Source organism: Megalops cyprinoides, chromosome 25 (assembly GCF_013368585.1).
Source record: "Megalops cyprinoides isolate fMegCyp1 chromosome 25, fMegCyp1.pri, whole genome shotgun sequence".
Classification (NCBI taxonomy): Eukaryota; Metazoa; Chordata; class Actinopteri; order Elopiformes; family Megalopidae; genus Megalops; species Megalops cyprinoides.
In genome coordinates, this window is record NC_050607.1 from 19,674,492 (window position 1) to 19,746,580 (window position 72,089).

General features: G+C 43.3%; 2 protein-coding genes across 2 annotated transcripts; both read right to left on the reverse strand.

The window, feature by feature from the left end:
- Positions 1-2,162: 2,162 nt before the first annotated feature.
- LOC118772082 (protein phosphatase 1H-like) lies at positions 2,163-32,395 on the reverse strand. The gene is made up of 10 exons (XM_036520334.1): positions 31,957-32,395; positions 24,183-24,348; positions 21,194-21,538; positions 17,102-17,214; positions 15,187-15,271; positions 14,462-14,580; positions 7,220-7,283; positions 6,004-6,111; positions 3,453-3,604; positions 2,163-2,848 (listed from the first exon to the last, which is right to left on the reverse strand). The coding sequence occupies exons 1-10, from the start codon at positions 32,187-32,189 to the stop codon at positions 2,701-2,703; spliced, it is 1,533 nt and encodes a 510-aa protein (XP_036376227.1). The 5' UTR covers positions 32,190-32,395; the 3' UTR covers positions 2,163-2,700.
- Positions 32,396-54,278: 21,883 nt separating this feature from the next.
- On the reverse strand, positions 54,279-56,793 carry LOC118771741 (arg8-vasotocin receptor-like). The gene is made up of 2 exons (XM_036519747.1): positions 55,558-56,793; positions 54,279-54,571 (listed from the first exon to the last, which is right to left on the reverse strand). Exons 1-2 carry the CDS (start codon positions 56,525-56,527, stop codon positions 54,279-54,281), a joined length of 1,263 nt encoding a protein of 420 aa, XP_036375640.1. The 5' UTR covers positions 56,528-56,793.
- Between the last annotated feature and the right edge of the window lie 15,296 nt (positions 56,794-72,089).

Here is a 72,089-nt window from a genome sequence, read left to right on the forward strand (position 1 = left end):
CTAACTGCTATTCACACTACAAGTCACAGAGTGCACCACCAAGGCGAGTGCCAACTGGAGGATAGGCTCTGCTCTACAACAATCGTCTGAGCACACTGCAGCTGGACCAAAGGGTGCCTGAGAGTGGCGAGATGAGTAAATCTTACCCCTACATCACGCAGAACAAGGTCAAATCTATTGCCAGTGCGGGGTACCAGTCTTTGTTAGCACATGACATGGCTGGTTTCGAACCTGTGCTGTACGGATCAGACGAGAACCTTGCTGACTGTACCCCTCGGAACATTTATCCCTTTAACTGTGAGTGAGTTTTTTTTCCTTGGTATGTGTGTCTTTAGTGACCGTCGAACTCGGTAACGCAAAAGAAGCAGAAAAAACAAAGAAGCAGAAAAAACAAGTCCTCCTTAAATATGTTACTCAAACTGAGTACAAAGCACATCACTGCAAAACAATGCTTTGGTTACAGGCCAGCCTCAGGGTGAAAGGAGGCTTTCATTAGCAAATTCCAGTGGAAAAAACTGCACAGGAAACCATATATCTCTGTACAAAAATGGCACAAATAATTAACATGTCACATAGTATGTGCAACAGCTCAATATCTTCTGTTAATACAAACAGACATGCTGAAAAGCAATGTATCCATGCATTTTTTACACCGTGACTGACATAGAATTGTTCAGTTTGCCGGAACATGATAATCACAAAAATGAGTCATGTTCACTGCACCACAAAGATGGGAATTTTTTATCCATCAACAAAGAAATGCATTGCTTTTCTAAAAAATGGAATATAGGTACAGATGGACATTTTCATTCTTTGGATTCACAAACAAAAAAAAAAAAAAAATTGAGTCGGTGAGGTAGATGAAATTAATGATAGATTTACAGTGAGATCTGTGATTGTTTTGTTTCATAAATCCATGCTGTTCAATTTACAAACAGCAGACTTCTTTGCTTTCAGAGGTCATCAGCGAAAATTAAGAATATGCATATATTCATCACTTTCCCCTTCAAACACCGGCACAAACTCCATATTCTGTATTCGACATTTCTCAGGGTGCCTCAGTACTACAAGTAAGAAACAAAAAAGAGCCATTATTTGTAATGCGAACTAAGAATCACAGTAATAAAACATCTAAAAAAAGAAAATTTCCAACCATAAAAACAAATAAATAAAAAATAAAGGTACTGTAGCTTCATGAAAGGTTCTGTGGTACTGTATGGTGAAGTTCAGCAGCTTTGTTGTGGTGATATTAGGCTATGCTGGTATGGAGTACCCTCTGCATGGTGATATGTCAGGATTCATGACAAGTCTCCACTATGGCTTCTACAGACAAAATGGTGGAGCATCAGTCTAAAACTTTGAGACTGGCATTTATACTCCCTGCTCCTATTCCATGAATAATTTAAAAATGCTAATTAGAAAATATTTCCCCCCTAAAGCAGAATATTTTAGAAATCAAGACTAAAATTAGAAACTAGAATTAGAAATTTGACAGCATGTTTTTTTCCTCAGAAGTGCGTCTGAAACAGCCATAAATCTAAAAGAAAATAAGTGGATTGTTTTCATCAAATTCTGGCAAAATCTTTCACCTCCTGTGAACTGTATGACTAAGAGGCTGGTATTGTGTTCGGAACGCTGGACAGGTCAGTTACACAGATATCCTAAAAATAAATTAGAATAACGATTAAAGTCATAAATAAACCAAAGTGGACGAGGCGGGTGAACCCTCGTGTGTTCCTTCTGTCCTTTCTTGTCGGTTCTACTTATGTTCTACAAAAGCTGACATTACCACTTCTGTACAAGAGGTAAAAAGTTTGGACCCAAGCCTCTCAGCTAAAAGCAGCGATGAAGCAGAGACCTGAAGAGTACTCAGGTTTGTGATTGTGGCATATTGACACACAGAGGATAACCGTTCCCAGGAGAGAAAACACACCACAGCAGTGAACCAGGACTGGTTAAAGCAGAGCAGAATCACCACTGACACACAAATGTGCTTGATCGGTATATACACTTTACAGCCATTCTTCACAACAGTTAAGATCAAACTTCAAAAATTAATGACTTTCAGTCACATTTTTTTTTATATAAAAGGACACCAACTTAATCAGCAAGTATCAAAAGTGACCAAAAAAAAAAAAGGTAAACCATTGCACCTTGCTCAGATTGCTTCGATTCCCAATCCCTGCCTGTTTCTCCCACTGCTGCCCCCCGTGACCCGAAATAAAAGCAGGGTCATCACTTGCAAAAGTGCAGACTCCCCTTTCAAATCAGTGCACAAGTACTGGGGAACACCAGAACTGCATATGAGAGGGGGCTGTTCTTACGGAGTGCCTCGGTTGGCAAGTACTACACCACTTGATGACCTTTGATGGCTTCTCCACAGCATGAGAAGATTATGTGTATCTCCCAATTCACACGCGGGCAAAGCGGCAACACTCGGCGGCCTGCCCGTGCAATCCGGGGGTCACATGACAAGGGTGGCTCGGAAATCCTGAGATCTTCCATTGTTAACACTGTGCTATGAGGAAGGTCTTCAAACACACGTGCCTTACCGTAGAGGAGGGGTAGGTCAGCTGATTATGCATGATCGTCGTTTACAGTACAGCACTGTGGGGGGAGGGGGGCAGTCAGGGAGGAAGGGGAGGGGGCAAGACACGGCTTCATGTCCCCTTTTGGAGCCACCAGGGGGAGCTGCTGTAGCTAGGGCTGCTGGTTCCCGTAGAGGAGGGGGATGATGTAGACGGAGATGTCGTCTCCGGAGCCCAGTCTGTCGTTGGAGATCCGCCAGCCCCTGTCCCTCAGCACCCCCCGCGCCCTCATCACCAGGTCCTGTGCGGCCATCGTGTACCTGGCCAACACACAGAGGGGAAAAGACAGCCTTAGACACACTGATAAGGACAGGACAAATGGCTTCGACTGGCCTTGCATCGGGTAAAATGGTTTAGAACAGCCGCGAGACCAATACTGAAAGGCCATCGTGAAGATAAACTAGGACATAAATTATTCAAATAACATCTTTCAAGTTACTTTAAGTCATATCTTAATATTAATATAACGAATGCTGGTCTTAGGAGTCTGGGAGCATTGACTGGTCTCTGAGCAGCTGCTATTAAGTGATAGTAGGACTTGTAGTTTAAGATTATTAATTATTTTAAGGGTGCTCAAATTACTGGGAAATGTTTAAAAGTGAAAAGTCTTTTTACAAATGAAAGTTACTTAAAGAGCATGAAGAGACTAATGAGGACTCAAAGTTGCGTGAGGTGAGTGAGAAATAAGAATAAGGAATTCAGGACTTTTAACTAGCCTGAACATTAGCCTTTCAGGAGGAACGCTAGTGGACTCTCTGTATACTGTCAGAATGCATGTGTTAGCCTGAAAGCCTTACGCTCGCTTGGAACCCAGGCTATTGTGTTGTGGCTGCAGCAGCTCTAATGCAAAGAAATGCCACATACCTATGCTGGTCGTCTGGGTCACAGTTGGCCAGGAAGGTGGTGACCGCCTCCGCCACTTCCTCATTGGACAGCACGTCCCACAGGCCATCAGTGCCCAGCACCAGGACATCGTCGGGTCCGTGCTCATACTGTGTTAGGTGGTACACCTTCACCTGGGGGTGGGGAAAGAGGAGTGAGGCTCTCAGACTGAAGGTTCTTGACAGGACAGACTGACCCAAGATCCATACAGAGCTGTAGAGGACACACTCCCAAGATCGCACAGATACGCGCCCTTCATGAATACCTCTAAACAGTGGTGAATGTGTCAGTGTGTGTTTATCTAGGACCGTGTTTCCCAACCCTGCTCCTGGAGGCACACTGTCCTGCATATCTTCTATGTATCCTTCCTGCTTGACTAAATCAGGTGTGCTCAGCTAATCAAAAGTGCCACTGATGAGTTCAGTCAGGTAGGTAGAGCAGGGATAGATAGAAGATATGCAGGACGGTGTGCCTTCAGGAGCAGGGTTGGGAAACGCTGATCTAGGAAGTCTGTGGGAGGTACAGGTATGTTTTTCTCAGCGGTGGAAAAGAACTGACATTTATGTGGTTGACCATCTAAACAGCAAAGCCACATGTCAAAGACAGGTAAGCCTATCAAAGTTTCTTCAATATTAACCTGAAGACACAGCTCTTCAATGCTCACCCGAACACCTGAAACACTACCACCTAAAGCAATATCTTATGTCTTAAAGCTTGTTTTCCTTAAAAAAGAAAAAAAATATTCAAATCTATGGTGTCATGCACTTGTATCTCTATCAGCTAGTCTGTACCTTGTCTGGCCAACTATTGAAACTTGGTCATGCAGGGCTTCTAATATTGTTGACTCCTTACATGACTATTTGCTTGGGTTGTACTCTGCCTCACTCAAGTCACTTTGGATAAAAGCATCTGCCAAATGACTACATGTAAACTGTACCTAAAAGCTGGGAGCGTTACAGTCTGCCTCCCTCATACTCAGCATCCTTCATGTTGTTTCTGTGCGTTGAGCTCCTCTGACCGGCCTCATTCATTCTCCCCCCTCCATCTTATTAATGCCACCCTCGGACCCGCACAGTCCAAACAGTCATTCCTCTCAGTCTCAGACACTGCTGCGATTGCCTCGGCCGGGGCGCATTATTTCAGAGAAATGGAGATTGCACCCCGTCTTTGACCTCCTTTCTGTTGCGCTGGCAGATGGCTGCTTATGAATAACGACCCTGGCCAGCAGTGAGCCCGTCTCCCTCTCTCCTCTGGAACTCTGTACGCACTGTCCAACAGAATCCTTCTCACAGCAACAGCCAGCACATATATATATATCTAAACACTTGAATCTAAATGCTAGAAATTTGTTCCATAGACAAATATAAATAGTGAGGTTGATGAATTTCTTTCCATTTTTTTCTTATTAAAAAAATGTATATTTATATAATGTGTGTGTGTGTGTGTGTATACATATATAGTATATCTACTGTAATTAGCTACATAAATGTGCTTTATATATATAGCACAGGTTAACTTGTGGTAGGGCTTGAATGGTGTTAAGCTCACACTCACTGGCTTGGGAGTGTTGTTAGCCTGGTCTGACACTACTGCTCATTCAACATTAATGGATACACTTCCGTTCTCTTGTGCTGGAAGTCCCTCTGGATAAAAGTGTCTGTTAAATGAATGTAATGTAATACATGCAGTATATGTACCATATATATGTATCACAATTGTGCTGATGCCTTGACTGCCTTCATTTCATCTTTCACACACATACTGAACTTGAAACTCAAGCATGGTGGCAACTTGACCACGCAGACAATATCCATCATGCAGGGATAACAAATAAATTTTTAGAAGTTCCTTTTGTAAGACCAGAATTTGATTCAGGATTACGGGTTCACTTCATTATTGCCATAGATATTCCTCACAGATATCTACAGCCCTTTGAAAGAAGCAGTGCGGCAGGGCTGCAGAAAAGGAAGAAACAGTCCATGAGAAAACAGAAATAAAATGGGGAAAGGCTCCATGCTGAACCACGACTGAACTCAAGCTGCAATGAATTAAAGATCAAGAAAAATTCGCGGGAAGTCAGACACTTCAAGCAGAACAGTGAGCGCGGTTACGTGCTCAGAAGTTCTCTGGCGAGAGGGGGAAGCAGGCCCAACATCACGGCAAAGCAAGTTTAAGAAGAAGAGATGGAATCAGATCTTTTTTCACAGGACACGCCTCACTGAAGGTTAGAGTGTCTCCAGGGTGCTCCGCAGCCTCTCCAATTCTGCGTCTCCTGTCTCCACAGGGGTAAGAGGTCATTGCTTTATGAGGCCTTTCTGCACATATTCTGTCCTTTCCTTACAATTACTGCCTGTCTACAGTTCACTGGAGGGTCTAAGAACATCAGTCTTTACATACTTACAGTACAGAGCTTCTACACATGAAAGAAAATTTTTTAACACTTATTCCTTATGGCTACTTGTTGGAAAGGATTGGGACTGGCTGTCTGCTGGGGGCCTGCTTTACTGCTGAGTGCGGGGACTCTGATCCTTACCTCTGGGCAGCAGGAGAGGAAAGGCTTGATGTAGATGTTGGAGTCATGCACCTTCAGGTCATGGTCGCCGAGGCCGCGGGTGACGCCGATGGTGGCCATGACTCGGGCCTGGGGAGAGAAGCCCCCGACACGCACACATTAGGGACAGCTCTCTCTCTCTCTCTCCAGCCTGGATTTAGTAGCTTCTTCTGTGGAAGCGATGCTGGATCTATACTTCAGCAACTCTTGGACAGTTTTAAGAGAGGGGCATCTAAAGGTGTTTTAATATTTCAATAATGGGTCAGTTGCAGCCTCGTGTCATTTGAGAACAGGTCCCCTATCCCATTCTATAATAGCAGTGCTATTTTCTTTTCGCTCTATTACGTTACTACCATCGTTAGGAAACCATAGGCAACTTTACTGTTTTTGGCAACCCGCACAACTCAACAGTTAGCCTGTAACAACAAATGTTCTAAAACAGCAATCCCCTGTCCCCAACTCTTTTCCTCCATGTCCGGGCTGAAGCTAAGCTTGGAGGCAGCGCATGCTACAATATGACAGTGGGTTCCTGAGCAGATAGCTGTCCTTGCCATTGGCCCTTCCTCTTCCCTTGTTTCTTCAGTTCACAGATAGAAGGGGATGTTCCTTGAGCTAAAAGAGGTAGCTCACTCGCAGTTTTTGAAAAGGCGGCTTTCTGTAACCACCATACATTACACTTCATCACCTATGATGAATGAACATATGCTTGGGGGACATGGGAACCGTTTGAATGTAATCCAGGCTTGGTGAATAACAATCACAAGTGCACAAAACCTCCAGGTTACAATGGATTCATTTCAGCGCTACATGGTCTCAGGTCTGGAGCAGTGCAGAGTGCCTCCCTATATGTTTCAGCGGTTACACATGCGGTCTTTTTAAAAGACAACATTTCTCCAGGGGGGTCTAAACATATTCTTTCCCCCGCCTTGGTGTGTCTGCAGCTCCACACGGATCTTACAGATGAGGCGTTCTGTGGATCTGCTGTGTGCTACACCAAGCAGACCCAACCTCCCCCCCTGCAGAGGCAGGCTCCCACAATGCCGGGCGGCAGGTGGAAATATTTCAGAAGGCCGGCGCGGCTCTCTCCTTGGGGCTCGGCCGGACTGACAGCGCCAGACAAGTAGCAATCTGGGGAGCTCCGATTTGGCCGCGTGCTCAAGGCCAGGGGAGCAATTCTGTCAGCATCCTCGGCTCTTACCTTCTTCCCTTCCCCATATATTAAAGGAAACTTCAGGTCGTCATCCTCGATGGTTTTATATGCCCTGCACAGAAGAGAGGAGACTTTAATGTGTTTGTATTTTATGTCCCTCATTGCGTACGTGTCCGGCTGAAATGGCACTCACAGAGAGGGAGAGAGAGCAAGAGAGAGAGGGACAGAGAAAGAGAGGGGGAGAGAGAGAAAGAGACAGAGAGGGAAAGAAAGATAGCAAGAGACACAAAAAGAGAGAGGGAGAGAGATGGAGAGAGAGAAAGCAAGACACAGAAAGAGAGAGAGAGAGGAAGAGAAAGAGGGAAGGAAAGAAAAAGAGAAGGTGAGAGACAATGACAGAGAGGGAGAAACAGAGACAGGGAGAGAGAGTTTTGACTTTCAAACCTCCTTTATTTAAAATAAGAAACAAAACTCAACAAACATCATTATTCTTTAGCTTGAGAAAAAAGTGTGTGTGAGAGAGAGAGAGAGAGAGAGACAGGCAGAGAGAGACACTCAGAGGAAGAGAGAGGTTGAGAGAGACGACAATTAAAAACCAAGCTCTGCATGAGCGCCAGCTCATGATAAAGCTTGGTTTCTCACATTGTGCCCCTGCTGTTTCCATCACCTCTGCACAAATATTAAACTCATTCATGTTATTAAACAACAATATAACAGCATACATAGCATTCTAGGGGGTGAGGCCTATTACAGGACGAAGGTGTGTTTGCGCACCGCGTTTTCCAGAAGATAGCTTTTTGCGAAGGTCAGTGTGAACATGCTGGTCTTAGCATTCTATCCTGTGCTCTCATATGCTGTGTAGAGTGATTACACTGCCACTCATAGTGAATAATAGGGGTGTTTCGGCAGTGTTCTGGGAGGGGAAAATAAAGTTGAAAGAATGTGTTTTTTTTTCTTCCAGACGGAAGCACACATGATGGTTTTCCTGACTAAACCTCTCCTTAAGTCCTTTTCAATTCACACACCAGGCAAACAAACAAAACTGGTAAAATAATACATTTTGTAAATTATATGAAATGAGTAATAGCAGTAATACAGCATTCATTCACAGTAATACAGTCATTAGGAGCCAGGCGTGTATACCAGCCTCCCATGTCATAAGACTGTAAACACTATCAGTAACAGAGTAACACAATATGGGTCAACTGATTCATTTTCCAAAGGTATTTTAAATCTTAGGTCCTTGGCCTCCAGGAATGTTCCCTTCCGAGGGCGTTAATGGCCAATACTGCCACGGGGTCAGAGACTGGACTTCCACTCTAGGAATTTTAAACCCACACAGCTCTGTGAGGACAAGTAGAAACTCTTGACGCATCCACTCATGACAATTACTTAAAGGTATGTATCCCATATTGAGTGTATTTCCCCTTCCCCTTTCAGTAGACTTGAATTTAAGTAAAATTAAAACATGGAGATTGCATTTGATGTGGTTATGACAGTACAAGAGCAGCAGTATAGCATAGTGGTAAGGAGCAGTGCTCATCTCCAAAAGGGTGCAGGTTTGATTTCCTGCTCCTTGGTGCTTAACCCACAACTGCCTTAGTAATGAATGGATAACATTGTAACCTATCTAAATTGCTCTGTATAAGACCATCTGTAAAATGCTTGTAATGCAATGTAATAGTGGAGCCAAAAAAAATGCTAGTAATGTACTTTCATTTGGCTTGGAGAGTGACAAAAGGATCACACCTGGCCGTGGGCGAAGGTTGTTGAGTCTCCCCTCCCATGCTGACATCATAAACAGGGAAAAATAAGAGATGAGGTGGAGGAGGGATGCCATGAACAGCTGACACAGAAAGGAAGTGGTACGTGGGATTTTTATAGACGTGGATGGGACCAGTTTGTCCAGGTTGGATTAATCGTGTAGGGATTGTCTGTAAATTCTCCACCCGAATTTTCATTTGAAGCTTGAACAACACTTCTGATATTAGGAATGTAAGTGAGAGTAACAACAGTACGTATATTAAGAACGGTACTGGACTCAGGAGGCTTACTAGTCTCTGGAGTAGTTTTTTTTATATAGATTACTGGATATACTCTGAAGGACCATATGCTTTCACACCAGGTGTAGTGGCGGAATCAGCACTTTTGCAACACTGTGCTTGGAATTACTGAATAGTGCATCTTGGTACAGAAACAAGGACAGTCTCTGCTGAATTAGCCTTCTCTGCTACCAGTTCACCTTCAACGCACACAGAGATTTATGGTATCAAACTACTCAAACAGAGCCCCGTTATTCCAAAGGACACCCTGCAGAGATCTTGAAAAGTTTCACTCTCATAAAAGTCAGTAACTCTGCAAAACACACATTTATTTGCAACAGATCTCTGTCCACGAGCTTGAAACTAACTGGCACTGACAGCATGGCAGAAACAGATTAATCTCATTTTAAAACCTGCCCCTACATTCACCTTCAGGTTGCAATCTCGTTGCGGCGAGCAGGCAGATTTTGTCTGGGGGGCGGATGACAGTCCATCGCATTTAACGGCCTTAAATTTAGCATACTCAAAGGTCTATTTCTGGTGTGTACAAATGTGAAGGAGGGGAGGGTGGTTTTTGGATTTGAGAAGACAATCTGAGCTCAGCATTGCCTCTTCACAAAGGCACGGGCTTTGGCCACCAGTCTGAAAGTGGATGACACTGTGACATTTTCAGAAAGAGCAAACAGCAGTCTCAATATCTCCAATAATCTCCTTCAAATTAGAGTGACAATGAGTTGTGAATAGCATCAAAGGAACAATGTGATAAGTAATGGCAATTTCAGGTACAAGATAAATAAAACCGCATGAGTAGACCAGTCAAACGCAGGTGTATGAGTTAGAGTAATGCTTACATGTAGACAGCATACAGACTCTCAGCTTAGTTCTTCTGCTGACCTTTTCCTCCAGTTTAGCAAAGTGGTAAGGAGCAGGTCTCGCAACCGGAAGGTTGCCGGTTTGATTCCCTGCTGTGGCACTCCTGCTGTACCCTTGGACAAGGTACTTAACCCACAACTGTCTCAGTAAATACCCAGCTGTATAAATGGATATCATGTAAAAACTGTAACCTATGTAAGTCACTCTGGATAAGAGTGTCTGCTAAATGACAGTAATGTACTGTCATGGTTTACTCTTCACATAGGAAGGCAAGAGTTGAGAAATCAGTTTAAAAACAAGCTGACGTATAGCACATGCCATGGAAACAAACCTTATGGGTTACTCGGGGGTGGGGGGGGGTGGGGAGGGGATGAATATTATCATATAGAAGATGTTGTGGTAATACATTCGAGCTGAGCGAAGCGAAGTCACTTGAGGGTATTTATTCTGCGCTAGCAGTCAGTCGGCTTCACCTGTCACCGCTGACCTTCAGCGACTTTCAGACCGCCGAGATGTGGCAGCCCTGATTAACGTCTGCGGAGAAGCAAAGGTCACCGTGTCTTTGCGCACACACGCACACCTGCTGAATGCCCAAACCTGGAGCGCTCGCAGCATTTCAGATACCGGGAGCGCGTTGCTCACCTACAGCCATTTACTGTACATTCAGCAAGGCCTTGATGTCCGTTAAGCTGTAGTATGAGTAGGCAGGCAGACATGCACACACGCACACATACGCACAACCTCTTCCGTTCTTTAGTTCCTCTGTGCTTATATTTTCTGTTTTTAAATTCAATGCCCTAGTCTTTGTTACGGCCATTTTCCAAAAAAATAATGATGAGCAATCTGCGTTAACAAGTGTAGTACTACTTTACATTACATCCTCCTTACAACTGTAGTGTAGTTCATACTTGGCTTCCATTGGAGGAACAGTGGTTAACAGAGGAGCTGCTGCTCTGGAAAGTGACAGGGCAGCTATTGGATTCTGCAGCTCTGACAGGTGAGAAGGGCTAGCAGATCACGCTGCGGTGACTGTGTGAGGGAGAGCTTCTAACAGGCTGATGGAGAGAGACAGAGAGGCTGTCAGGCTGCAGGCTGGGCTCCGGGGTCCCCGCTGAACGCGCAGAGGGAGCAGTGAGGCAGCGGTGTGGCCCGGCCCGGGTCGCACGAGAACGCCCGAACACGCAGAACGGCACGCTCACAGCGCCAGCCTTCAATCATCCTAACACGGCCCCCGAGACGCTACGGCCTGCCACTCTGAGAGCCCCGCCTCTGCAGCGAACGTTCTCCCTCACAGCCAGAGAGAGAGAGGGGGAAACAGAGAGAAGGAAGGAGGGAGGGAAAGAGATAGAGGGAGAGCAGGAAAACAGTGGGAGGGAGAAGGAGAGAAAAAGAAGAAGAGACAGAGAGAGAGATAGGGAGGGAGGGAGAGAGTGTACTGGAACATTGGGATAATGAAACAAAATACAAAATAAATCTAACTGCAATCAGGCTCTAAACAGGGACTACACAATAGCAGAGTATCTCTTCACTGTCAGAGACAAATCCTGACCAAGTACAGGCTAAGTGAGCACATCCTAGCAGCTGAAAAAGGTAGACACAAACAGCGATAACCACCTAACGAGGAGTGGATATGCGGTCACTACGAGACAGGAGACAGAGACAGAGATGCACTTCCTCCTACACTGTGAAAAATATAAAAACATAATTTCAAGATCTCTCACGAATTTGCAACATTTTCAATTTCAAGTCATATGATGAAAAAGTTAATGCTGTTAGGTGAAAGAACAAAAGCCTGATTAATGGCACAGTATATCACCCTGCTATAGCATGACATAGTAGCCAGAAATACAGTGTATTCTGCTCTTACAGAATATAGAATTGGTGAGTATAGCTGTTTATCACTTAGAATCAGAACTGGTCTAGATTCATAGCTGTTATTTATATTATTTTTCTTCTTCATTTTGCATCGTGCAACAAGCTTCATCAGTAATTACAAACTGTGCTTCATGGCAGTGAAGCAAATTTGAATTTGAGAGCAAGATGCAGAGCGAGAGAGTGCGGGAGAGACAGAGGGAGGGAATGAGTTAGAGCTCTGCAATGCCAAGAGGGGAGCCAAGAAGAAGGTAACCTCACCCAGCTGGGTTACCTTACCGCCTCAGGACCAAATCCCCATGAAATCAGTTACAGTCAACCTAATTCTAACACAACAAGAAGCAAACCTGTATTACCTATTGGCACACACAAACTTGGGGGACACATCATTTAACTCTAATGACTAACAAAAAATTGGAAAATACCTTGACAAAGTAGAGGAAGAGGGAGAGACAGAGGGGAGAAAGGAAGGGAGAGAGGGAGATATGAGAGGAGAGGTGAGGGAAAGGTACACAGAGTGGAGAGAGAGACCTGCCAGGCGCTTAGTCCTTAAATGCTTCAACAGAACCAGAGCCCAAACACACCAGAAGCACGCAGACCGACACAGACAGGAATGTCACTCCCCCACACATACTACACGAAGGCAGAGGGAACATTCCGGCTAATTAAACTCTATGATTTACACTGCAAGGAAAAGAGTTACACATGCCCTTAACAACAGCCCATGTCAGCCAACGAAAACAAACAATTATTCAACATGAACTCACCACATTGTCCCTTTCCACTATGGGAATGTGCCTTACTTAAACCATTCCGTGAGGTCTAGCTTAGTTGTCGTCCTTGTATAGCCTGATTAAAAATGCATCAAACACTCCCGAGCCATGAGGACCGGCACCTTGTAACTGTGATCCGGACCAGCTAACGAGCAGCACTGACCTAAATCTGAACATCTTCAGTGCAGTCTCTGCAAGCTGTACCTTCCACATCCTCTAGAGGAACAGGGACTCCGGTTTGCCTCTTACTGCTAAAACTGCATTATATGGTTGTGTGAACACCAACGATCTATAGACAAAGCCCTTGTTTTGGTTTGGTTTCCACAGAATTAAGAGTCCAACAGAGGGGCCAGGTCAAGGTTTATCCTTTCTCTACCAAGTCTTGTCATAACTTAATCACTGAAAGCCTTGTCTGCCAAGTGCACAACTTACCTGTAATTAAGCTTTGCCTTTTAACTGACAGTAGCATTAAAACACATAAGCCACTATGGGAAATGAAATGCCTTTACAGTCTCACTGCGCAAGAGTGGAACTGCACCTCTCATTTAATGCTAACGCTGATAGTAAAGGTGATCTCATGAAGACTGTGTTTTGGATTCTGTGTTCATCAGTGACTGATGCATCATAGGATACCTCCCTTGTCTAGTCAGGTTGCACAAGTTAACTTGTGGTTGGGCTTGAATGGTGTTATGCTCACACTGACTGGTCTGTTAGCCTGGTCTGACACTGTTGCTCATTCAACTTGAATGGGTACACTTACGTTCTATTGTGCTGGAAGTCACTCTGGATAAGAGCGTCTGCTAAATGAATGAAATACAATGGGGCTGCTTTTCTGAGCTCTGATTGTGGTGATTCTTTCTGTATAGGACAGCAATAAGGAAGGTACAGGACCAGCAGTGAAAGGCAGCCTTTACTTAGCCTATCGAACACCGGGGAGGTTAGCTTTCCCTGAGACGACTGCTCCCCACATCACCCAAATACAGTCTGAGGCCGGGCCAGGGCTGGGGGCTACGGCTGCCCGTTTTATCCGAAACAGAACTTGCTCTGAATCTCAGCAAATTCGCTTCGCCCTCCGCTAAAGCATGTGTGCGCGCGAGACAAAGCCCTCACTTGTGATCAAAGGGATACGAGGCGTGTTGGAAGGCACAGTAATATCGCTGTATTCCCCGAGGAAGGAAAAATCAAACAAACAGGGGAAACACAAGGGCACAAAACGCCCCTTTGTGTTTGCTGAAGCCATCTTGCAGCTGTTCCGATATGACCTACGACAGTACAACAGTTTACCCCGTGCTGACAGACAGCACTGACGTTATCTACGGCATGTCCACACAATCCACCTTTGCACGGATTATTCACAGAAAAGACCACCGCAATAAAATGTATTAGCAGAGAGTTTCATATCGTTTTTAGGGATAACGGAAACCATCTAGTGAATATCGGAGCCAGTACCTTGTCAGTTCAGGTGGATTTGACAGTTGAGAGCCCTGACATTTAAAGCAAAAGAATGGGGGTGTTATAAACTGCAGGCAGAGTGGGCTACACACCGAGGACTGGCTGTTCAGTTCATTCAGAGCTCTGATGAATGATTCATACCTCCGACACTCTGAGCGAAGGAGGCTGGGGCCTGCCAGGTCATCGCTAATACTTGGAGAGAGGTAGAAGGAGTGGAGGAGAAAGAGTGAGAGAGATGGAGAGAGAGAGAGAAAAAAGGACAGGAGTTTGGTGCTCACCAGCCGGTCATGGTGAAATCCCGGTACAACATCCTCTTGCCCACCTCCTTCCTCTGTACCCTCCGGGGGAACTCCAGGTGTGTAAACTCGTTCCCTAACAAGTGTGGCTGCATAAAACCCTGTAAACACAGATGTGTGCAAATTAACCTGCCATAAGAAGCACGGACAAAAGCTGTGTTATTTTATACCCAGGCATTCTCTTTTATGAGTTGCTGAGGTATTTTGGCACATTCTACCCATTAAATACCGTTATTTTATCCCAGCACACACACCCACATCTTTCTCTAAATGCTCGTGCGCTCATGCGTGTAGCAAATGTTATCACAGTGGACCGCTCAAATCTACTTCTAATATTTCAGCAATTGTGCTAACATATGTAACATATGTTATCATAGCACACTGCTCAAATCTGCTTCTAGTATCTTAGCAGGTGTGCTAATTTATGTAGCATATGTCATTATAGTATACCGCTTAAACTGCTTGTTAAATCTTAGCAGATGCGCTAATATATTTGCATATGTTATTACAGCATACCACTCAAACTGCTTGTAAAATGTTAGTAGGTGTGCCAATTTATATCGCATATGTTATCACGGCACTCCACTCAAATCTGCCTCTAAAAGCTTAGCAGGTTTGCTCATTTGTGTAGCATATGTTACAGCGCACAATGCTCATTTGTGTAGTGATGTCCCTTTGGCACCAAAAACAGCGACCTCTTCCCTTACCAGAAACTGCAGCCTCTGTCGCTCTGACTCGGGGGTGAACTCTGTGGACATGGGGATGACCTCGCCGTTCCGGATGATGATAGCCCTAGCAGAGGAACACGAAAGACAAACCAAGTGACCTGCGACAACGGCACTCAGCGTTAATGGGAAAGGCGCTGGACTATTGCATGCAGCAGACCAGAAAAAAAGCCTTTAAAGACGTGAGTGAGGACACTACATTCAGAAACTTGTTGCTATTGTTACTGGCTCGGCAGACATTCCCTGTCCGGGGCGGGTCCACCTAAATGTCAGCGGGACTGCAGTGGTATATTTAGAGGTATATTTCCAATTCATTTCAGCCTCTCACTTCCTGCCTGTCACAGGCGACTCTACACTGCACTCCAAGGTAGTCTATGCAGATGCCATATCAACAGTCAAGTATTGTGTTTACCAAGGTGCCTTGTACCTTGTCTGGCCAACCATTGAAACCTGGTCACGTAGCGCTTCTAATATTGTTGATTCCTTATGGGTTTTTTTTAGCTTGTGTTGTATTCTTCCTCACTTGTAAGTCACTTTGGATAAAAACATTTGTCAAATGAATAAATGTAAATGTAAATGTAATATAGGGTAATCTCACCCTGCGCTATTTTGACTAACAGACTATGGGCAGCAAATGAAAATCTAAGTATCTTAAGGCATTAAGAGATTGGAGCACATTTACAGACCCCCTTTATAAAAATATCATTGGATAATCTGATACACAGTGTTAGCCAAATTATGAGCTTTTTCTGTTGCTGAGTCAAAGACGTTTCATTGAGCGTTTTTGGTTTGACTGGTTTCTATTCCTGAATAACGTCCAGGATGAGACATGACGTTGCTCCCCATCTCTCCTGCTTGCTGTCATTACCAGTCTGGATTAGATTCTAAGAAGCAGGGTGGTCAAACCGTGCACAGCTCTCAGGGTGATGTAACCACTAAATTAATTGAATGGAATATGTAAATGAACTGGTTTCGTTCTTGCAAAGTCATTAGGACAGATGGCGAGCGGTAATCCCTCCACATTTTTCTGGTGAGGACGTGCAATTATACCTTTCAAGGCCAGGGAATCTTGCAGAACAGTGTTACAAATGATCTCATAAGTGAGAGGGAGTTTAGGCAGAAATCTTTCTGTTACTCAGTAGAAATTCACATTAATTTCCTCCACATGAACAGAAATGTGCACAATCTGCATGTCTTTAGATGAATCAATTATTACATAAAAGTGTTATCAAAGTATTACTGACGCTTTGGATGCATATACTGTATCTGTTTATTTTATCATCTTTTATTGTCTTTTGCCTGTCTCTGTCTATCCATGTAAACAATTCAAACATCTGTATGTCTCTTTATACACTGTGTAGATACACACAGGTACAGATACACACAGACGGATATGCATATGGAATCAAGCACATTTTGTAAAGACGCAAACTGAAAAGCCATTTCAGCATATTAAGACTGGGGGGATGAAGAGTGAGTCTGGGGGATGATGAACGAGATTGGGGGGATGAGTGAGTGAGTCTGGGGGATGAAGAGTGAGTCTGGGGGATGAAGAGTGAGTCTGGGGGATGAAGAGTGAGACTGGGGGATGAAGAGTGAGACTGGGGGATGAAGAGTGAGTCTGGGGGATGAAGAGTGAGACTGGGGGATGAAGAGTGAGACTGGGGGATGAGTGAGTGAGTCTGGGGGATGAAGAGTGAGACTGGGGGATGAAGAGTGAGACTGGGGGATGAAGAGTGAGACTGGGGGATGAAGAGTGAGTCTGGGGGATGATGAATGAGATTGGGGGGATGAGTGAGTGAATCTGGGGGATGAGTGAGTGAATCTGGGGGATGAGTGAGTGAGTCTGGGGGATGAAGAGTGAGACTGGGGGGGATGATGTCTTTCTGTATCTAACCTGCTGTCTCCAGCATTGCCCACGTATAGCTTTCCCAGGAGGAAGACCACCACCAGCGCCGTGCAGCCCCCAGAGATGCTGTGCACAGTCTTCTCCCGCTCAATCTGTGCATCCTGAGAACGCAGAGACACACTCCTGAGACACACTAATGCAGTCAAACTACCACATTAAATAAAGAGACAGACAGAACAGGAGCTAAAGACAAACAAACGCACCCGAATCACCAGCAAGCTGCACGTAACCAGTACTCAATCCACTGCTTAATTGAGTAGATGAAGTATGCTATTTAAACCAAGGAATGATTTTAAAATTGCATTAATTATAAGAATAATTAACCAATCACTACATTAATTATAAAGGTAATGAAACAGAATCCAGGATTGATTTCTGACCTACAGGATTTCTGTAACAACTCATTAATTTAAAGCTGCAGTGTGGTGTTGGGACTGACTGAAACCCTTAGCCTTTAAATGGCCACTCTCCCTGAGCTTGATGGATGGTCGTGTCACTGTCAGGCAAGTGTGCCAGACGCTTGGTTTCATCTGACCTGACGGATTGATCCTGCTAGTGTATGATCTGTACGGCCCGCTATCTGAAAACCACACACTTCACTCTCACACTGCAACACCCAGCCAACCGCAGAGGACTCATTCACTTCACATGTAACTGAACACGGGCCTCATTATCAAACAGGCCGCTGGAACCCAGCACAGACACCAGCAGACCGGCCCCGCTCCTCCAGTTTCCCACAAGCCCCTGCGCTGGGGGGGATCGGAGAGGGAAGAATCTGGCCGTTTCCCCCGCTTGGCCTGGCATCGCCGTGTGGCAGCACAGGCGTCTCTCCCACGCCTTCGGCTCGGCCGCTAATCAGCCATCTGATTAGCCCGGTGACGCCGGCATGGGGGCTCGCGTGACACGCCCCCGCGCGCACCATGCCCACCACGCCACCGGGCCTGGGACGGGTGCACATATTTCAGCTCTGCTGTCGCCTTGGAAGGGAAACAAACTTCAAAAAGGGGGGGGGGGGACAGCTAGTATGACCTAACGCTCTGCTACAGAGATGCATGTCGAGTTGCCAGTGCTGCAAAATTGTGATGTAAACAAAATAACGCCAACAAGTACAGCAAACACTTATATTACATTAAATTACATGATTGGCATTTAGTAGACACTCTTATCCAGAGCAACTTACATAGGTTACAGTTTTAATATTACCCATTTATACAGCTGGATATTTACTGAGGCAATGCTGGGTTAAGTACCTTGCCTGCTCCTTCCCGCTATGCCACACTGCTTTAAGAACAGTCTGCACCCAGCCTCTCACAAAATATCCAGTATGCAAAACATGTAATTATTGACATAAACTCGATTCAAGCAAATATGAAATGAGAAAAAAATGCTTAATATGCGAAGAAAATAAATGCCAATCAGCATTTCTGGAATCTAATTAAGTCATTTGCATGCATGCTATAGGGGCATATACCTCGAGGATCGGCGGGATGAAAGCTGTTCTTTAGATCTAATGCCCTGTGTTCACATCCTGTGAAAACAGCGCGAGCGATAAGCCTTGTTCACATCCCCTTTCCTGGGTGCTGTTTACACGCTCCTGTGCGTTTATCTGTCTCCAGCAGACTGTCCCTGAGCCGACAGTCTCCATAGGAAGGCAGGGATTGGCTTTAGCCGTGAATTAGTAAAGGAGATTGGACAGAATGAGGTACATGATACAGAGACTGAATCACCGGTCCCTCGTGAGTCATTTCCTCTCGCGGATAAAGGCGCCATGAAAAAGACGGGTTATTGAAAGACACACAGCGCTGGGAAGGTGTCACGGGTTTCAGAGGTCGGTCTGTGTGAATGTGGAAGGTTTGGAAGGACGGGGAAAGGACAGGCTAACAGGGTCGGCTCTGTGCGTCTGCGGTGTGACCGGGGCGGCACGGCAGGACCAGCGGTAAATCTGAGAGTATTCCGCTGTGGCAGGCTGTGGGTGGGGCTGAATATTTCAGAGATTACACGCGAGGGAGAGGCAGGGTCACAGAGAACACGCACACGGAGACAAATCAAAACAAGGGATTCCACTTTGATCTTCTCTAATCAAATCACTGCACTATGGTTTTCAGGACAGACATGAGAAGTGTGTCTCCTGACAAAAACTGCATGGGGCAAGCAAGCCAGCACGACTGACCATGCAGCTCTTCAGAGGCAAAACAAAAAAAACAAAACTCCCTCTGATGCTAACAAAATCATCACAATCCATCTAAAACAGACTTCACTCCAGCTGAATCAACAAAAAGAAACACCGAATTTCACTCATAAATATTCTATGATGATATGACCAAATTAATTACAGCAGCCAGAGCTTGACAAATTTTATAAAAGCTGAAATGTATGTATGAAATATATATATTTGTATTTTCATTTATGCATTTTACAATCAAGAAGAGTCACGAATAAGGTATTCAATGGATTTACAATTTCTCTGACTGCAGTGCTGGGCAGTGATTTTTCCAGAAACGGAAGTCGTTTTAGCGGGAAAACTCCAGTCATTAATGCTGACCACGACATAAAAAAATAATGTCCTCACTGGCATTTTAACTGTTCTAGAAGGAATATCCATTTTAAGTATGTCTCTGGTGCACTTGACAGACTTGGCAGAATAATTGAAGGATATCGCCATCTAGTGGCCACCTGACAATAAGCATTTCAGCTGTCTATTTAAATGTTAAGATACTGCATCACTTCACAGGAGATTGAAGAATACATCTTAATCAATACTTGATTATAATATAATGATTGATTCGATAAGTCAGACCCCAGACACAGCAGGTTATGTGGTAAAGAACTGATGATGCTGGTTTAGGGTCTGTGCAGATTATCCTTCAACATCTGATATTTCAGATTGTCCCTCTGACAATTAAAAACCCTTAATAAGCAACAGCCGTGACCTTGTAACCACAGGCAACCGAGACTCATCCACCAGTAAAGACTTCAGTAATGTAATTAGGGTCCAAGGCAGGGAAACTGAATAGCACATCCCTGAATGAGATACAATCGCACAGAGCATGTGCACACCAGCAGAGAGGGCTTGATTGTAGTTCAGATGACAAGATTAGATAACCTGATCTCCCGTTTTCATGTGTACGGTTGATCAGATCCCCTTCCACAATCAGGTCAGAATTACTCTCTGTGGCGGCCATACTGCCCTATCAGAGCTGAGCCTGCCTGTTTATCTAAGCTAGAGAGTGTGCCATTTTCCTTCCAGTCAGAAAAAATAAACACATTCTTACGCAACAGGCTGCTAGCATATGCTGCAGATTCCGAATGGAGCAGTCTGAGAGAGCTGACTGGAGAAGGTGAGAAAGGGAATGTGCTAGAGGAATGAGTCATCCTCGCTAGCGCTCAGCCACAGCGCATTTTCCTGGAGAGGGCATTCCTGGAGCAGGACGTGCTCAAGCTGAACCTTGTGCAAACCCTTTAGGTGCATGACTGGAGCTGGTCTGAGATCAGCCGTGCAGTGCTATGCTACGCCTTTCTTTGTCCCGTTCCACTGGCTCACTGTAGCTGCTCGCAGCAAATTCGAGGCCTTGATGCCTCCGCTCAGAACATTCAACAAAACTGAACCTGCCTACCTGAACTCACTACCATAAGCCTATGTTCCCTCCTGACCACTACGCTCTGCTACTGAATGACGTCTGGCGGTCCATAACACACAATAGCGCTGTCCAGAACTTTCTCCCCCTTTGTCCCTCAATAGTGGAATGAACTTCCACACTCCACTATCTTCAAGAAACATCTGAAGACACAGCTCTTCCATGCTTACCTGAACACCTGAAACACTAACACCTAATGCACTTTCTTATGTCTTAAACTGCTTTCCTCAAAAAATTCAAATCTATGGTTCCACGCACTTGTATTTCTACTAGCTAGCTTGTACCTTGTCTGGCCAACTATTGAAACTTGGTCTTGCGGCTCTTCTAATATTGACTCTTTATGTGGCTTTTTGCTTGTGTTGTACTCTGCCTCACTTGTAAGTCATGATGGATAAAAGTTTGTGCCAAATCAATAAATATAAATGTAAATGTAGCAGCCACTCACCATCTCTTTGAAGGCGTTCTCTATGGCCCCGATCACCAGGCTCTCGTGCTGGACCTTCTTCTCGGTGAAGAAGCGGGTGGGTGGCGTGCTGGGTGAACCGGGGGCCCCCGCGGCCCCGCGCAGGGAGGCGGCGCGGGTGAGGGCGCGGTGAGAGCCGGGCGTGTTGTTGGGCTCCTCCCCCAGGCAGGTGGGGGGCAGGAGGGCGGAGTTGCGGAGGATGTCCAGCACATCCTGGAGCTGCTCGACGATGTGATGCTGCAGCAACTTGGAGGCCACGACCGCCGCCCCCGACCCCGCGTGCCCATCAAACAGAGCCCAGTAATGGAACTGCAGCCCCTCGGACTCCTGCTCGCATACACACACACATGAACAAAGAAACATTCGCACACACACAGAGAAACACACACACACACACACACACACACGTACGCGAACACACACGCACAGAAAAACACACGTGCGCACACACACATACACACGCACACACACATACACGCACCGAGAAATACACACACACTCAGAGAAATACACACACATGCGGAGAAATACACACACACACACACACACACACAGAGGAATACACACGCACACACAGAAATAGCCACAAACACATACACACAGAGAAATACACACGCATACACACACACACGCATACAGAGACATTTACACACATACACATGGACACACACACAGGACAAGAGTTAAACCAAATTGTCAGTTTGACTGGTATTCAACCAAAGTCAAATTAAAACCATGACACACAGTTCAGCTAAATAGACAAATGACATCCCAGTGCCTTAATTCCACCCCGATTGTTAGCATTGGGGGAGTCATTAGCATTTAGCATCTCTTGAACTCTGCCCAGTATTATTGATTACATTCCTTCTGGGCTGCACAGGTAGCCTTTGCTTGACTTTTTAAAAACAGCACTGAACGGTTAGCCATCCAAGCTGTAGATAATGGTCTTTCAGCTTCAGCACAGGGCACTCACTCCAGTGAAAGGATTCAAGGCTGCACAGTCAGCTCACACAGTACCTGTGCTTCACGCTTCCAGCAACACAAAGCCCCAGGTTTAAACGACTATGCGCCACAGTCAAGCACATTAAAGATTAGCAGAGTCTGTGTACATCAGATTCTATAGAATGTTTGAGGGCATTACATTACTAGGAGGATTCACTAGGTTTCAGAAGTGTTAAACACAGATCCGCTTAAACACTGACTTTCATTCAGTGCAACTTTCCTTTCCTGTAAAGTATGTGAATGCCAACAGGAAGTACCTCACCATAAATAAATTGCTCACTTCAGTGAAACATACAGTATAAATTAACAGTCAAAGTGCAGTGCTCTACAATGTGCACCGCCTGCTATGATCACGCAAGGAGTATGTGGAGGGCCACCTTTAAGAGGATCAGTATATAAGAATGAGATTGCATTGAATAAGACATGCTTAAAGAGAGGCTTTAAAATGGTCTTATTTCTATTTATAGCTAAACCATTTCAGACCAGGATCAAGGCTTATCAAGAGAGCGAAACCAGAGAGTGTCCTAAAAGGCAGGTGCTCAAATAACCAGAGACCCCCCCCCCCTTCAGATTTCCACGGCCGCCCCCCTCCCTTTCGGACACGCTGCGGACCTTTGTTCTGCAGCTGTTGCGACACCGGAAGGAATATGCAAGAGACAGCCAGAGAGACAGAGAGAGAAAGAGAGAAAGACACAGAGAGAGAGAGAGAGAGAGAGAGAATGGGGGGGGACTGCTGTGGTTTTCTGACAAAATGTCCTCCTGTCACCCCTCAGGCATCCCCTCCTTGCCTCTGCCTTTCCTGCAGACACCTCACAGCATCTGCCGCACCATTATGCTTTTCTCCTGGTATCCCATCCTATCTCTTGGTGCTGACCCAATATTCTCCTCTTATTCTATCCCATCATCCTTTGCTCCCGCTATCCCGCCATCCTCTCTTGTATCTTGTATCTCGCTAGCCCTTGCTAGCACTCTTCCCCTACTCCTCTTTGCGTGGATCAAACGCTCACACCTCCTTTATTCCGTTCTTTACCACCACGCAGACGCTGATGTAACACATTTATTGCTGACAGATGTGTGGCCTGGCAACATGCCATCCCTGCACGCGCTTGTATCTACCCGCGGTGAAAACTTTGACCACTGAACTCCAGTCCACTGAACTCCACAGTCTGGTGCGTGCTGATGTGAAATCGCAGGCCAAATAGGTGCTACGGCGACGGCGGTGTGGAGAGCGTCCCTCTTTCCAGAGAGCCTTTCTCTGCTTCAAAATCAGTTTAAAACCCCATCAGCCACGAATCGTCCCGCGGTCGCCTAATGACTCATGAAACAACTATTTATTTTGCTCAATTGCTCGCCATGTGCTCCGCAAGACGCGATTAGCGAAAGCGCTAACGTTCATTTTCGCCAGCAAGGAGCCCCGATGCTGCGCTGCTCAGTGTTATTGGAGTAGACACTCTTGTTCCCATTTGTCCCAGTGGGAGAGGAAATAAGCACTGCGCCAGCAGTTCCACATCCCTTTTGACCACATACTGACGGGGGTGCGGAGCCTCGGCGGTCACATCAGATGCACTATGACTCTTTCCACTTTCTGTTCTGCTTTTCTGGCACAAATAACAGCTATTTTGCGCATTTCGCGTATCCCACTCATTACAGTTATACACTTTGTACAGTCTGCGCTACACAGCTGACGCTAGCATGCAAGCCTGAAGGAGGGCAAATAAATACTTAAGACTCTAACTGGATGTGACTGCTGGTCTGGACTGAGAAACACTAATGCATGTTCAGCCTAGGACCAGAGGGGAGGAGGAGACAAAAAGCTGAGCAGAGAGAAGGAAAGAAAGAATGGGAATGACAGGATAGCAGGAGCAAAGGAGAATGGGATAAAAGAAGGAGGGAATAATGGGCCAGCAGTGTGAGAGCACGGCAGGATAGCAGGAGAAAAGCATGATGGGATGGCAGACTCAGGACTCACCGCGTTCTCCCTCAGACCCAGGCCTTCTCCGTTGGGTAGGGAGGACCTCCGCTTGGCAGTAGGGGTTTTGCTGGGGGTTGAGGAGCCCCCCGGCTTCTTCTTCACCACCATCACCTCGCAGCAGGCCTGGTCCTCATTCAGAGTGCTCTTCCCTGCATTGATCACCCTGCAAAAACCAACACACAAAACCGGTCATTCCTCCATTCAATCAGTCAGTCACCGCGCTGTTCAGCCATTACTGCGGAACCACGCGTGCTTTGTGTGTCTCTACATTAGTATTTTTGCCGCAGAGTGAAGAGCCACCTCCTCAGGGTGCAAGACCAAGGGGAACAGGGGAGACTACAAGTCAACAACCAGACTACAAGTCATGCTCCACAGATTCACGTATTGATTGGAGACTTCGATGAAGCGGCTGTATATAATGGGATATTGACAAGGGGAAGGAACTTCACGCTGTCAGATTCTATACAGTCTTTCAGTCTCTCCTAGACTACAGTCACAAAGTCTGAACACCTCTCTTCAGCAGACTTAAACTGTGGGACCATTGCCTGCTATTTCCACCTCAGTATTTCCTAAACAGGTTTGGCTCTCAGCGTTAAACGCTTGTAGATGAAGCATGTACAGCCAAATGCATAAGACCCAGCATTAACCGGAGGATGACAGCGGCGAGTTGGGCTTGCAGATTCTTCCTTTACAACATCTGAAGGATCCACTCCTATCTCACAAAGTATTCAACACACCTCGTAGTTCAGGCCCTGGTCCTCTCACACCTGGACTACTGCAACTCCCACTTTGCTTGCTTCTGGATAACAGCGTCTGCTAAATTCATGTAATGTAATAAATGGTTATGCCTTTCCAGTTTTCAGGAGCTCTGAAATGAGGTGCAGGGAGACAGTGGTGTTTATAGTGACATGCCAGCATAGAGCTGTCAGACTTGTGACAACACTGTCCCACTGTCTCTCCTGCACTGCCTCTGAGGGCCTTGTGTGTATAGATGTGTGGAGAAGTGTGGCAGAGACACTCCACACCGCCTAAGGCAGCGTTTCTCAAACCTCTCCTGGAGTACCCCCTGCCCTGCATGTTTTAGATCTCTCCCTGCTCCAACACAGCTGATTCAAATGATCCACTCGTTATGAACTCCTGAAGCTGCTTAATAACAAACTGATCATTTGAATCAGCTGTGTTGGAGCAGGGAGAGATCTAAAACCTGCAGGGCAGGGGGTACTCCAGGAGAGGTTTGAGAAACACTGGCCTAAGGGAACGGCCTGTCATTCAGGCCAGAACAGGGCGTGTGGACAAGCTGTCCAACACTTCTCACATGAAACGAGCAGAAAAGAGCAAAGGTTCAAAATAAACAATAACTTATTTTAAAACCCAACAAAGAGAAAGAAACCAGCCTAAGCACACGGACAGCAGAACAAAACGAGCTTCAATCTCCCTCCAGCCACACACCTGTATTTAAAAAGCCTTTAATTGGGCAGGTGTGGCTCGTTAACCAACGGGCCAGTTCACATAGACAAATTACAAACATGCAAACAATTAACAGGTTTTGGATGCAACTGGTAAAACAAGATCTGTTACTGAACAGTTTGAATAGATAGAAGAAAAAGGGGCCTTGAACATTTAATATTCATGCTTACCACACACAATTAATAAACATTTGGTTTCTAGGGGAAGGTGAGGGCTCTCCTTAGCATGGTGCGAATGTGAACCCAAAATCCACACTAACAGTGGAGGCAGTACTGAGCCAGATCAGTGTGTGGCTAGACTAGACTAATGTAGGATTATATTAATGAACTGCCAAACATAAGACCAACTGCAAAGTAAATCTCTGGCAGACTGTCTCCTTTGTTCACTATTGCTTCATTAATGTACCAGTTAAACAGTGTAATACGAGACCCTAATGTAAGGAAGAGTGGAGTATATCTGCATCTCATAGCTACATAATGACTCATCTAAAGCTCTGTTTGATGTTAGCTCAGCCGTCCTAGAATATATAAATAGTTTCCTGCATGGATGTGCACACAGGGACCAGCTGTTTTCAAGCCAGCTCCTCTCACACATACATTATTTATATTTTGCTTGAGTTTTAACCAAAAAAAAAAAAATCATCCTCTACAATATGGCTGCACGCATCTTGCAAGCATAGGCCGTTTGCTTTGAATCAGTAGAGCCAGTTCAGTCTTTCTATATCTGCGCCAAATTTCAGTGCCAGGGAAGGCCCTTGGAGTAACCTTATTGGCTGGAAACGGAAACGGAAATTTTAATGTAGGGGTGTAACAGGGGTAATATGAGGTGCACGATGTCACATCCCCTGGGAGTATGACTGGAGGCTTGCATAGTCCCAGGGAGAGGCTATTCTCCACATTAAATTACATTATTGGCATTTAGCAGATGCTCTTATCCAGACTGAGTTACATAGGTTACAATTCTTTATATGTTACCCATTTACACAGCTGGATATTTACTGAGGAAATTCTGGGTTAAGTATTTTTGCCCAAGGACACAGCAGCAGTGGAATTGAACCGACAACCCTTTGGTTACAAGCCCTGCTCCTTACCACTATGCTACACTGCCTCCCCAGGTATTTCACTTATCAGTGTGGGTGGATTTCTGCTTTTCACAATCAAGCACACTGCTAAGCACCACACAGTGCTGTTCCAAAGTAGACCTCCCAAACTAATATGGCTCATAGCCTGCTGACATGGGGGAGGGGGTATGGGGGGGGGGGGGGGGGCTACTGCCTCTGCATCTCCAGACTCATATCGCAAAGCCATTCATAAAACACTTACAGTAGTTAGGTGTGTGGCCTAGTTTTCTCAGACAGCTGAACAAACACAGGGCCATTTCTCAGGCGACGGCATTCAAATACTGTAGCATTGCGTCACCAGATCATACAACGCGGTCACAAGGTTAACTGTAACACTTTATGACTGAGAAAGTAGTCCCTGGCTACACTGCTGAACCTCTGCCACCTTTCTGAAGAATTATTTTCTGTTTCGGAATGGAAAATAAGTTCCTCCTCTAATATCCTAAAATCCATATACACAAAACTTGGCGTCAGAGTGATGACAGTTTTTTTTATCAGGCAAGGAAAGGACAAAGGTGACTGATATCCACCAGCTGATCGCCAGGCCCTAGAATAGTGCTTGTTTCCTGTCAGAGATATGGGACGCTTAGTCTTCCTCTTGAAGCATTATCACTGAGGGATTATCAATGTGTTGAAATAGATGCTGAGCACAGTTTTGAAGAGCACTGGGGACAAACAGTGTGTGTCTGAGAGGTTGGTGGTTGGTTGCATGCTACCAGTCAGCCCAGGATGACTGCACAGCCACCCCTGTACATTTGGGGAATGGTTTAAAACGCTCCTTTCTCCAACAGAGAGATGTCACCCAACCCTAGTAGCTTTGTAAATTTATCAAACACATGATACCAGAAGTATGTGCCAACTGGTGATTGGTCATTATTATTAAAAAGAGCAAGCATTGTGTGTATGTCCCCTTCTGCACTGAAGACTTGCGGTGATGGCCACTTCATTGCAGGACTAACCCTACAGCGATTCTGTGCACATCCACGGCAATAAGGATCAGAACTACACAATAATGGGTCTCATGAATATTCGTGATTTAGGCTGACCCGTGCAAAGGCAGAACTCTCCTAAGGAAAGAAAAGTTTAAAGCCCTGCTTTAATCGATACAGGTAAAAGGTCACAGTAGAGCTCTGATGACAGTGTCCCACACTTCAGTTGATAGCACTGGATTCCTGTCACCTGCCGCTCATTTGGGTCATGTGCTGCTCATTAGTGTCACGACTGCCGCACGGTTAAGGCGGAGGACTGAAAGCGTTCAGGTCAGAGTGGAACTGAAAGCTTTGAAGATACCACTCCTTTGTGCCAGGCTGCAGGGGACACACATGAATGACTGACAATAAAGATTTCTCCATTCAAAATTTTGAGTCTCCTCTTCAAAAGTCAGACAGCATATACACGTGATGCTTCCTCTGCCAGAAGATTGAAAAAATGTATTTCCTCTTTCCTGAGCAGAAGCCTTCATTCTTTCCCACTGTCCATAATTGTTCATGCCTGAATTTCTGCTTCTGCAAGCAACGCGGTGACCTCACTGCAGGGTTAAGATTCAGTGATGACTCCTCAACAGCTGCATACTGAACCATGTGCACACAGCAATATCCGGGCAAACACATTCTTTCTGCTGCTTAATTCCGACTGTACCCACAGCCTAGACAGAACAATTACAGAGGCCCCACAGTGCTCTGGCACTGCGGAAAGCAGTGTTCAGAAGCGTATTACTGGGTTCCCAAAGGGACAGATTATTTCATAAATACAACTAATTACAGCTCTCACTGTTAGTGTAATCCAATGCTGTTTTTGTTTCTCCCTGTTGCTGGCTATTCTTTAAAAAAGAGTAGAGAATAACACAGAAACAGGAGACTGCATTCCTGCCACAGCTCAGTGTAGACATGACTTTACCACTGATCACTAAGAGAAGATGGCTTCCCCCTGTGTCTGATTCCATGGCACATTTAAGAGTTTCCACCTACATTACATTACATTACTTTAGCAGATGCTCTTATCCAGAGCAACTTATAGTTAATCACATGACCTCGTGGCTCCAGTCATGGCACACCACTTACAGTTTTCATGAGATAGCTGTTCCCTCACTCGGTCCACAGCAGGACCTAAACTGTCTGACAGTTTGTACAGAGCTACCTGAACAGAATTTGAAAATAGGGTGAGGTCTTACTGAGATCTCAGTGACAAGAAAGTGATTCATGCATTAGAGCTTTGTTCTGTAACAGTCTTACAAGTGCTGAGGACGCCTATTTAAAGTGCCGAGCCATTTGTGACACCAGGACAAGCGGGAGTCTACAGTAGTCGTAGTCAGACCTAGTGCTGTTGCTAGTTAGGAGTTTGTTAGTTTGTTAGTGAGTTACCACTGTGTCTTGTCCTTGCTTAGAGTTAGGTTAAGTGCTACAATTGCCAGCTTAGGTGCTACAGTTTTGGCGACGAGAAAATGATTCACGTCTTAAGAGCTGTGTTGCCTTGTGTTCATGTTGTGTTTTTCATCATATTTTTCTGGAAACACTGACCAAACCTTCGCTCTGTACATCCGTGTCAGATAGGGAAAAACAATCTAAGGAAAAAACATTTACATAAACACACATTACATTACATTCATTTAGCAGACGCTCTCATCCAGAGCACCTTCCAGCACAATAGAACATAAGTGCATCCATTCAGGTTACATAAGCAACAGTGTCAGACCAGGCTAAGAACACCCCAAGACCAGTGAGTGTGAGCATAACACTATTCAATCCCTACCACAAGACCAAGGAAGCCAAGTACACTACAAAACAACAGTCACTATACACATTTGAACAACTCCACACCTGACATCACTCAAGCTCCCAGAGACCCTTAAAACTTAACTTTCTCCAAACATCAGCTCCACTTCATGTGACCTCCCCTGTCGCTCAGATTAACAGCCGTGTGGCTCTGCTGAACTCAAGTAAGCCGTAGACGGGCTGAGATGGAGTGTTTGGGTATGCCGAGGACAGGGCGCTGCAGCCGAGCCAAAACCTCTCAACTCATTGGCTGCCCGGTTGATGCTAGATTGATGAGGTTCGACCTGTTTAGTCTGTGATGGTTATGTGACTGGAGGGCTCAAATGAGGAGTGAAGACTAAGCAATGTCAGCACATGAAATGGGATTGGGTGAATAACGGAAAGAACGATTCCTGAACACAAGCGGTCAGAATCAGATTGGTGTCTGAAACAGTAGATTTTTAATATTAAAGTACGCTTCATTTCCTGTTCCCTGAAGGCAAGGTTTAGCTGAGCAATTTAATTACATTACATTACATGCATTTAGCAGACGCTCTTATCTAAAGCGACTTCCAGCACAACAGAGCATACGTGTATCCATTCAAGTTGAATGAGCAACAGTATCAGACCAGGCTAACAACGCTCGCAGACCAGTGAGTGTGAGCATAACACCATTCACGCCCTACCACAAGTTAACTTGTTCAACCTGACTAGACAAGGGAAGCCAAGTATACTACCACACATTAGTCACTAGATCACAGACTCCAAAACACATCACAATACTACACGTAAAATAAGCAGCAAGTAATACAAGCAGCAGATATTAGGGGAAGTAGCAGGTGTTAAAATTTCTTGATTAAAAAAAAGACTTAATCAGTTGCTTGTAAACATTTTAATCATTACGACATCTGCTTGTGAAAAGGGCTTATCTACTCCTAATTCAGTTTCACCTACTCTAGTAGAGCAGAAGTGTACTGGACCGCAAGAGTAAATAGGTGAATTGCTGTAGGTTGAATTCTGAATAGGAATTAAAATGGATCTCTGAGGTCCATCAACCATACAAATGACTTTCATACTTTTGCATTCACAATGTTCTAGGCTTCCCCTCATAAGCATAAGTGAGAATCATCAGAAGGTTTCATAGAGGTGTGCTGCTGAAGAGGTCTCACCTGAAACACAGGGACTGGCAATAAAGAGCACCTCAGAAATTAGCTACTGGCTCACAGACAAATCAGCCACAGCAGAAATGAATGACAAGGTGATCAGAAAGCCTTATGAGAAAACACTAGAAACAATGTTACTGCAATGTAAAAGTAGGTTAGTGAGACACAACAGGAGTTTGCAGGTGGCAGAGCTGTTATCTCAACCTACACCATCACCCCACCCCAAGTCCTAACTTCTCGCTCGAAAACAAAACCAAATGTTTGTCAGCATGGAAAAGTCCGAGAGCAATTTCACTGGAGCTGCACTTCAACACAAGGAAGCGAAAATGCTGCACTGTCTCTTTGTTGTCTTCAGAAGTCCACCGATACCGAATGTATAAATGAAGGAATAAACTTATGAGAGGGCGTGGCGTTGGAATGAATTCGCTCTCTTTGAAAAATACCGATTTTTTTGCAGGGTTTTGAGTTGGAAACTGAGTACACTCGTCATGACGTAACCAAACATGGCCATCAAAATCTGTTTACGATGACCGGAGGCAACTTCTGACACATTTGCAAACATAAGAGACAAGGACCAGAATGAAGATGTATGGCATCCAACAATCTACATCTTTTCTTAATAATATAAATAATTATGAACAGCACAAGATCTAATTTAATATGCCCACCCGTTTAACAAGCCATGCCACTGTTGTATTTATTAATACATTTAATTCGTGCCTTTAGTTTTTAAAGCCTGTCACCAATTTAAATTTAGATTTTAATTGCAACAGGGGTTGGATACGTATTGCATATGGCGCCTGTCATTCTCATCAGCACAGATGTAGCTTGGTGTGGTACCTGGCCACGAAATCTAACAGGAGGTGCGATGAAGCAGCTAAGGCTTTCAGCGTAGCGTACCATGAATTTGTTCACGACGGAAAGTCTGCCTTCTTAAGCGTTAGATACTGTACATAAACGGCAACATCCTCCTCGTATACATTCATGCAGCAAACTGATCATCTCAGATTCAGCGGTATTTCTGCCTCAGCACCTTGCTAATCGTGTATCAAACCGCAGTCATGAAGCTAATCTTTATCTTGCGCCTGTGACGCTTGCACACATCTACCGTGTTTCATTCAATAACGGCAATTTAATTGACACCACAGAATGACCCTACGATTCCTTCAAAGCTGGTGATGCATTCGCGAGGGCTGATCCTGCTATAATGCCCCGAGCACAGCTACAGGAGCGGTTTTGTTATTAGTTTAAGATGGACGCGCAATACTTACTCTGCATAACCGGTAGACCAAGGCAGTCTCTTCGTCTCCTTCAGGATGAGAATCGGTCTCGCAATGTGATCCGCGGAGCACTCTATCTCGTCCTGCGACAGTCCCAGAAACTCAGGTCGCATGTAAGGAAATTTCAGCGGCAGGTCGGAGCCGCCGAAGTGATCCCCATTCGATCCGCCAGCCATGATGCCTCCCATGAAATTGGCCACCGCGGATTTCACCCGTGTGAGCATATTACTGCTGCAGCGTGCGTCTTTGCGGCGAAATGCGCGGGTCTCCTTCCCCGAAGTACCCCCCAGCTCGGCGACGCGTTCCAATGACAGCGCGGCGAGGGAGAAAAAAAAAAACCCAGTTTAGGATTTCATTCAGCGTGAGATCCCAGTGAACACGGAAATAAAGTCTCGATGAGCACAGTCATGTGACAAACCGGTTGCAGGATTTGGACGCAAGAGCCACTGCTTCTGAGCAGCTTATTGCGAGTAGCAGTAGGTCAAAGGTAGCCATCAGTACGGAATGGACCTTGGCCAGTATTTACAACCTTTCTGCCGGCGTACTTCTTGGTTCCTTCGTTTCCGTCCAGAATATTAAGGGATTTTCTGCCATGGGATTTTCACGGCCGGTAAACTCTTTGGGGGGGGGGGGGGGGGGGGGGTGGATGGACGACACACGCCAACGCACTCTATGACAGCCAACGCATGTGACCTCATTCAGCTATACTCTCCCAGACTCCCTTTTATAGTTTTCCTGGTGCTATATGAGAGTGTATGCTGTCTCGGCAATAGTCTCAGTGCCTCAGATTATTCACTTTAATAAGGTATGGCTGCCTTTGTTATTTTAATCTCAGTAAGGGGGTTTAGGAGGGGAAAAAATTCTATCCCCAAGACAGTAATCCGTAAAAGCCACTGAACCAGACAAAAGTAGGACTGATCATGACTGGATTATACCATTTCTGAAACGAGAGTCTGGAGGAGTAATTCAAAGTAATTGCTTGTAGGGGTGTGACAGTACATGCTTTGGGAGTATGTTAGACCAGCGTTTCTCAAACCTCTCCTGGCGGCCCACTGTCCTGCGTATCCTCTATCTATCCTTGATGCTTGATTAAATCAGGTGTGCTCAGCTAATCAAAAGTGCCACTGATGAGTTCAGTCAGGCAGGTAGAGCAAGGATAGACAGAAGATATGCAGGACAGTGGGCCACCAGGAGTAGGATTGAGAAACAGTGTTAGACTACCTGTTAAAGTAGATGACGGGGGTAGCATAGTGGTAAGGAACAGTTGACTTACCTGGTGAGATGCTGCTGTTGTACCCTTGGGAAAGGTACTAAACCCAGAATTGCATCAGTAGATATCCAGCTCAGGATAAAAATGTGCCAAAAATTCCAAAAAGAATTTGGTTTTGGTGTAAACCTGAATTTTGTGGTTTGTTGCGCAGTTTGGGCCAGACAGGTTTGAACATTGATTCGGATGCTGGACAGACAGCTACCTTCTCGTGGGTGTATGGACATGATCTGAAATCGTTGTGACGGGTCTGGGTGATCGTTTCAGGAGCAGGCCGAACAGTAGCTTGAGCGGCGGGGTTTCCAAATGACTCCCATTGCAGTCAGAGCTTTTATTACCTGATCTAGGCTGCTGAGGATTAGTGACAAAAAGGAACAGTGGCAAATCAGTGGGGCTCAGTCTGCATCAAAATGACATTTCAGTGGCAAATGCATCTAGTGGGGACATATTCAACCATTCAATATTGAATGGAATGACCACTGCAAAGCTTTATTCTCCTTGCAGAATACTCATAAAAACACCAAAGTGCTCTCTGTGTGTGGCGACATCACAGTTGTAATGGCTCACGGTGGGCTCGCAGGTGTCTGATCTTAGACAGTGCTTTTCCCAGATGCGAAACCTTTTAATTCAAAAATGTGTTTCAGAGTGTGACTTTAGGCTCTCAGGTTCCCAGTGTGCTTGGAAACCCTTAATTAGACAGTTTTTTTTTTGTTCTCAGACTTGTCTCTGGGGTACCATTAGTGTGTGCTGTTTTTGGTTTGAACTGAACTCTGAATGAATTGGGTGTGGTTGAGCTGCTGGAATGTCTTGGGAAGTCTCTGTTTACTGAATAGTAAAATCTGTAATTTCATTGTCCTGAATAATGACAGTAAAGCTCTCTTATCTTAAATGCAAGTGCGCAGGTGTTTTCTTCTGCTCAACAGAGCACATAAATTTTTTTCCCCAGTTCATTTATGATCAAATGTAACCTCAATAAACAAACCAATAATATGAACTGGCACTTAATATTCTTTGTAAAATGAGTTAATTGTCAAAGGGTCTACCTGTATTATTGAAGTGAGAAAAAGTAGTTGCCAACAGTAATTTACAAAAGTAATAAACCAATTACATCACAAAATAGCTTTATCTTATTAACCTCTGACTATATTTCTTTTATCACTGGCTTAGAGCAGACTTCACTCACAAGACAAACATTAAGTCCAGAGGGGCCCCAATTCCATTTAACTGTGTGTCAGTGAGTTTCTAAAAAGTAGTATTGGTCCAGTTCAGAATCACAGGTTGAAGGAAACAGTGCCATCTACTGGTGATTCAGTTTAGCCTATAATAGCACTGCGCTAAATTCTGTTTGGCTTCAATCATTGGTTTGAGACTTTCACAAGATGTATGGATAATGAAAGGCAGATCTAACAACTAAGAATTCATCAAACAAGTAATAGTTTTTTTTTCTGCAGCTCTCTGAAGCGGTCAAACCAGAGAGTTGGGGGAGATACGTTATCAGTATATAATCAAATTCATTCTGTGGGTAAATGATAGCAGACTTCAGTGTCAAAGAAGACGAGGAGTTAAGAGTCAAACTCACAATGGATTTGATGTGCTGTTAGCTTTCAGATGTATATGCTATTTAAATACACTGAGCAATGTCTGGCACTGATCATATCATTATGTGACCAATTAAAAGCATTGTGGATTATTGGAGGTAGCACATCTTCACCTGCATAAAACATTTATTAATGGAGCCCCCCCCCCCACCACCCCAAAACACACACACCAGCACCACCTTCCTCATTCCTTGGCTTCCGTTGCCTAGTCACATTGCAAAAGTTAACATGTGGTAGGGCTTGAATGGTGTTATGCTCACACTCACTGGTTTGGGAGTGTTGTTAGCCTGGTCTGAGAATGTAGCTCATTCAACATGAATGCATACACAACTGTTCTATTGTGCTGGAAGTCACTCTGAATAAAAGCGTCTGCTAAATGCATGCAATGCAATGTAATGTTTGTAGCTATCCATGCACTTGTTTAAAAGGTAAATCCCACAGTGGCCAGTTGGGGGATTAGCTGATGTTATGCTTAATTTAGTCCGGCAGTGAAATAATCTGTGGCGTTTCTCTGCAGAAGCCCTATGGAACTCCAGCAAGACAGTCTTACTGCACTGCAGTGTGGCTCGGTCTTTAGCCAGGGATTGCCGGTGTTCCCTCAGCAAAGAGAGATTATACACGCGAGTCACGAAAGGGCCGGGGCTCAGAGGAGCCACAGGGTCAGAGGGGGCGGGGCTTCAAGTGGCAGAAGTAACGCACCGATGGGCTGACCTGACCGGGGACAGACAGCCGGGCTATTGTCTCTCACAGCACTGGGTTTAATCTCAGGAGCACTTTCCTCCGCCAAAGGATAAGCCTCACGCTTAAGGGGTGGCATGCAGGACAGAGCTGGGCCAGGTGGCTCAGGGTCAGGTGGTACAGGCCTGGCCTGCAAAACTAAACCCTCAGCTTTATCATCCTCCACCTCTCTCGGGTACAAAAATGGAAAAAAGGTGGGGACGCCGGGGGGCAGTGTAGCGTAGTGGTAAGGAACAGGACTCATAACCGAAAAGTTGCCGGTTTGATTCCCTGCTGGGGCACTGCCGCTATAACCTTGGGCAAGATACTTAACCCAGAATTTCCTTAGTAAATATCCAGCTGTATAAATGGATAACATTGTAAAAACCTGTAATTGAAGTCGCTGTGGATAAGAATGTCTGAAAGCTGACAGCATGCCCAGCACACCAAATCCATTGTGAGTTTTACTCTAGGTAGGTCACTCTGGTTAAGAGCATCTGCTAAATGCCGATAACAATGTAACGCCCCGAAACAGACATTTCGGTCACATAGCAACTATCAGTGTCACTGAGATTCAATTTTCAACTCAATTTTATTTGTATAGTGCTTTTTACAAGTTGTCACAAAGCAACTTTACATTGTTACCAGGCCTGAGACCCCCTAAGAGCAAGCCTAAGGTAACAGTGGCAAGGAAAAATTCCCTGACTAACAGGAAGAAACCTTGGGCTCCCCCTCTGAGCCGGGTTCTGCTCATCTGCTTCTGGCTGGCACTGGGCAGATAGAATTACAAAGAATACTAAAGTTGTACAAAGTTCTTAAGTGAACTGAACTATATTGACAATAGTAAGTACACAGTAATTATAAAATGTAATCCTGGAATGTCCAGTTCTTGGCACAGGTAGGACAGAGGGGCATCTGAACCTGAAGGCGGGATGTGGTGCTTGAGCTACATCTCCAGGCAGGAGCCCAGAGCAGGGACAAAAAACAAACAGTGATTAGTGGATGTTAATTGCAGGAATGACAAGCATAAGGGGGAGCAGAGGGGGGGGGGGGGGGGGGAAATAAGGAATAAGTGTGCAATAAGGAAAAATCTCAGCAGATAAGGACTATGGCAGTATACCTAGGGGATGATTGGCAAGGGGCCAGCCCGATCATGAGGGTGACCCTAAGGAGGTCAACACCAGACCACAGCCGGATAAGCTGAACACAGTCACCAGGCCATGCTGTAGTGACAGCAGTGTCTGCCAGAGACTCTACAATCCATGCCAACACCAAACCATGTCCCTCAACTAAAAGATTTGCTATAATTTATAGCAAATCCTTAAGATAGGGATGGGCAAGCCCATTTAAACCTTTAATGTAAGCATTTTGAAAACAGTATTTGATAGGTAGCCAATGGAGAGAGGCTAGTACTGGGGGGTAATGTGCTCAAAGTATTTTGTTCTAGTTAGAATATGGGCAGCTGCATTTTGAACAAACTGAAGGGGCTTTAGGGAGGCATTTGCACATCCTGACAACAGGGCATTCAAATAGTCCACTCTGGACATTAGATAATGGACAAAATGCTGTTCTGAAGGGATCATGTTCATATGATTATTGAAGTCGCCCACTATCACAGCCTTTTCTGTGTTGACAACCAGGTTGGATAGAAAGCCTGCAAATTCGGATAACAGTATAAGGGCGAGGTGGCCTATCACAAGGGTGTTACAACCCCATCTAGGGTGGGGTGAACCTGATGCCCTCCAACCCCTGCCACCCAACCAACACACACTGCATCTCTCAAGTCAGCCTTTGTAATTTATCATTTTCCTTTGAATGGAAAAAAGCCAGACAAAAAACACTAACTGGGGAACAGGGAAGCTAGCTAACCTACAGTGGAGGAGGGGAAAAAAAAAAACCCACACACCACAACTTCCGTAACTCCCTAATTACCGAAAAACGGGAACAGTGTCAAATAGCACCCACCCCCTATGAACGTTCAGACAAGAAAAAGGGTAACATATGAACTATTTACAATAAGGACGCACACGTCCACACTCCAGCACACTCTTCGATAGTGTAAGCAGCCGGGGGGTTCGCAGGAGGAAAAAAAGCCCCCGGTGCCTGCCCAGATGCCGCTTCTCATATCTCCCGTCTTCCAGCCAATCACTGCGATCCGGCAATCTGAAAGTGAACTGGACGCACAACACAGCAATACGTCCTAGGACGTAGCAAAGGGTGAACTGTTGAAATGCAATCTTGTCAGGATGTGCAAAGCTAAGTACGAAGCAGTTCCGATGAATTAAAGTTATAGCCGGAAAAGTGGCAGAGTTTACAGCTATGTACAGCAACACCACCTCTACCAGTTGTACTGTAACTGGGAGGGGTTGATTCGTTTAAGCAATGAATTCTTTAGGTTTAAGCCAAGTTTGTCAAAGTATGTCAAATTAATGGTCAATGTTTTGCAAACTTACACACCGATTTAGTTAACTTGGTTATTTCCGATTGTCATACGGGACATAGTTAGCACCAACATTAACATTGAGAATATTTACTTACCTTAAGCCAGCACTTTCAAATTAGCTTCACTGTCGGATGCTCTGGCCCCGGGAACGCAATTAAGTATGGTCGTTGGAGTCTCTACATTCACGTTTCTGAAAACAGAATCACCAAAACAGGTTTTTCACCAGGTGTGTTAGAGAGGGTAGAACCTGTTGGAAACGTGAACCGGAGGCTTACATTTTTCGTCCATTTTCCCGTACTGTAACCCACTCGCCTTGTTGCGGGAGGCTCTGCCGGGACTGAGCTAGGGGAAAGGCTACCGGATGCATCCAGTACCGAAAAAGACTCAAACTCCTCCTTAGCTTTAATCTTAGCTAAGGTGCAGATGCGTGCCTCCAACTCTGCCATCTTCTCTGTCCACATGGCATAAAGCTCACATTTAGCACAGTTAGCACTACTGGCAGAGAGGTAACTATAGCCTACGTATTAAACGGAGCAGGGGAGACAGCCAGAGGGAGGAGAGCCGAGAATAGGAGAGACAGAAGTACTAGGAGATGCCGTCGTCTCAGAAACTACATTCCTCCCCGCTCCTTTGAGGAGTGTTGTAGTTCGCAATAACGCCGAATTTGTGTCCTTACTTGCAAATAGAGCTCTGGCTGGCGTCTAGCGTTCAGGATATGCTTGCGATGTTTGTAGTGGGGAGAAAGCTAGTTAATGCTTCTCACCAAAAAAAATAAAGAGAGAAGAAACATACAAAAATGATTAGCAAAGCCGCTAAAGCCAGCCTTTAACACAAGCAGCACAGCCGTAAATTGCTCACAAACAACATGCCTCTCAGTACCCACATACCTGCATTTAATGTGCATCGGATTAGGCAGCTGTGGCCAATTAACCAATGGCTGGCTTCACATGTACATCAGACATTTACAATTAGAATCAGACAAACAATTAACAGGTTTGGATGCAATTCATGAAATGTGATCTGTAGAGCTTAACTGGATAGAAGACAACATTTAAACATTTAGCATCTTAACAATTAAACACAAAAGATTTAGGGGCAGTTGTTTAGGGCAGCGTTTCCCAAACCTCTCCTGGAGGACCCCTTGTCCTGTATGTTTAGGATCTCTCCCTGCTCCAACACAGCTGATTCAAATGATCAACTTGTTATGAACTCCTGAAGCTGCTTAATAACAAACTTCCAGGAGAGGTTTGTGAAATGTTGGTTTAGGGTAGCGTCAGGTGTAAATTTCTAATTCTGTGTTGCACTGAAACTGAAGAAGCAAGAATGCCCACACTGCTATGTGCGCCGTGGCCTCTTGAATGAAGCTTACTCAGACCTGGAAATAAAAACTACTGCAGGTTTCTAGCATTGCCAAAGACTGAGGAACTGCTCTTTTCTCTGCAAGCCACAAGAGAGAGGGAAGATAAACACTCTATATTGTTAAGTAAAGAAGGGGACCATTTCACTGGCATTGAAAGCAAGTCTAATCAGAAGCAGTGGAAGGTGGGAGTCACTGAGTCACTTTGCACAGATAGCAGAACTTTAATGCAGGCTGGACTGTGAGATATAAGATAAAATTGAACTGAAGGGACTTGTGAAGGAGGACCTTCACTTTTCCCCCAAATTCGTATGCTAAATTGTCACACGTTAAATGTCTAAGGATTGTTGTCTTCCATTTTCAAAACTAAATAACTGAGCTCATCAATCAATTCCATTCTATACAGGTTAATTTAATTCTCAAGTGATAAGTGTCTATGTGAACCAGCCCATTGGTTAACGAGCCACACCTGCCTAAATAAAGGGCTATTAAATACAGGTGTGGCAGGGGGGTGTGGGCTTATTTTATTTATGCTGACTTTGTTGGGTTTAAAAATAATTTTCTTTTATGTTTGCGCTTCTGTTCTGCTCATGTTTGTGAGAAGTATTGGCCAGCTTCTCCATAGACCTCACTGAGAAAGCATCTTAACATACCATAAAACAGAGGTGCCTCTCTAAAGAAAAATCTTAAGCCATCATTTAACAGAGGGGCCTCACTAAAAAACTTCACTTAAATTTTCCTTAAACAGGTAGAGATTATATACAGTACACCTTGCCTTTGTGCTCATTTGCAAAGTGTAGATAGTAACTTCTGTGTGTTGAACTCTCACTCACAGTATCCCATGCTTTGTGTGTGTTCAGTACACATTCCTGTTTAGTAGAAGTATAATATAATAGTGTTATCAGGCAGGGGTGCTGGTTTCTTTCCTTACACAATGGCACTGTAGTAATACTACAATATTCATAGAGGATAATGTGAGATTACTTTGTTTATTCAGATTGCTTTACATATATTACATCTACATTACATTGCATTCATTTAGTAGACACACTTATTAACTTCTAGCACAATGGAACACAAGTGTATCCATTCAAGTTGAATGAGCCGCAGTGTCAGACCAGGCTAACAACATACATACTGTTCATGTCACTCAGAGTCTGGTTTGCGCAGAAATGGAACTGTCATTATTCAAAAGAAACACTAGGTGTCGCTGTCTCACAGCAAGACGGCTTAAAAAGGCGAGCGTAGCTGTGCACACCTGTATCAGCCCGCAACATAGTGGATGGTATACCGCCTACCACTCCCCCCCAGTGTGCCTTACCAGTCTTCTGTTTCCCTGTTTGAACTATAGACTACCTCCTGGTCCTTGCCTCTGTTTGCAGTCTCTGATGTTGTCCAAAGTAGTAGTTTCTGTTTCCAGTTAAGTTGCAGTGCCAGGTTGCAGACCACGCAACCTGCTGCAGGATACAGCCTCTGGATAACAGCATCAGAGATGCTACGAGGCCACCCTTGGCGGAACGGGATGATACACTTCAAGGCCGGAACCCCTTGTCCTCATTTAGGCTCATCCCTTTTCCACATTTTGACTGCTGTTGTGCAACAAACAGATATTCAGCATGATGAAGTGAAATGGTATGCCAAAAGATTGTATCCTAAATTGTGAAACCAGAGAAAAGCAAGCTGGATGAAATTGAGTAAAAAAAACTTAAGTTCTAAATTTTTTTTTCTTCAAGTGTTTTTGTGGTGTAAAAAGCAAGAAAGCAATAATGCCCTGAAAAGCAACCATTTCTGTTTTCTGACACCACAGAAAACATTATTCTTTGATTGCAGGCTGTATATAAAATACCAATATAAGTACAAATGTTTTCTTCTTGTAATTGCATTATTAACTGAAGTTTAATTTAATTTTTAGATTACCAGACTGTTACATTAATTAGCAGTCTGCACTGTAATTGATAAATGGTGAGAATAAACCCCAGGCTATATCATCAGCCAGCCACTAGATGGAAGTGTAGAACTTAACCACGGCTATGCAAACAGAAAAGATTATATCTAACACTATCTATTTCTATCTCTGTCTATCCTAATCTAATCTGTCTTCTCTATCCTTCCATCTGTCTGTCCAGTGCAGTCGCTGGTGATCCACACAGTGAACCTCCTGTCTCTCTGACGTGGGCTCTCTGCCTCTCCTGAGCCCCTAGCTCTCTGTCCTTGTGGAGGCAGCAAGAGAGAGAGAGTACAGAGTGTCTCAGCGGCAGAGAATAAAATAAATGTAGGTCTGCACACAACTGCCTGTAATTACGTATTGGATAGCTGCAAACTCAGTTTTATTACATTGCATGCTGGTTCCATTTGTATCCCGCTGAGTTTTTACTCACTCCTGTTATGGGCATACTCCACCTAAGTGCATAACAGCACGGCACTTCAGAGCAGTCAACTGCAATGTAATCATTTTGTCAGAGAAGTGACAGCCTTTTGGCTGAGTTAGAGGGCTGCTCAGCACTGAGAACATTTTGAAGGCCTTGACCAGACCTATTCATCCCACTCATCTCAAGAGGACTTTGGTTATAGTACTTAAAAAGTACATTGTGCTCTGCTGTTGCAGGGTCTTTATTCAGCGTTAATTCAAGCCTAAACATTCACTCAACGTTATCTTGGTTCATAAGCAACATATCAAGTTACATCTCTATTTTTCCATTTATAAATAACCTGCTATTTCATATACTTTCAGGGTGATTAAATGATGGTGAAATGTTTGTTAGAAATACTATCTGGTTTACTAAAACAATTTGCATGCCTTGTTCTTGAAAGGAAATCACAGACACAGCAAAATGTCTGAGATAAGACTCGGGAGAATGCTTCACTGTCACACCGCATAGTGTTGTTTTTCCTCTGATAAAAAATGAAAGAGAACAATGTTTTCACAGAGTCTGATCTGTCACAAGGCGGCATTTAAAGGCATCAATAACACTTATTCAAAGTGTCGAAATAACTTGAGCTTATATGGTATATGAAACACAAAGGTTATGGGGGGGGGGGGGGGATTTTAAAAAGGGAACACTTAAGTGAGCGATTTCGTGACACCCCATGACACGTCCTGTGGGTGATGTAATATCCCTTCTGTTTTGATGAACTTAGGTGAGGGTGCTGTGTGGGCCAGAGGGCGGAGCCTACGGGCCCTCCCCCTGGGTGCGGTCTTAGTTCTGCCTCTTGGTCTGCTCACGGCCTGACTGCAATCTGCTGCTCCACATCGCAGGTCACAGACACCCTCCCCGGGTCTGAGGGAAGATCAAAGCACCTCAGGAAAAAGGGGAGTCTTTACGATTGACCACTCTCAAGATGTAATCTCTCAATAGATATGCTCCGCCAAAAACCTTCTCTCGGACTTTTAGGATGTTTTGTAAGGCCAGTCAGTTTTTTTACACACAGAGTGCATGATGCTTTATCCCATAACGGGGACTGTGTTTTGATCTCCAGGCGTGTCTTTGACTTTTACACCATTCCATCACACTTGCACAGACGGAAGCCACACAGCAGAAGAGGCTGAACTAAATGAGTGCATTTTTGAGGTGAAATGGGAATAATATGACTGTGAACATTCTTTGTCAGTAATAGTTGTCAATAATACTCTTGGAGCTTCTCTTTTATTATAGTGTGGTAGTTTGGATATGTGCAGTTTCACTCTACCAGTGTGCAGTAAACGGGTTTCACATGTTCTATCCATAAAAAACAGCGTAGAACTCTGGGAGTGGCTTAGATGCAGGAGAGTTCCTTTGAACAATTCAAAGAACTGAGGAGTTACGAGCTGTGAGCTGTGCCTGTAAGTACTCAGCGATGGTCTGGTTCTTTGGGAGCTGATGTCATTGGTAGCTAAACAGGGCCTACAGCTGTGCAATATTGTACCACCGCAGGTACTTTACTTATTATGAGTAGATATTCAGGTCCTGTGTTCCTACCATCCTCCATCTAAGAGTAGTGGCAGTGTAGCATAGTGGTTAAGAAGCAGGACTGCTTGCCGGTTCGATCCCCACTGGGACACTGCTGCTGTACCCTTGGGCAAGGTACTTAACCCACAGTTGCCTCAGTAAATATCCAGCTGTATAAATGGATAACATTGTAAAGAACTGTAACCTATGTAAGTCGCTTTGGATAAAAGCATCTGCCAAATGAATAAATGTAAATGTAAGAGGCTCCAGCATTAACTCTTCAACAATGTTCATAATGAACCAGAAAAATTAGAGCACTCGTAGCTTCAACAATGACAGAGAAAGAGATTTCAGTGTGAAGCACACAGAGTTGAATACCCGGTCACAATAAATTGAATATCTGTGATCTCATTGCTGCTCCAGAGAGCCCTAGACTTGGCCAATGGGGGGTGCTGTTTTCACTCAGTGAATGGAATGGAATGATTGTCTTGAAAACACAGTTGGGACAAATCTTTTTTAACAAGTATGCTAATTGTGTATAAAAATTCTGTTGATATTTATGTTAATTCTTTATCTATATGGTCATATCAGCGTTTAAATACTTTTAATTTACAAAACGGGATAATTATTAATGTGTGTTACTAATGTGAACCTGTATATGCGGTGAGGTCACAGTATGAGTTCACCATTCACTGCACCATGCTGATGTTGCCACAACATTTGGGCCTGGGAAGTGGAAGTGAAGTGTTTATTTAAGAGGGCAGGGGAAACCCACAGATCTCTATCAAGGGGAGCCCTTTCATCTCATGATTTCGGGACACCCTGGGGGTGCACTCACATCCTCTACACCAGAGTGGTTAATGGAAATGGGCCTCCCCATCTGTCTACCTTTGATTGGTCCATGTGCATTAGGCAGGCTTGTCAATCACCACCTCCCACCACTGTGCTGATTGGCTCAAAAACTCAGTACATTACATTACAGCACATGCTTTTAGGCTTTAGCAGATGCTGTTATCCAGAGGAACTTCCAGCACAATAGAATGTAAGTTTATGCACAATAGAACATAAGTGTATGCAGGCTAAAAACACTCCCAGACCAGTGAGTGTGAGCATAACACTATTCAAGCCCTACCACAAGTTAACTTGTGCAACCAGACTAGACATCAGTCATCAGTCTAGACATCAGTCACTAAACCCAAAACAGGAAATATTGATTTTAACACATGGAGCTTAAAGCAGGGCAAAGAAAATAAATATACCAAAATCAATTTAGAATTGTTATTACACTGTGCTTTCGGGGATCTGGGAACCATGCTGAACCTTTAGACTGTTACATTTGTCTCACAACCAGTTGCCCAAAAAGGGGTAAAAATTGTATGTATATATCCTCTGTAAATTACTTAACTGAACTAAAGTCTAATTTGATAGAGGCACGGAACTCAACTGGTTAGGTTGGTAAGAATGAGAGTACATTGCTTGTAGTGTTAGAGGAGGTAGGAAGAGTTTTCTCCATAATCATTAACAAAATTAACAAGAAGCCATTTCCTGAAGTCTGACGCTCAGGAAATACTTAATATAATAAATAATAGACAAGAGAATAACTATCGCAATTTCACAGTCTTGTGAAATCTGAAAATGAGGAAATGTTTTGTGGCCCTGAGAACATATCTCAGAATCAAATTACCACATGGCCTACATGGAAACTGGCTAGAAAGCCATTTATATTTTTCCCCAAAACATCATATCAGTGGAATTTTTACTATGTTCTGTCCATAGATCTTCAGCAGCACTATAAAGTATTCATAAATCTATTATCCATTTTTTGTATTAGTTTGTATTATTATTGTTTCAATGTCATTGCACATTGACAAACATAAATACTATAACTGATTTTGGTAAGCGAGAAACTAAACTGTGCTGTCAAACATTAATAACCTATGAAGTATACAAAGCTCTCTCAAAAGCTAGCTTGTTCACTGGCTAGTGAATCCATCAACCCCATTTACATAATGTTAGGAAAGTTATTATCCATAACAAGCTAGGAACTACTTTCATTGCTGGTTTCATGTAATCAATACTTCCCCCACTCTTCTTACTTTATGTAGACTCTAGATGAGTAGAGTTCACCTGATTGTAGATCCGTTTTATAAGAGCAATACGGCACTCAACCCCATGGTACATCATGAATATTGGCTATAGGGGTTTGATATCTGAAGCAAGGAAAGAAAAAGGAAAGAAAACTTGTTCAATCATGTTAGAATTTTGTTTTCCTATCAGCTCGTTCAATGATGTTACACGTTTCATTTTCTTATCAGTATTATTTATTGGGGGAACTTTGTTTTGAAATACTTTCATCTCGTAAACATCATTCAGAAATGACATATATTACACACGGTGGCCTAAATGTACTGTCTCATGTCCAATAAACAATGTTAGTTGGAAACAGACAGGCTGTGAGCCCTTTTAAGGGTACAGATGCTCTTTGGCATCACTAGTCATCATGCAGGGTGCCCGCACATATTGGTTTCACAGTCCAGTTTGAGCGCTGATCCCTTTTACACATGACAAACATTGTAATAAGTCCATTTAAGACAGTTCAGCTGAGAGGAGACGGACGTGGAAAACCACAAGAGCCTTTTTATTGGGTTTCAGAATCTTCTCAAATCCCAAGAGATCCAGTTACCAGGGTCCATAAATGTTAATAAACAATTTCCTCCTGCTGAATTATCTTCTTCATGAAAGTTTAAATGGAGGAACTCTTCTGGCGTGCTTGGGTGAGCAGACAGAGTTTTTGAGCCCTAAGGGCCGAGGGAGAATTGTTCACATGCGCCAGGTCCATCCCTGCTAATGCTCCCAGGACCCACGTGTTTATAAAAAATATTCAAGACCTCACAAGGTAGTGCGTCTAAGAACGCGAATTAAAATTCACTGTTGAAAGGACCTTCAGCATTCGTCCTCATTACACAGCTCACTCTCAGCAGGAACTGATCTTGTTTTAAGGAAATATTTCTTATTCTGAATATATGCGGGGTGCTTGTTTGCAGAGCCAGCACAGCTCATATAATCAAAACTTAAAGACCCATCTGCATGTTTTCAGTAGTGCTTGATCAAACTGTCAGAAGATTGCAAAGATATGTGGTCCTATTTATTTCTGTCCTTGAAACTCCTGTTGCTGAAGAGAATGACTTTTCAGTGAGAAACCTGCTGCTGAGGTCTTGTAGATTGCTGACTTCATTGGAAGGTTTAGTTAGATGGATGAGGTGTATGGAGAAGCTGCTCAACATTTATCACTAAAATGAGCAAAAAAGAGCAACCATTCAAAAAAAGCCAATAATTTATTAAAGAAAAAACCCAAAAGAAACCAGCTTGAGCAAACAGACAGCAGAAACAGTGACCCTCCATGCTCTCTGCCTACATACCTGTATTTAATTATCCTTTAATTAGACAGGTGTGGCTCATTAACCAATGGGCAGGTTCAAAGACAATTAACACTTGACAATTAACCCTGGCTGTTTATCAATCCGCGTTTTTGTCCGTTCTTGCTTTCTCGTGAACTCGTTTGACGTCATCTGTCATGGCCCAAGTACGGTTCCAATACCGAAGAACACAAGTGACCAAGAACGCTTAAAATGGCCAGATGTGTTCTTGATCCGCCCCTTTTATCGAGGATGCATCGGTTCGTGACTTGGCCAGGGAAAACGCATCTGATATCCCAGAATTCATTGCAAGGATGATGGGAGGAGAGGCAAGTGAGAAACTGCACAACTGTAAGTTTTGACTTTTCTAATTTCAAGTAAATCAGCCTCTGAAAAAATGTGACGGGAAATGGGCAGTATAGTTGCTGAATATTTGCTTATTTTATATAAGAAACAGCTAATTTGTAAGTTTGCTCTGACTTTCATGGGGAGTAGGCTTCGGTTAGCAAGCGTTATTCAGTTCAGTGGAGATGGTAGTTAACGTTAGCTAAGTTAGCATGGGCTACAGAAAACGTAATTTGAGGGACGGCTTTTTAGCTTTGTAGTTGATCGCACTTTTCAAATGCCATATCGATCATATGAATATGAATAAGGCAATAGTCTCCATACAGCCTTCTACCAGTCATCTTCACATAAATATTTTATTCAGGGACTGCTGACATTTTATTTTTCAGAGGCTGAATTACAGGTAGCATTTACTTGAAATAAGAAAAGTAAAAACTTAAAATCATGTCCTCTCATAATTTAGTACAAAGAGGCATTCAATTTTTGATGCACTAACCTCTAAGTGGACCTAAACGGATCTGTGGGCTGGTTATAGTTACTGTGATGGCTTCCTCTTTAGATTGGCTGACTCCGAGTTAAAAAAGTACATCATTTGTATGAACTGCCTGCATGTTTTGTATGTAAAACCCTTTACTAAAAGTAACTAGTATTTGCAGCTGTTATAGATTAATGTAGTGGAATAAAAAGTAGAATATTTGCTTTGAAATGTAGCGGAATAAAAGTCCCCTAAATTGGAAATACTCATGCCAAGTACAAGTACCTCAAAACTGTACTTAAAACAATTTACATTAAGTTACTTTCCATCCTTATACCGCCAACCCCACCCCCTGGTCAATCAACCACTTAGCTAGCAAGACTTTGTTCATTTTTTTTAAAGGTCATTCACGCGACTGTTTGGCATAGGGCAGGGGCGTCATAACACTTGTACATTTTAACTAACATTTTAGTACTCATCCTACCATATGAGTGAAGTGACAAACATGAGTTTTGAGTTCGTCTTTAACTTTATTATATGAACAAAGTAGCAGCCTACACTAGGGCAAAACACAAATGTAATACACAAACACAATAAAACAAAAGTTTATCAAATGTTGAGCTGATAATTCCAGTGTTGTCATATCACTGCTTAAATGAGCTGAGCCCAGGGTATTGCGCAATAGCAAGTACGCAAATACACATAGCATCTCAATCTCTGATAGGTGTGTTCTCCGTCCTCGCAATCTTGCAAGACCGTTCTTGTCAAGGACGCTTGGCAAGAACGTTCTTCTCAAGAGCACAAGTACTTTTTGGTAGTCGTTGTTGGTAAGTTGTTGGTATTGATAAACAGCCCCAGTGTGGAATGGAGTTGGCCAACAAGCTCAGTTTTTCACATGGCTGGAAATTGAAGACAACAACCCTTGGACATTCAACGAGTGACCATTGACCAAACAGTTTTGGGGGAAAGTGACAGAGACAGTTCTCACATTTAACAGGAGCCATTTGGTCCCTATCAGAAGAAAAATGTTTCTGTGTCAAAGATTAATTGATCTTGTCATCCTCTGACAAAGCCAAGATGTAAATCGCAATGCAAAATATTTTAATATCTGCTAATAGAGAGTGGACGAAAGCCCTTCATTGCATTTAGCACTCAAAGAGCAAGCAGATATTGGCTAGAACAGAGTCATGAAAGATGATGTTCTATGTAGACAAAGATCTCTGACATCAGCCAGAGCTTGGTTCTTGATGACCTACATTCCTTTTCAGTTCATAACCCTTCTGCAGTTCAGTCAAGCCTCTATGAAAGGCGTGAATAGCTTGCTTCATATTTGCAGTACAGCGATCATGTACATTTCGCCTCGGTTGAGCTCTGAATTTCACAGTTTGCTCAAAACAGTCCCAGAGCCAGCATTGGTGGAGGCTGAGATCTGTTGCATCACAGCACAGATGAGACTCCTCGCTCCTGCTTATATCGCGGCTGAAAGCACAGTATGGTGCATCATGTGGTGCTATGTGTGTAAAATCATTACATTACATTATTGTTATTTAGTAGACGCTCTTAGCAGGAGCGACTTATGTAGGCAACAATTTTACATGTTACCTGTATATACAGTACCTGTCAGGGCTCCGCCCCCCTAGCTGTGGTGTTTTTGTTTTTTCCCTGTCCATGTGCTTTTTGTTTTTCCTTGTGTTCCAGCCCCGCCCCGCTCCCCGCCTGGTCCCCGCCCTCCTGATTGCCCCATTACCTTCACCTGCCTGCCTGCCCACCTGCATCCCATCTCCTCATCAGCCCAGCCCTATTTCTACCCTGCTTGTTCCTGTCTTGTTTGCCAGTTCGTCTCAGCGTTTTCGTACCTGTTTCGTTCCCGCAGTTTTTTTGGATTTCTGTATTCTCCGTGCCTGACTCTGCCTGCCCTTCGTCTTCGTTTTCTGCCTGCCGTTTTGTCCCTTTGCCTGATCGTTTGCCTGCCCGGTTCCTGATCCTGCCTGCTTCTGTTATTGACCCTGCTTTTGTCCACGGACTGCCTTCCGGTTTTCGACCCTGCCTGCTTTTGGTTTCGCTACGTTCCTGCCGTCATTAATAACCCCGCCTCAACCTGAAGCTCTCTTGGTCTGCGACTGAGTCCCTGCCTGAGTCCTTACAGTACCAGTCAAAAGTTTGAACACTTTCTTTATTTTTACTTTTTTCCTCATTTGAGTATGATACTATAGACATCAAAAGTATGAAATAACACAAATGGAATGCAGTGACTATTTTTACTTATTATTTATTTTATTTCATTTATTTTATTTGTTATATACAAATCAAAACAAAAGAAATCTTATATTTTAGATTTTTCAAAATAGCCAAAAAATATATTTTTTTAAATAGCTTTTTTTTTGGAAAGAAATTCAAAAATAGGCATCAACTTCACTATTTATGTTTGTCTAAAAAAAACAACTTTCAAGCATATGCAGTCTCTGAATGCGTGTTTCCCATTATCTTAATCAAGTGTGTCCAAACTTTTGACTGGTACTGTACATCTGGATATTTATCTGGAGGCAACTGTGGGTTTAGTATCTTGCCCAAGGGTACAGCTGCGGTGCCCCAGTGGGGAATCGTACCAGTAACCTTTTGGGTATGAGCCCTGCTCCTTACCACTACACCGCACTGCCACCCTCACAGCCGCAGTCACAGCTGTAGGGAGGCTCCTCATGCTGAGTGTGGTTCTCTTTTATACCTGATAGTAATAACACTGCTTCCTGGCCCGGGTTAGTACTGGGGGACCTTAGGAAAAACAGGCATCTCAGGGAAGCTGGGCAGCTTTCCTGTGTCTGAATTAACACTGCAGTGTCCCGAAACTCCCGCCAGTCTGGCAGCCAGCAGCCTCCTTCCTCTCGCCTGTGGAGTAGGCTTGGAAAGTAAGGGCAGAAGTAAGGTGCACTTCCTGTTTGGCTGGAGCCTGTGTGATGACAGGCAGCGTGCACGGGGGACGCCGTGCGTCCGGAGGGTGACAGACTACTCTGAGTATGGCGGCTGGGTGTACTGGAGCAAGTACAAGGCAGCAAGAGATTACATACGTTATATTATCAGCATTTAGCAGGAGCCCTTATTCAGAGCGACTTGCATAGGTTACAGTTTTTACATGTTATCCATTTATACAGCTGGATATTTACTGAGACATTTTCTGGATTAAGTACCTTGCTCAAGGGTACAGCAGCAGTGCCCAAGAGGGGAATCAAAGCAGTAACCTTTTGATTACAAGTCCTGCTCCTTACCACTATGCTATACTGTCAAGATGAGCACATGTTGAATGAAGATGTGGAGCATGTGCATGTGCATGTGGAGCAGAGCCCGAGAACCCCAGCAGGTGCCATAGACTGGAGTGCTCTGACTCTCCTCTCTGCCCTGGCCAGAGCAGGTGCGTCAGCACTGTACCCAGAGCGTCAGTCTGTCAGATGTCTTTTCCAGCAGTCAGAGCACCAACAGATACAGCTTCATTGCAAAACAATCACTGTCAAGTGGAAACACAACCCTCCCCCAACACCCCTCCCCATGTCTCCTGAGATTCTCTAGTGTGAGTCACGGCAGTTGGGAATGGCCCCCAGACCCGGCTGGAAATCTCCGGAAGGCGGCCGCTTCAGAGGGATGCCCAGGGACGCGAGAGCGGCCTGGAAATCGTCCTGCCGTTGGGCCCTTCAGGTCTTTCCTGTGGCCAAAACAGCTGCCAGCTGGGCGTCTTTCTCCTGCCTGACTTTCCTTTGGCTGCTCTCTGTTCAGCAGGCGGGATTAACAGAGTCCAAGGGAAGGTCATTCTCACAATGGAAGGCTGGGTCCTCATATAAACGCTGCGGTTACAGGGGTCTTTTAATGTTATGATGAGAATTACACAGAGATTCCCAGCTAGTGTATGGAAACACCTACTGTCCCAGACACGTGATCTCACTGATCTGTTCCTGTGCGCTAAAAGTTCATATCCAGCATGCTCTCCGCTACGATCTCAGATGTCTCAGCTTTATAATGGCTTTATGTTCTTTTTTTCTCATTTGTTGTCAATAGCACAGTAATTGTTTCTTGATACATGCATTGAATGAACTCGAAATGGGGGGACAGCGGAGATCTTTCTGAGAATAGGTGAAATATTTGACTGTGGTCACAGTTATTGCGGGATTTCGGAGAGCTCAGAGAGGCTGAAGAAGACATACCTGCTCCAGTCTTCTACGTTACCTATTTGCATCTTCAGCACAAGCATAAGTATTACTTATCATTCGAGTTTTATCCCATATTTGCCAGCAATAAAGTATAATCTAATTTTAAAAAGGTAACTGAATCTCTTTCAGCCAGAGATGAAGTGGTTTAAATCATGAAGCCACAAATTTCAGCACCAGATGTAGGACTGAAAGTAAATGATCGTATACGTTACCGAGTGTAACCTGCACGTTGTTTTGAAATGTTATACTCTGAAATACAGTGGAGATTTATATGCTACTGAAAACATGCTCCATTTTAGTGTTTAGCGCATGATATGAAAAGCCACAGGAGGTTCAGCTAGAGTAAAACAATGGTCTACTTATACAAGCATCATCAGGTACAGAGCATAGATTCAATGATAAGAGCTGTCAGTAAGGAGAGCTAATTTATTTACCTTGGTCAATTCAACTTGTTTTCAAACATTTATCCTTTTTAAACATAAACACTGATTTTACATTCTATATGAATAACATTAGGAATTTGTTAACATTGCTGGGTACCACGGAAAATGATTCTAATTCCAACTATATTTTTTTATTTATATCTGACAATACTTAGTGTCATGGAATATACACATCTTGATTTTTTTAAGCCTGTGTGGTCATATATACATACTGATAGTAAGACAATGTGTGTAAATGTGTATATTATACTTAATGATTTTTGAAAATATATGATATATAAATATAAATGTGATATAGATATAGATATGTAAATATTTGACATATTTCAAAAGGAATTAAGGTTAAACTAAATGTTGCAGATGTGCTTAGGGTTACAGAACATTAGAAACAACAGACAAGGTAGTGTTTATCTTTTCACTTTATGTTGTATACATAATTTTTCTTCACATTGTGTACGACACAGAAAGTATGACACATAATTTGGTATTCTTTGTGCATGTTATATACAAATCAGATACATTTGAAACGAAAAAATGTTTGCTATACACTAGAAAGGTAGATTTTATCTGTTTTTTCATCTTGTAATTTTCATGTTTACATTCATGCCTGACATAGCAATAGACTAGCAAGACACGTGTCAGCAGACAAAATGGAGGGTACACAACCACATCAACACTTTTCTGAAATGAATCAGCAGTTTGTGTGTGGCTTCTTACCTCTCCACAAGTGGGAAATGTTATCACTGAACCAGGAAGTTGTAATATTTTCACGCAGCACATGTAGAAATATGAATTTCCCCCATAGGAGGAGGTCTGGGATGTGTATTCCTGCTGCCCTGACTGACCTCCCTTCCTCCGGTTCCCTTTCTAACAGTGAAACAGCCATCTCTCTGTGGTTTATAATACATTCCGTTTAAATACGTGTTTTGAACTTGAGGTCAGCGTTTATGAGCGACACCTACTTGATCTAAATATTCAGAGTGGAAAGAGTGCCAGAGCCTCGCATAAATCACGGCCGGGTATTTCACAGAGAACAAACAACACGGACAGCCTGTGAAAACACCCATGGAAATGCGAAATACTCAAAGCTGAAGCAGTGCAGCATATTGTGGCTCTTTCGAATCTATCATAACGTTTGATTCGCTATAAACAGTTAAGACACAAATCATAACTTCTCAAACCAAAGACTCTGAGCTGATTGTGAGCGTGGATGCCTGCTTGCTCAGAGTAATGTGGTAATTTGCTGTTTTTGTAAAAAAAAAAAAAAAAAATCAGGATAAAATAATTTCTCATCTTGACAACGAAACAGAATAACACATGCCAATGGAAATGCAGTCACCCACTGACAAATAAACAATAAGCAACACTCAGTACTAAAAAAGTGCACTCGAGTAATTAACTACAGTAATATTAATTAAACTGGCAATTTATCCATTTTTTTTAGAAAGTAACCACCGTGTGTATATATAGAACTTGCCATTTGTTATCAAAAATAAATCCCCCTTGTATTTACAAACTGTACTCATTAATACATACATACATACATTATTTTAAGTGTGTCTCAACAAATTCCTGGAAAGCTACTTTTTGCTGCCTACTCTTTAACAGACACTGGAATTTCAATAAAATTATTGGTCAGGTTTTGTGTGTGAATTCCTCTTGTTGAGGTCTAGCTTATTGGGGAATGCTTTCAGATGTTTAAATATTATATATACATGAGGTCAGTTGATATGAGATTTAGTTTTTCAAACTCAAGTAATTCCTAAAGATTTGTACACTGAACAATATCAATAAAATACATGGCTTGTTAAAATCACTGATTAAAACCTCCAAAACTGCCATCTCTCTTACCACTGAAGGTATTTTTGCCTTATCTAACAATGGGGATGTTATATTGCCCACATGAAATGACACATTCAGGGACTGACTGGCATTTAGACAGGAAATAAAGATATTTCAATACAATAAAATGGTAATACACCAAAAAAGTTCACATTTTCATCAAACGTGCCAATAATTTGCCAGTAATTTCAACTGCCTGTGGAACTGTATAATAAAGATCTGTGGTACCACATGAAATTGATTATTGTCTATGGTCAATAAATAATCACGGACAGAAAAACAGGCAGAGATTCACGGTTCTGCCGGGATGAGGCTGCAGGATTTGGGGGAGTTGTCGAAGTCTTTCCAGGTGCCTGTGCTGCACGTCGGGCTCCTGTTGGTCATTTTGGTTATGAGCGTGGTCCTTCGGATGCTGCTGTCCGAGTCCTCCTTCTTGAACTTGTGCTGCATCTTCTGGCAGCAGGGAAAGCAGTGTGCAAAGTCGTAGAGCAGGTGACCGCTGAAGATCATGTAGATCCACGGGTTGCAGCAGCTGTTGAGGCTGGCGAGCAGCGCGGAAAGCGTGACCGCAGTATTCTCGGAATCTGAGACGAGAGAGAGAGAGAGAAAGAAAAAAAAAATACCACATATAGCTGATTATGAAGTGGTAGCCATTTGCAACATCTGCCACAGGGTGTTTATGCTTTCTTTGGCATGTTAACATACACATGCAGGCTACACATATTACATGAATCGAATGAACGTGCCTGACATCACTAATGATGGCGCGGGTTATAGTATGAAAAGTCTTGATTTGAGGCACCACAATGACTCGAAACGGTACACATTCTAAGCCGAGTGTTTTCGTTAACATTTACATACAAATAAAGAGAACTCATCAAATCTGCGGGACTTCCCCCATTTATAATCATACAATTAGTTGCACGAACGAAAAGCACGTTAAAGAATGTTTCGAAATTACTCCTCTTAATTTTGGGCGCCGTACGTTGTACTTTTTCATATTGTGTGAACATTTTCATGCGTTTATTGTCTGTATAGTTATTTTAAGTCACGTGCACACCGTTACATAACACCAAACAATCAGGAACAGGTAGCAATTAATTATACAACAAACGTCACCGCACCTGACCAGTTTTTTTTTTCGTGACAAATATTTAAAACGTAAAATAAAAAGTCGTTCATTTACAAGTACTCATTTTTTTTTATTCGAAGTATACAGCTACACTGATTCGATCGTTTTTATATTTCGGTAAACAACTTTGTTTACATACAGAAAATTCTGTCTTTCAGTGCTCGAGACACATGTACATACTGCATGTATATTTACTGAATAAGATGCGCTCAGTCGCATTCCAAGAAAAGTTGCTGAACACTTCTGAAATCTTACATTGCGGCCCCTCGACATCCATGATCTCATTCAAATAATGAGAATGTGGCATATATATTATTAAAATGAGATGTTTGATGTATCACTTTAATCTTTAAACTTACATCCAAATGCGAAAACAATGACAGCTAACGCATACTTTCTAGAAGCAACCCAAATTAACTGAACAGCTCGGCTACATACCGTCCCACGAGAAGTTCTTATCCCAGACCGACCACATCTGCACGGTGAAAAAAGGCGCCCAGCAAATAATATACGCCAGAACAATCACGAAAGTCATTTTGACAGTTCTCAGCTTAGCTCTCGATATGGTGGTGACACTGTTGACCGAGGACTTCCCTATCAGTCCGTTTTTAGTTGCAGATACTGACGCGTTCTTTTTGGTTTTGTATTTAATGTTCTTCCAGATGCTGTGGCATATGAACCCGTAGCAGATCACCAGGATAACTACCGGGATGAGAAAGATTCCTACGGTTATCCAGGTAATGTACGCTTTCACGCCCCAGGGCTCTATAAAGTGTCCCCAGCAATCATACACGTCAGAGCCGTTTTTAATCTCGCTCAGGGAAAATATGAAGTATTGCGGGCTGCTCAGCACCAGGCTGCATATCCACGTGCTGATGATCATAATGTAAGATCTCTGAGTGGGCTGCTGGAGGGTCTTCAAAGGGTGGCAAATGGCGATGTAACGGTCCAGTGTCATCATGACCATCATGTAAGTGGAGGCAAACATGCCGAGGACCTGCAGGTGCTTGACAATTCTGCACAAGAAATCTGGTCCGTAGAAGCGAAAAGTGATTTCCCAGCAGAGTTGCGGCAACACCTGGAAAAACGCGACCACCAGGTCGGCCAGGCTCAGGTGCTTGATGAAGAGGTGCATCCTCGACATCTTTTTCTTCGTGTTGTACATGGCTAACAGAACGCTCAAGTTGCCAACGACGGCCACCACAAAGGTGATGCTCAGAACCGTGATCTCTATTTTCGCCACCTCTTCGTTTCTTCCAAACGGGTCACTTGCATTTTTTGACGAACTGCCGTTGCCGGGGTCCCCCATTATTGGATGTATCGTCGGTGTAAAACGCATAGATTGATTAGTGTCGGTGAAATTCCACATGGCCCCGGAGTGGGATTGCGCGTTACCTGGGAAGTGCATAGCAGAGCTCCTCTGCGTGCCCCTCTCCCCCAGCCGTGAACAGGGTTCTTCCTGCGCTCCTGTTGCCCAGCGCGACTCGGAAAGCAAACTCACCAGAGACCACTAGTTGCACTGACAACCCGAAGGGTTTTATACACGCATCATATTTCAATTACCACGCTCGACTTGCCAGCAGCCAACCCCACAATGTCTACGCCAGCAGCCAGTCAAATAGCGCACAACAAAATAACTAAATGCAACCCCCTCCAACTGCCCTTTAAGAAGCGTCTCCGACACCCCCTCCCCCAAATGTTTTTTCCTGACGAGAAAAAAAAAATCATGTTTAATATTGTAGCATATTAAATCAAATTCGTACATTTTATCAGTATGTAAAATTGATAATGGTATTGATTAGGAAAATAAACACATTCTTTATAAGGCATTAAGAAAATACTTCTATTACTCAGATGGAAAAATGTAGCCTTTTAAATAATAGTTTTGAAAATAGATGTACATCAGGAATCATTGTCTTTTCTTAGTCATAGACATTCTGTGAACTAAGGCACCTACTTGTCTGCGCACGGCACGAGTGTAAAATATTCACTTTTTCATCATGGTACATGCATATTGCAAAGTTACATTGCCTTTGCATGTCTCGTGCTTGTTGTTTGTCGACGTTGCGCGCATTAGCATGCAAACTAGCGGTGCATTACGCCCTGTTCATCAACATAGTCTCACTTTAGGAAGTCAGTCAGGCGGAAGACTGGCCGGTACTCACTTGTGGCAAAGCATAATCGTGCGGAATCCGTTAACGCCTCAAAACATTGGAGGCATGTTTACCGGCCGTAGTATGTCTTTTTATACTTTTATCTTTGTGTATCCAATGAATTGTTGTTCTTAGGGTTATATAATATATTTGATAGTACTAGGGCTTTTGTATATATATTTTGTATAAGGGACTTCAGTGTAGTTGCGTGTCAATAAACTGGCAAAAATGTAGTACAGTACGGGCAACAGCAGCCATTCAGCAGCCCCGGCCCAAGCACGCACCTGCGGTTCCCAATTAAGTCCCAAACGCGGTGCACAACGCGGCGGCAACTGTCGGTTTACCTCCCGACATATTACACCTTAAAATACACATTTGGGAGTAAAGAACAGAGAGAGTGCTCTACTGAGCAGTGGAAAAAAGTCATATGTTCAGATGAGTCATATTTCACCCTATTCTCAACAGATGAGTGTTTGTGAACTGCACACCAAAAGAAAGCTGCAGGCCTGAGTGCTTGTTTTCCACAGTGAAAGGTTCTGGCGGCTCTGTCATGGTGTGGGGTGCATTTTCCTGGCATGGTTTGGGCCCACTCAACCTCTTAGAGGGCAAGGTAAACAGCAATAAATTCAAAGCCATTCTGAGTGATCACCTTCAGCCTATGGTGAAGCATTTCCATCCTGATGGGAGTGGTCTCTTTCAGAGTGACAATGCCTGCATTCACAGGACAGGATTGGTCGCTGAGGCATGCTTCTACACATACCGGGAATTTGCCTCCAGTTCCAGTGTCTCTCGTAATACTTTCATAAGAGCAACAACAACAAATACCAAACAACAGGAGTGTTACAACAAACAACAACAGTAGTGCAGGACACATACATGGAATTAATATGGAATAAATGAGGTATATATTAATAGCTATTGCAATATTAACATGAGTTATAGTATACTGCAGCCCCTGAGACTGGGTTTTCCACCACTGTCAGCAAAGCACCAAATGATGGTGTCCCCTTGGGCTTGTGGTGGCCCAAAGCCCTATTAAGACACTTTGCGTTAATAATTCCCTCATTTTGACAGTGACCTTCACCCATCCCCTACAAAATGGTTAATTGATAATTGTTTAAATGTCTGTTAATAAGGATTCTTGCCTTCCCAAATGTTAGTCTTTTCAGTATAGAGGTTATACATGTGACGTCACAGTAGGCGGAGTCACAAAAAACACATCTAAAATGGGAAAGAGCTGTTGTGCGATTGACTGTACAAATAGATTCAACAAGAAATCGGAGCTATCTTTTTACAGACTGCCGAAAGCTAAAGAAAAGAGAAGCAAATGGATCGCTGCAATTCGCAGAAACGCCTAGAATCCAGGCACCGAAACGTGTAGCTTACAGCTTTCCAAATAAAAGTTGTAATGAAATAAAAATATTTGTACAAACCTATCCACATACAACCAGAATATCCATTAGTGTCCTCGTAACTTTAATTTCACCAACAAATCCCGCCTTGAAGTATGCCCAAGTTTTTGCAGACATTCTAAAAGGCTTAATGTGAAATGGCGTAACGTGGCTTAATGTTCCAAAATAGCGTCCAGTGATCACATTTGTCTGACATCTTACATGTCATAAACACCATCTCCTATCAAAAAAGCACTGTGCTCTCAGTTTTGCTTTTTTGTTAGTTGATCGCTGCTTGGAAAATTAAGGTAGGAAGCGTTTTCCTTATAATGAGCATCAATGGAGAGTTTAGCGTTTTTGATAGGAGATAGTGTTTATGACATGGGAGATATCAGACAAATTTGGTGATCATTGTTGATCGCTGTTTTCACCTTCCCCTACAAACTGAATGTTTGTGGCAATCATTAATGTTGAATGTTCAAGGGCCCTTTTCCCTCTATCAGTTCAAACTGTCTAATAACACATGTAATTTAACCAGTTGAATCCAAGGCCTGTTAAATGTTTGCATGTTTGTAAGTTGTCTGGGGACCAGCCTATTGGTTAACAAGCCACACCTGTGTAAGTACAGGCCTATTAAATGCAGGTGTGTGGCTAGAGAGCAGGAGAGGCTCCCTTTGTTTCTGCTGACTGTGCAGGCTGTTTTCTTTGTCTATTTGTTGGTTTTCAAAATGAATTATTGTATCTTTTTTGAATGTTTGCTCCTCTGTTCTGCTCATTTTTGGGAGAAGTGCTGGCCAGCTTCTCCACAGAGCTCATGCATTTCAAGTACATCTGGAACAGGTTAATTGTTAACTGTCAAATTATAATTGCCTTTCTGTCTTTGTATCTTGTGAACCTTAATTGACCCCACCTGCCTAATTAGCAGTAGCGATTCACAGGTGTGCTGCTGCCACTAGAGATCACTTTTCAGCAGTGTGGCTGTTTGCCTAGGCTGGCTCCTTTTGTTTGTGAATTTTGAAAATGTTGTTTTTGTAAATTCTACTCCTTCTGTTTCCTGTGAGAAGTGTTGACCAGGGGTCAATTTGACCCCAGGCTGTTTTAGCTGTATAAAACATATAAAAAATATCAACATTTTACACACATTTGTTTTACTTGTTATGGATGATATTGAGGACACTGCAACATGCAATTTTATAATATAATTTTATAATATAATATAAGACTTCCCTCTGTTTTAGGGCCATAACCTATCATAATAATGCCTGTAGTAGTGCGAGAACCACGGACAGTTCACATGACATGGGGGAGGGGAAAACATAATTTCCATGAGAACTTTGATATTTCCCGTACTGTGAGGGAGGGGAACTATGGTTCCCACACCTGTGTCTGCGCATGACAGTAGAAGAGGAGCAAACATATAAAAGCTTGCACAGCATCCTTCAAAACCATTCCTCTTGGTGCTCTGTGTGCTCTCTCTTTATGCTCTCTCTCTCTATTGAAAATGAACTCTAAGCAAAAGTTTTCTGCCAATGAGGTTTTGTCACAGCTGTTTAGCCAGTGAGAGTGACATAGAGGAGACTGTATATGAGACAGAGGATAACGTTGAGGAGGACCCTGATTATGAGGCATCCTCCTCTGATGAGAATGAGACTCTCTGAGAAGTGTTGACCCTCCTGTTTCTCAACCACCAGAAGGCATGTTACCTTCAAAAAATGGAAAGTTATTATGGTCCCTTTCCCCACTTGAATGACAGGGTAGACTTAGTGCTGCTAATGTTATCAGGATGGTTTCAGGCCCTAGCAGATACGCTGTCAGCCATGCCCAAGACATAAAACTAGCATTTGAGCTCTTCAATTGAAAAGGATACACTGGAGATGACAAACTTGGAGGGGGGGCGTGTGTATAGGGGCAGTTGGAAACACTTGGATGTGACCCACTTGCTTGTCTATATTGGGTTGCTCATTTTGGCAGGAGTTTACAAGTCAAAAGGTGAAGCAACAGCAAGCCTTTGGAATGCCGACACTGGAAGGGCAATATCTCCAGCAACTATGTCTCTACAGAAATTGCATCTTTTCTCCCGTGTCATACGTTTTGATGACAGAGAAACAAGGCAGGGCCGACAAGAGCGGGACAAACTCGCAGCAATAAGGGATGTATGGGACAAGTGGGTTCAGCGATTACCTCTTCTTTACAATCCAGGCCCCCACATGACTGTGGATGAATGTCTGAGTGCATTTCATAATAACAAAAAATCTGTACTTAGAAATAATATAAAGGCCTTAACATACCAAAAAGATCTTTCTCTTCAATTTTAGGTTAATCACTGAGATTTTATGGTGATTGTCATGTTTTTCCATAGTTGCATAATAGGTATTCTACATGTATAGAGGTGGGGGGGTGGGGGGTGGGGGGTTATTTAAAGCCTATTTACGTAGTCAACAAAGAAACATAAAGTACCTGACACATAAATTTGGGTAGCAATTTTAATTTCCACCATTTTCTGGAGGTTTGAATTGCTGGGGTCAAATTGACCCCAAACATAACGGATGTTAGTAAATTTGAACATAACAGGAGGGTTAAGGAGCCAGACATGAAGCACTGAATGGCTTATGACTGGCCACCCATGGGATAGTGCACCTATTGCACAGATATGTTATACACACACTGTAAAGAATTGACTCTAGAATTCACAGCAAATACCTGGCAAAAAAGTTGCCAAGAAAGTATTGTAAAATTGCTGTTAATTACTGTGAAAAGAATTACAGTATATTACAGGATACCTTTTACAGGGTTTTGTTGTACATAAATTACGGCAATAGTTTTTTGTTACAAAAAAAAAACAATGAATTGTAGTCTAGTTTACAACATTATCTTGTATTCTATTCAAATTGCAGACATTACCTGGCAACTAGAGTTGCCAGTTAATAGCTCTTAATACTTCACAATACAATATGTTGCTGTGGAATGTTTTTACAGTTTTTGTTTCTTACATTATTAGCTTTGCAAATTATGGACATTGTGTTTCAAATGTCATGAGTTGGGGTTTTTTCTGGAGTTTTGATACTCCTATTGCACTTTTGATAGCAAGCCTTTAATTTTGCAACTGCGCAAACCAGAAAGTAACACATTTAACACTGACATGGTAGGAGGGAAGTACATCATTCACGAAGACAGTTACATTTGTGGTGCACAGATAATGTTAAACTATCACAAAAATTAACAACAGAACACAAAGACTAAATGATGAACAACACACATACACTTCTACTAGACACAACGGGAAACATAAACTGAACAATAAACAACTGGGGCTAAGCAACAGTCCAACGCCCCAAGGCATGCTGGGAAGCTCTGCCCACCTACCCCCAACACGCTTCACAACTACTACTACTCAGGGGGCGTACAAACCAGGTTGATACATGGTCAACTTAGTTTATGTTAACAAGCTGAATCACATTTTAATTTTGTAGGGTATTTACATTCAAATTACATATTATGGATGAGTGGATGGACACCACTGTTGATCCTCTGCTTCCGTCATCAAATGCTCTCATATCAAGCTCCTCTTTCAAACCGCCTTGTGCAATGCAATCCGATATCAACAGTAGTTAACTGTAATACACATTCTCGTTGTTAGTTATGTTCTACAGTCAGAACACAACTTGCCTGTAATTTTACAATATGTTACTGTGGAAAAATGCTGTCAGGTACTGTAATTATTTTGGACCCATGATGCATTGCGATATAGTTAAACTTTGTAAAATGACAGAACAAGAAGTTACTGTAAAATTTTACCGTAGAAACTACAGCAATTTGTTACAGTGCAAGGTCAACAACCTCTTTAAACTTTCAATCTTTAAGGCCCCTCAGATTTACCAAAAAATCAATTATAACCACCTCCCTTGGCCATGCCTCACACCCTACACATATGGAAAATATCTCAAGATTAAGGATTAACACAGTGATTACGATTAAGTGCTGAAATCCTTTGTCAGCTCAGCCATGACATTTGCTCTGCAGCCCTGTCATTTGTCTGATTGCTCCACAACAAGCATTGGTGTTTGCTAAAGTGGTGCTGGATGTGTGGAGAACAAAACAAATGGTGAAGCCAAACACACAAGGTCATGAGCGAAAAGCTTTAGGAGAACTGTGGGCCTGTGCTGTGTTGGCTCTGCTCTGCACTGAGAGGTGCCCTCATCAGAACACCAGCAATCTGACTTTTAGCCGTGCTTGCTTTTGTTTGCTGGCTGCCCCCTGTATGGGCCGAATCGCTCTAGCCGGACCTCATCACAAATACATCAGCCGCATCTCTTTGCGTTCACTTCCTTGTTCGAGTGACGCAAGCGTGGGCTTTGAGCCGATCCCTCAAAACATCACTCCTCGCGGTTGGCATTTGGATTCTGGGAAGCCCAAAAAAACAAAGCTCTTCTCATGCAGTCATTCTTTAGATGTTCCTCACGCGCACTTGGGGACCTCCAGGTCACTCGGAGAACGAAAGTAGAACTGAGCCAACATCTCACCACATCTGCAGACGTTCAGTGCCAATTATCGTTGTAGCGCACAGTGTAACCTGAAACACACAATGAAAGCAACCTCATTACGGAAAGTCTACGTGGGAATTTTCTGGAATCCTGTTCCTCGTCATCGTCCGCCTCTGTCGCACGTATCTTCCCATCAGAAAAGCCCTGAAGCATTAGTTTGGTGTCACCAGACAGTTAAGACCACAAGATTCACCAAAGAGCCACTCGCTTTTGGCACACTGGTTGGTGGAAGACCGCTTCTGCCGTTGGCTATTCTCTGTAACAGTCCCTACAGACTGACATCATTACGTCTGTATCAGTCATTGCCTGCAGGCACATATTGGAAGCATAACTCTGGCCCTGACTGTGCTGTGTTTGTGCCTCGTTGTCGGGCAGGCTGCGGACGACTCAGCAATGTTTCCCCATGTCCCTGCAGGACCTCTTTTGTTTTGTTAGCAACGGAGCCGGACAGGGTACGTCTGCTTATTGTTTCCCCACTGGCTGGCTCGGGACAGAAGAGAATACGCCGACCCTCTTTTTAAGGTCTCCCTTTCAGTCACGCAGCTGGTAGTGTCTCTGTTTCCATTATCCTGTTCTGTTGCCTTACATTTGCAGCAATGTTAATAATTGTTAATCCAGATCCAGGCCTTTTGTCAGAGCTGTTTTTTGAATCAGAATTGCAATTGCAGTTAGACAGAACAGAGCGGTATAACCAAAAAATAACTGATGTTTACTGTGCTGTACTCAGACTTACTGAAATGTCAGTTTGACAGACAAAAGCTACAGTACCAGTCAAAAGTTTGGACACATCTGATTAAGATAATGGAAAACCTGCATTCAAAGACACCATGATCTAAAGACATGCTTAAATGCTTGTAATTTATTTCTTAGACAAATAAAAACATTTTTGGCTACTTTGAAGAATCTAAAATTCAAGATTTGCTTTGATTTGTTTAATACTTTTTGTTCACTGCATAATTCCATTTGTGTTACTACATAGTTTGATGTCTTTACTATTGTTCTAAAATGTGAAAAATTGTAAAGATAAAGAATAAAAATTGTGTCCAAACTTTTGGCTGGTACTGTACATTAGGTATATTCTGAAATATGCTCTTTGTGGCCAATGGCACCCTTTGGTCCCTAATTTGTTTGAGAACTGGAAATTAGTCTAGCCATAGTGTGTGTTCTCCTTTTTTACCTCATGTGTTTTTAACTGGTAAATGGATACACTTATAATCTCTTGTGTTGGAAGTTGTTCTGGATAAGAGTGTTTACTAAATGAATGTACCTGCTGAAGTGAACTATGGGAAAGAAATTCATTCATTATGTGTTTGACGATCACTGAAATTGATGAACATGGAATGAAAGACAACAAATGAATATGAAAAAAATAGGAAAAATAAGCACTTGCTGTTGCATAAAGATCATTTGGTTTGAGTGAATGTCTGAATCGTGGTCCCAGATTCTAAAACATTAAACTGTCAGGCACATTCCTTGCAGAGCATATTGGACTCTTCAGGTTTTTGTTTGTTCTTTTCCCCTTAGAAATATGTAATTGATTCATTGCATAACATTCATGTACCATTTTCGCAATATGTAAATACACAAATTGGTCTTCGCCTGGAAAATGTGACATCGTTTAATGTTCAATTTATATGCAGCTGCTGCCTTGCGGGAGGAATCTGAAAGAAGCTGAGGAAAACGCATTATACTGTGTGTCAACATTCAGTCTCAGGAAAAGAGCAGGTTAGAGCGAGGGCTCAGCTATACAGTGAGTGTTTAATCATCAAGGGTTAGGTGTGATGACTGCTGCAATCAGTATGTAGCTCTAGAACTGGTTTCCTGAACTGTTTTATGGGGTCAGCAGTGTAGCATAGTGGTGAGAAGCAGGGCTTGTAACCAAAGATTGCTGGGTTGATTCCCTGCTGGGGTACTGTCATTGTACCCTTGGACAAGGTATTTATCCTAGCATTACCTCATAAATATCCAGTTTTATAAATAGATACCATGTAAAAATTGTAACCTATGTAAGTTGTTCTAGATAAGAGCATCTGCTAAATACCAATAATGTAATGTAATTTTAGAATACACACACAGTGTTATGGTCAGCTCTGTGGGGAAACATGTAGACTGATTCATCTCTCATTTAAGACTGATTTAGTGCACATTAGTGCTTTATATCAGGCTGTAGCCTGTAGTTTTACCCCCAAAGTGGCTGTTATTCAGAGTGGCAGCTCACAGTATGTCTCTCAGAAGACAGCGTCTCCTAGAGGACAGAGTGTACACTGCAGGGTGGTGCAGGTGCCCCACCCCTCAGATGGCACACAGTCAATTCTTTGATGACTCAGACAACTGTATTTAATAGTAAGAGGAACCAACTTGTTCTTTTTGTGCTATTTTACTTTCAATGAGAAACCTGTTTTGATGACTGCATACGCTGAAGCTTTATTTTCAGTATCTCACAAACTGCTATTTCAACTCCCTCCTTTCATCAAGAACAACAAATCAAGGGTAATCCTTTTCAACTTTCAGAAGAATTGAATTTGACAACCGAAATGTTTAATGTGTCCTTTAATTTTTTTAATCTCACAAAAATATTTTTTTTGGACACTCAGAAGACTGCTTCACGGGTTAGATAAAAGGTGTACCCTTGGAAGTCTTGCGTCCAGACATGGTGGGTTATGTAAGTTTATGTGTGTGCCCTGGCTGTATGCTGTAGGAGAAGCATGAGTGAACAGAACACTAAGGTCTCTAATTCCTGAGAGATTCTGCTGTCCCGTCACGAATCACAGAACCCGGATTCACTGTGCATGATAAACACTTCAGAATGTTTGTTCAAATCCTCTCGTCTCCGAATGAAAGATCCTTAAAGGCTGTGTAATTACCAGTGTATTCATTGCAAATGGTTTTACATTTTTATGTTGATGTGAAGAACGGGTACACTCCATTGACTGCAACCTTTGGCGGATGGTAGTTAAAGGTCAAATTTTATTTTTCCCAGTCGGTGGTGTGTGATCAGTTTAGCGTGCACTGCTAAGCAGATCATCTGCAAATTAAAATATTTGCTGATAAGAAATTCAGTGTGAATTGCACTGTGTGCTGCAGGCCAACACTGAAGGGAAGGAGATTAAAAAGTATACTACCACTGCAATTCTCAGCCAGAAAAGCACAGCTATTTTCTCACTGTTTCAAAGTGCAGTATAGACCAGATACAGGATCTGTGGTTTATTCATTTATTTAAAAATTAAACTAATTAAATTAAAGGGAACAACAATGCAATGTTGTATTACTCAGCCAACCTGGTAGGTAACTGAGTAGCATGTCATCTGTTTAATTTCATTTATTCACAGAGATGGTGACCTACCCACTTATATCGCATGTATTCTGTGGCTAAGCATACAGAATGGAAGCATATACAGTTACATTCAGGATGCAACAGAGTGCATTACATGGTCATACTCCTTATATGTCTCCTTTTATGGTGCCTTATATGACTCCTTATATGGCTTCTGCCTCACTTGTAAATCATTTTGGATAAAAGCTTTTTCCAAATGAATAAATTTAAATGTAAATAATAGACAGGGAATAGAAATCTGCTGATATGTACAGTATAGTAATTGTTGCATCAAGGACATACTACATTTAAGCAGTTAGACAACCTATTAATTGATCCATGAAACCAATGAAAGTTTAAATGTAGATTAAACAAAAAGCCAATTATACTGTGGCTTGGCAGCTTACCTGTACTCTGTTTTGGAAATGTTTTTGATATATGCAACACCAGTCAAAAGTCTGGATCCACCTGATTAGGATGATGGCAAATATGCATTCAAAGACATTTTGATCAAAGACTTATATTTAAATGCTTGAAATTTGTTTCCTAGATAATTATAAACAGTGAAGTTAATGCCTATGCATGAATGTCTTTCCAAAAAAATATTTTTGGCTATTTCAAAGAATCTAAAATATAAGATAGTTTTGATTTGTTTATAACATGTTTTTGGTCACTTCATAATTCCGTTGGTGTTATTTCATAGTTTTGATGTCTTTACTATGATTCTAAAATGTGGAAAACAGTAAAAATAAGGAAAAGTGTATCCAAACTTTTGATTGGTACTGTACATGTTGTTATTGCCAAGTTTACTTGTTATGTCATTAAAAGCACCATTTCCTGATAATCCTACTATTAATATCTGCCTATAAACATAGTATTCTGATGTTCAAATGTTTGTCAACATCCAAAAGGATCAGAATTAGCCCTCTCCCCTTCAGCACCACCATTCAGTCACTGTGTAGATAGGAATGTTCTTGTTTTGTAAATCAAATATTGTGTAGGTGATCTTACATACTTTTCAGGAGGTAATTAGTGCATATGCTGGGTTAAACGATCAGGCCCCAGGGCTGCAGGCATGGCGTCTCCGGTCAGATGTCTGCTGTGATTCAGGGGTAGAGATTTATTTTGGATAACGCACTCTGGTTTCAGCTTTTTATGCACAAGCACTTTTCAAGCTGCTTATTGGCTTATGAACCATAAAATGGAGCCAGAGATGGGTTGGTCTACACTGAATAATATTTTCCACTTGAAAGATATTTGCATGTGGACGTTTTACAGTAGGATGCTACTATAATTTCACAGCTATGATTCTGCTGTAAACCTGTGCCCTCATGAGTTTATAAATACCTCACAACCTGTTGATTTTATAAAGTAATGTTTCATGGGACCGTAAAATGAATGTGTGTGTGTGTGTGTGTGTGTGTGTGTGTGTGGGTAAGCAGGTGTGGGATTGGATAGTCTGTTATTTAATTAGTTAGCCTCACCCAGCAGCTAATAAATGAGGTGGCTTGTTAGGAGAGAAAAAAGAAGAAAGGGCACAACTAGGGAGAATTTTTTTACACCTAGGTTTGTTAGATTTTAGTCCTTGTGTTAATGGTTTTATCCTTTTTTCAGCTGCCCGTGTTTTAACCTGTTTGATTAAACAATTTCAGCATTTTCTTCTCCATTCCTGTTTGTTAATCAAAACCTTTTTATCGGTGAAATATTGATCAGCTTCTTCACAAAGAGAAATGTTCAACAATGAACGTCTTGAATATAAGAACAGCATGATACATTTGGTGACCTATGTGATCACTGGAAGACGGCAATGTGTGACTTTGACGGTAGGAATAAGCTGACAGTGATGCCAGCAGTGGCTAGCAGCCAAGCTCTGCTCAAACCTGCTTTCTTCGGTTGTAGAAAAACAATGAACAAGGCATCCTACACTGCAATGAAAACAACCCACTGTAGCATATTAGCATCTAAACTGCCGGTGGGCTGTTTAAAGAGAATGTAAACAAATATTATACCAAATGCGCAGCTACAGCTGCGAATTTATTCGCCAGCCCAGTCAATTACCAGCAAAACAATCTGGCCTTTGCACCACTATCTTGGGAACGTGCACAGAAAGTCTTACATCTATAATTCTTGTTAAACCTCAAACAGCCCTATGTGGCTCTCCATTATGTGTTTACTGCCAAGTGTGTCAGCCATATCAGCCATAATGTGTCAGCACTCTAGACACATTATGACTGATATAATACTAACAATGCTGTTTATTGTACCGGTTCACTATGCAAATGTGTCACCTCTGATGCCCCATGACCAAAAACAAACAAAAAAAAATCCACCCAGGTTTGTCTGTGTCTTGTCATTAGAGACACTGCCCAGTAGACAGCAAACCCACAACACAACCACCAAATGATTGGCTTTGTAATTTTATGCTAGCGGGCAGTACAAGGTTTGGTTTGAGTGGTGGAGATAAAGAGGATAAAATCGTGTATGTTAATTCATTTTTATGTTGCTAGAGGACGATCGAAATACAATTTTGTTTTGTACTTAAAAGCTGTGTAGTTTTGTTGGGCTGAGTACTCTTTCTTTGAATTATGTTACCTCATTATATTATCTTCATAACAGAAAAAGGGAGGCTTTTGTACAGATTTGAAGATGAAACTACTTGAATGGCCTCCCACAGTGATAAGAATACACTGAGGTTAATAAGTCGTTCTTTCTCACAGAACCTTCTGGTCTTTCCCAACTGGTGGAAACTCCTTTAAAACGATTGATGTTTTATCACTGCATCGTAATCTTTCTCAATCTCACTCTGTAGAGTGCCACACTGAGTCTGTTTGAAGCTCAGATATCAGCCATAAAAAAGGTACACTTGAGCGCCACTTTCACTGAACATTGAGGGACTTCCTTAAGACAAGTTCGATTTATGACCATGACCGATGATACCCACTAATTGAACCCACATGTTAAAAAGAAAAGGCCATGCCTTTCCCTTTGGAAATCCCATCATTCTGTACTCATCAAAGTGCTGAATCGGCTTTATAGACTTTTGTTCTCATATTTTGACCTTCAGTGCTGTGTTTATTGCATGTGTAATAAAATGACCAGCCTTAGCATTGTGAATGCCACACAGAACTAAGTGCACTAGCATGTGGCAACAGGCAAAAGGAAGCAAGATAAATGGTTTGGATGGAAAACATTCCTCTGGAGTCTCCACATGTCATGTGAACCACTGTTAAACCAGGACACATGGGAAACTGCAAACAATCAGCGCAACTGCTCATTTATCTGCGCTGAAAGTCGTGTTCTCCTGGGCTTGGCGCTGTGAACCCTTCTCCTCCCACACTCGGCAGTCCCCCAGCACTGGCTGCCCCGCCTCTGATCTGGGCTGCTAAATTGGGCCGGGTTTCTGCCGTTTTAGCACTAAAGAGTCCCGTTATAGAAACCCGGCCTGGTCACTTTCCATCCCCCACCACCCCCAGCAGAAGCACATCTGGCCGGAGACAGCCACGCTGATTTGGGAAATCGTAGATAAATTGGAGCGGCGGGGAGGGGGGGGGGGGGTGCACTTCTTGCTCCGGGGGAGTCCTGAAGCACGGCGTGACAAACAGCACTGGAGGAAGCTCCGCGGTCAATTGGGTGAGCCACGACAGACCCCCCCCCCATACCCGCGCTTCATGTCTGAGCTTGAATTATGTGTACGCTCAACCCCCCACGGTCCCTAAACATGCCTGACCAAATTCCTGACAAATGCACTAAGCACATGTGCTGGCAAGGAGCGAAATCGAATGTAGCATGAAACACCAATGCTGAAGTGGTCAAGGAAAGGGAGATTTTAAACCAAACATTGTAGGTTTGTATCCTGGCCGGGACACTGCCATTAGCACCCTTGAACAATGAACTTAATCTAAATTGCTCCAAGAATTATCCAGCTGTTTAAAAGGAGAATATGTCCAAAGGATGCAGCTGCCCAGAGCACCCAGCAGGCAAATAAAGATTGTAAAAATAACCTGTTATCGCCATCTGACTGGTGAGTGGTGAGAGGAGAAGCAGTCACAGAAATAGAAAGATCTGAGCGAAAGTGCCTGTTTGTGATAATGGCACAAGTGCTCTGTTGAATGCCCCCTCCTCCAATTAAAATGCTCCCTCACTGACCACTCACCTTAGCAAGCGCTCACCTCTCCACCTGCTGTGCTCTGTTGCCATAGCGCCCAGCTATTTTTGTAGTTTATTAGTAAGCAGGTAGCAGGGTTTTCACACGGAAAGCATACAGTACCGTGGTCATTTGCGGTCTATGCATTAGAATGGATTCACGTGTGATGAGTATGAGTGCAGTGGATGTGTTCAGTTCACCTGTAAAGATTGAAGGCGGTTGAGTTTTGATTTTTTGATGTTTGCCCTGTGCCGTGGCGTGCCGCCTCAGATGAGAAAAACTGCTGAGAGTTGAAAAGGAGCCATGCACTTTGAATGGCTGCTTCTGCCCCTCAGCTCTGACCTCTGCTGTTGTTCACATAGGAAAGAACGGTTCTGCTCTCCCAGCTGTGGAAGACTTGTGCTGTAGAGAAAAAGACCCTGTGTTTCAGATACTCCAGGGCCCTGCTCCTAAGGAGAATTTATTTGTGTGCCCAGAACAAGTGATGAGTGTGGAACATCCTGTCATCTCATTAGGAACAAGCTCATGGGGTTGATCCCTCATGTAGATAATCCATATGAACCACCAGGAGCCCTGTCTGTGAGAATGTGACTCTCTTCAGGGTGGATGGGGGGGGGGGGTTATGCTGCTTTATGGGTTACCCATTTCAGATCCTATAGTCTCAGATGGAGACTGCCTGACAAAGTCATGGTCACAGCCAATCTTACGATAATTGCTCTAGTTAAACGTTACAAAATCCTTGCTCCTTCATTCCAGACGTACCCCAAGAGGCTACAGGAACATGGGGTGCCAAAAATGACACCAGGAGCTTGTTCTGCTCAAGGCTTTTATTGTTCCAGAAATGACTTAAATACCTTTGTCCAATTTCCTGGCCCCGGGTCTCCATATCTGTACTGTTTAACTTTGGGTAGAAATTTGTCAACCCCAGACCTTAATCACAGCTGACAAATCGTGATTTCGGTTCAGACCAGCCGTACGGAATGTCTCTGAGTGGCTGGAGCGTCAAGCAGAATTACACTGCTGCATGTTTGAGTCAAAGCAGAGGTTCTCCTAGCAGGTCCTGGAATCTCACACTGTTCTGTGTCCTGTTATGTAATTGGTATTTTATTGCAAACCTTATGCAGGTCTTGCCATTCAATGGGGCTTGCAGTCAGTCCAGTCTCATAGAGTAGTGATTGCACAAATCATGGCTTTGCATAGTGACTGTAATATTAAGATAAGGTATCAGGGTTTGTGTGGCTATCACCGGTTTAATGAGTCAGGGAGATGTACACAGACACACTGCACTGCGATGTCACTTTACACATACGTTTACAAATGTTTTCTGTTCTAAGTGTGCTGCTCAGGAGACTTCCATACACAGCTGTTCCATACACCTCTATCATTCTGTTTTTAAACAGCTGGTTAAAACAACACTCCAGTGCTCTG

Bases quoted from the DNA above. Each gene is read 5' to 3' on its own strand.
- LOC118771741 (XM_036519747.1), bottom strand. From the start codon at position 56,527: ATGCACTTCCCAGGTAACGCGCAATCCCACTCCGGGGCCATGTGGAAT. The intron at 54,572-55,557 runs GTATGTAGCCGA...CTCTCGTCTCAG, and splicing joins TAAGAACTTCTCGTGGGACG to ATTCCGAGAATACTGCGGTC.
- LOC118772082 (XM_036520334.1), bottom strand. From the start codon at position 32,189: ATGCTCACACGGGTGAAATCCGCGGTGGCCAATTTCATGGGAGGCATC. The intron at 7,284-14,461 runs GTGAGCACCAAA...TCTTCTGTGCAG, and splicing joins GATTTCACCATGACCGGCTG to GGCATATAAAACCATCGAGG. The intron at 6,112-7,219 runs GTAAGAGCCGAG...TTCTCTCCCCAG, and splicing joins TATATGGGGAAGGGAAGAAG to GCCCGAGTCATGGCCACCAT.